We start from the raw sequence: 72,089 nt of genomic DNA on the forward strand, positions 1-72,089 counted from the left end.
CATCTCATTTCTCCATAGCTCCTTTCTCACAGACATGTATCTCATTTTTTTATAGCTCCACTCATACCAGTGTAGGGTGTCAGAGCACTTTCTTAACCCTGGGCGTAGTTCTCGTAGTAGTGCTATGCGTAGCTACGCGAACTGCGTAGTGCACTGTGCAAAATGCTGTTCTCGCTGATTGCACAGTGCCGGAGGCTTGTCCGCACTGTGCAATCAGTGCAAACCGCATCTTGCACAGTGCAAGCGGTCGTTTTCTGCAGCTCGAGTAGATTCCTACTTGAGCGGCAGCTTTCTCAACGTGGACTGGTAGTTTCTCATAACGAGCGGGCGTGACCACTCGCAATGAGAAACCTGACTTCCCTGCGATGAGAATCTCGCTGGGAGGTTTATTTTCCACGCTCGAGATCGGCAACTTGATGTTGCTGATCGCGAACGTGGACAAAGTATCGCCGGGATGTCATTATGCTCGCTCGCGGCTGCCAACTTGACGTTGGAGACCGTGAGCAAGCAAAAAATGACTGCTATGCTACGCGTGTTTGCACTGTGCTACGTGCTATTCGCGTAGTGCGAAGTAGTGGAAACTTTGCAAACTACGCGAGCGTAGCGTAGTACTTCGCCCAGGGTTACTTTACATCACACACACACACAACCAGAGACAATGAATCATGTAAATCAGTGTATAGCAAATAGCACCCAATAAAAAGGAAATTACAAGGTGTAGGATTCACGACATCCATACTGGTAGGCATTTTCTAAGATGACTTGGTCTGAAGAAGCACAAACTCAGGATTCAGAATGTAACACAGTGGTTCGGGTTGAATTTACTAATAAGAGTGTATTTCTACCCAAACAAACCCTTTTTAACACCATGAGGATAATCAAAGACTGGGAAAACATAACGCTCTTAACTGTACCATACAGTTTGCATGCAGCTTTTTTATGCCAGTTTATAGCTCACTGTGCTAGATTACGATTGAAACTTATGAACTGCAAGTAACAAAATATTTCTGTGATCCCACTGAGCTATGCACATAAAATAAAAATGTGATCTGCATGGTAAAAGTTCTTGGAGCAGGCATATTAACCCTCTGCACTACCTTAGATGAGTAGTCAAAACTATCTCTAGATAAAACTCAGCCTCTCTCCAGCACGTACATTAATCACCAGAGATAGCTTGACACTTTTATTGTTGCCTTAAAATTGATGACATACAAGGAACTCTGCGTCTGGTGCACTGCTGCAAATCCAAAACTGGCCCCCAGTAAAAAAACCGGCCCCCCACCATTCCAGTCTCCAGGGAAATTCCAGATGCCCGGTATGGCCAGTTTGGCTTTGTGTCTGAGCAATGTTTTCTATCTCTATCATGATTGCTCACTCTGAAGTGTTGTGTTCCCAAGAAGCTGAAGGTGGTGTCCATTTTTGTGTTTATCCATAATGTTCACAGTGAAAATGTAGGTTACAATGTTCTTAATGCACTTGCATGTTCTTCTATTATTGTTTTAGATCTCTTGTGGTAATCCCAACGTATGGTTTTGAGCAAAAGCAATAATGGGGCTGGAGATGTGGTCTGAGTGTGAGGAAGCAGGACCATGAAGCGATTTTTCCTGAGTGTCTTTCAGTGGAGGGCAGGATGGGGGTCATTACAGAATGCTAGCACTGACTTGATTGAGGCTGTACATTTGTGGAGCACGTACTGTGTGGCAGAGCACCAGCAAGGAACTATATTTCTCGGTAGGCCGTGAACTCAAGCGTCTCTAGAAAGGCAGCCATCTTAGATATTTAGACATAACTTTCCTCATGTACCGCCCCTGTCCTTGCTAGGCAATCATGCTACAGTGTTGCTGCAGCCAGAAGTTTATTCCATGCATGTTGGATTTCAGGAGACAAGTCATTTTGCCGCCTAAAGGATTATACTATGGAGATGTTGGATAACAGAGAAGTATCCTGAAGTCATGTTTGTTTTAAAATAAACTTTCACTAATTTCTTGGGCATTTATTTGGGCTCCAAAGACTGGATATGACTATCTGTATTCTTAAAACTAAGGTCGTATGTTCTGCAGAAGAGTTCCTGTGAAGGGACAGGTCAGATTCTTAAGAGGATATTGCACATGCACATATATTAATGTGTGTTGTATATAAGATATTAGAAATCCGCTAGGTGTATTTTTTGCTAAATGTGGTGAACCACAGGACACTAATTGTGTTCCTTATTTTTTCAGTTCTACAGAAGTCAAGTGCAAACTATACTCATCTTCCACAACAGAGCCTAAAGTGCTACACCTTGAAGTGCTTATTCTAATGATAGGGCGAGTTGTGAGTGTACACCTATTTTGTTACTTATTTATGTTTTCCTGTGCATAGTTTTGAGGAATTCCTAGTTAGGCACTGAAGCATAAAGAGTTGGTTATATTGAAATATTATTAAGGTATATCTGTCCACAATTACTGTTAAGATTTAGTATTTTAATGAGAAGGTACTTAGAGCACGTTTTACACCAGTAGGGGATGAGGCAGAATATGAAGCCTCTGTTTTCTCTCTCATCCCATTTCCCTTTCCAGCCTCTATTACTGGCCCTCATATTTTAACATATGTGGTCATTGGCGAGAGGCGGAAAAGAACATTGCCTTCATTGTACCATATGCACCAGGTTAGTACAACCTGACAAGTAAAGGAAGTAGATGTCATAGGTAGTTAGGCGGTTGAAGAACTTGATGAACTGTCTGATGGGATATTTATTATTGAAATGGTCTCTGAAATCCATACTCTTGTTAGGTTCCCATTTACAGACTGAACAATAAAGGCAATAACTAAATTCTGTTGCTGATGGTTGTACTTTAAATGGTAAGATCATTACAGCCCAATTGGATGTTTCTGTCCTATTTTAATGGATGCTTTGTCAATCAATGCTTGATGAAATGTGGGTGTCAGGACATGGACTAAGAGGGTTAGGAAGAGCAGGTTCGGTTTATCTGTGTCATGCAGTAGACACACAGAGCCATTTATGTGAGTATAGCGGAACAAGATTCATGCTAGAAGGTGGAAGTAAGTTTACTGAATTCTGTACAAATCATCACCTTCTATAGATATGGCAGACACTTTCCCTATACAATGTGGTCATTCTCTTCCTCTTCTGGGGCATTGGTGATTGTGGCAGTCTAAAAGGTGAGAGTTCCAATCAGTCTTCGTCTGGTAGGTAGGTTTTGCATACAGTTCATACTCTGCCTTACTCTCCTGTTTACTTACTAGGGGTTTCCCCTGCTTCTTTCACATGTACTCCAATGTTTGTGCTTGTGTATTTCTTGGTTATGTCCCCCTAAGCTGCATTTTGACAGTGACATACTGCTGTTCTTGTCTGAGTTGGAGACATTCTCTGCCTGCTTCTTTTCCTCTTGACAGCAAAGGAGGGGTGTATTCACTGACTGATGTGTATAGAATTGTATGCTCAAAGACATCATATCAATATTATATATATTTGTAATCCACTATCTGTACCTTTTTTATAGCTTTCCTTCTTCAATGGCCAGTATCTGATTACCTTAGTTCCTCCGTTGTTTTGTTCCCCTCTTTTATTTTGCCATTTCCGTAGTGTCCTTGGTATCCAGTATTGTTAGTTTCCATCCACGGCACAGAGAAGAAAGGGGTCAGCAGGAGGCCTGTCTTCCCCCTTGGTTCTCTTATTTTTTGACAGTAGGTTCAATTTTTAATAAGAGACAGTGTCTGTTGCAGGTTCGGTAAATTTCCACTATGGGTTTGGTAAATTTGGTTGTGTCTAATTTCATTTATTGTCTTGTCTGTCTCTTGCAGTTTGTGTCTTAGAAGTGTTTTCCTGTTGGTTTCTTCAGCTTGCTTATGTGCTTCTAAAAGTGTGTGCTTTGTGTATTTTTTGCTTATGCTCCTCTCCAGAATCTTTAAAAACGATTCTTGTACTTTTTCTTTAAAGTAGTTGTCATCTAGGCAATTGCTTTCAATTCTGAGAAAGCCTTCCTTGGGGATACTTCATATTTGGTGGGAAGGATGTTGACTACTGGAATGTAAGACTTCATGGGTGGCTATTTCATTATAGAAAAGTTTGGAGTGTTGAGATTAATTTTTAACATAACATTTCATATCCAAGTATGGTATGCATTTGAGCTTAATGTTACCTGTTAACTTAATGGTGAACCTACCAAACCAAATTTATATTGCTCCTATGTAACATCCTCAGAATATGATTTTGGACGGATATGTGCCTCTTTTCATCCCTGCTCTAGTTCCATTGCATGAATCTGATTACATTTGCACGGGGGAATGCAAATTTAGTTATCCATTGAAGGTGAATATATTATTTTGAAGGCATAAGCTGCAGATTTACATTATTATGGCATTGACAGCAGTGTATTCTGCCGATCATGTTTTCAAAAACACTTTAATGTCGCTAGACCTTCTTTATGCCTGATCAATGTTTACAAGCTTGTGGCATTAACTGTAGCCAAGAGATAGTCATTCTGTCTGGAATCACATCTAAATTTTATCAAAATATTTTTGCTTTCCCTGATATAAAATGTTAAAGCAAGTACAAAATGTTTAGGCTGGCTGTCCTCAATTGCTGATATTCTGGATGTATGTAAATCAATCCCTTAGTGCATAGCCTTCCAGATTGTGGGATTCCAGGTTTGTGGATTTTAGGGTGAAAATATAATCTTGCGATTTGGGAAATGTAATATGTAGATAGTGTTTTATGCCCTGGTTATACCAGTATTGTAGTTGCTGAAAACAATCTTCTTTGAATACTCAGAGTGGATCCATGATGAGTATTTCATAGTACTCTTCTTCAGTGAGATGTTTGTTTGCTTCCATAATATAAATCTGAGTGACTATGTTGGATACCTTATGTTAGACTTGGCCCTTCTGGCAGGTTCACCCCTGAACTTTTTGCCTTAAATGTTACATAATTATAGTGATTTGTAGTCTTTGCTCACTTTGACACTGTGTCCCACTGTAAAGTGCGTGCGCTCTCTGAGTGCGAGTGTGAGATTGGCCTGCCCTCCCATAGGAATGCATGGGGGATATGTGCGTCCATGGTAGTTCCTGATGTGTGGGGAGTGCAGGATCGAGTTTGGTTTATGCAGAATCGTGTGATTAAATGCTGCGTGATGATGTGCACGGATTTATTGTGTCCATTGTGGAAGTGCCACTTCTAGAAGTTGGCATGTCTGTGCAGTGAATGTGAATTGACTGTCTGGCTTGTGATTGGCTCGAGCTGGCTGGTGTGCCTGGCTCCAGGAGTCAGGATGGGTCTGCCCCGGTGGTGAATGGAGAGATCTGCATGTTGATGGGAGGGAGGAGTGCACCTGGGACCTGAAAAGGGCTGGGCCTTACTTTCACAATGCTCGCTCCACCCCCTGTGGTGTGTCTATTATGCCTGTCCTGTCCTGTGAATAGGGAGAGGGGCTGAGCAAAACAAAGTGCTCAAGAACCAGTTGTATCTGGTTCGCCACTTGCCTATACCTTTGACAACCAAGGATTTATGTGTAAAAAAGAGGGGCTGTGACCCCATGAAAATGTTCTTGTTTCCTGACTTGAATCTACAGGGGCGTGCTGCTGCTGTGGCCCAGGGGAAGGCTTGCCTCCCTGGGCCCTGCCCTGCCCCTGGATGCCTGGATACCAGGAGTTCCTGCTTGGATCCTAACAGGAGGGGGCTTGCTGCTAGTGGGGCCCAGGAGGGACCGCCATGGGGGTTGTCTCCTTGCTGGAGTGCCCTGTGTGCTGGCCCCTGGGCCCTGCATTGCCCCTCCTGATGCCCAGGACTGCTTAAACCCTTTGCTGTAGGGGTCCTTAATAATTTGACCTAATAGTTTCTGCTTGGGAGGGTCAGGCCCCTATTGCATGTGTTAGGGAAATTGGCTCTCATCAGATACTCAAATGGTAGGTATCAAATAGATCGCCAATAGTGATTGGCGTTAGTGAGATCGTCCGTGACTGGGCGTTAATGAGATCGTCCGTGACTGGGCGTTAATGAGATCGCCAATAGTGGCGGCTGGGTGTGTTATAATCGATAAGCTGATAACTTGGTCTGAAAATCCGGTCGCTACAGGGTGCCACCCTGTTTTATGAGAGCCTTAGCGGGTGCCCACCCCGCTTCTACGTTTAATTTGTGTACAGAGGGTGCCCACCTCTCCTTTATGCCTGAAAATTACTGCTGCGGCCCTTGCGCCGAAAACAGTAAGTCAGGCACCGTAGTGCCTGATGCTGGGTGGGACTTCCGGTTTGGAAGGGAAGTCCCGCCCGCTGCCTCGGAGGAGGAATGAGCCTGGAGCCGCGTGGGCTCCATAACCCAAGTCTCGGTCCCGAGACGGGGGACCGGGTAAAGATTGGCGCATGCAGACGGTGGGGCTCCCATGAGGAGGGAGAGCCCCGCCAGCGCCGTATATGATGTCCTGCCGGCGGGGCGCGAGGCAATGACCGATGCCTGCCCCCGCTGCGACTACCTGAGGGAAGCCTTTCCCTGCCGAGAGCCGGTGGGTTAAGACGGCTGGGGCGGGGGGCAGGCCACATGAGTGCAAGGGCCCGCAGTGGCCCCTTTTAGAGCCAGGGAGGCTCTTGCGAGAAGCTGAATGAAGAGAAGGGGCCCCTGTGGGGGTCCCCCCAGGCTCAGAGTGGTGCTCTTTCCCTCTCCAGAGCGGCCCTGGATGTCAGTGGGCCGCTCCTACGTTGAGGGACATGGCTGTTTGAGGAGCCGAGGTAGCTCCCCCGCCCTCATGACTGTCCCGAGCCAGATGGCTCCAGCAGGGGCCATGCTATTTGAAAGAGCCCCAACAGGGCCCAGAGGGCACCACTGTACCAGGGCCCATTTGTTTCCGGTCCGCTCCAGTTCTTTAGGGGACATCTGCTAGTTCTAGAGCCTAGAGGGCTCCCACGTTCTGCGCATCCTCGTTCTAGAGCCTAGAGGGCTCCCACCTTTTGCGCAGTCTTCGTTCAGAGGGCCAGTGAGAGCCCCTGTCGCAGTTTTGAGTCTAGAGCTGCCCAGCAAGTAGTGGTCAGCTGCACCGTTTAGGTTCTTTCTTTCTAGGGACATGTTTTTGGACTCAGGAGTGAGACGCACTCCATTGCCCCTACTTTGGCCTTCCACAGCTGCACAGCAGTTAGTGCCAGCTGCAGGGTTTAGGCCCTATTCTTGTCCTCAGCTGCCCAGCAAGTAGTGGGCAGCTGCCATGTTTAGGTTTTGGCGCAGTGGCGCAACCTGGACCTTGATGTGAATTATGTGCTAATGCTTTGGGTGTTAGGAAATGTACTGTGTGTAGTATGTTTTGCGCACCCTGTGTTTGATGCCTATAGATATGATGTACGCATAGGAGATTGTTTTACCTGTTTAGGTATGTTAGGAAGATTGTACTTCCCTGTGTGATCTACACCCCTAGTGTAAGGTTTTACTTAGGTGGTGAGGGTCTAATGTAGTTTGACTGGTGTATGATGGATTCCATGGCACAGACTGTTGCAAGTCCAGTGATTATCAGTGTTTACTGACTGTACGTTCTATGACCTATTTTTACTTATATGTTTTAGTTCACCTTTACCAAGTTCACTTTGTGATGATCCTGACAGTGGTCCATGTGGCCCTGTCAGGTGTACATAATGCCCTGTAAATATTGCCTGTGTCAGTTGGCACAATGTATCTGGTGTGATTACTATCTGATGTGTTTTGATAATACAAAGATTATTTTTGATATAACCTTGTGTGGAGTTCCTTTTGTGAGGGGCCTGGGATGTTGTTGCTGGTGGGTGCGTGCGCAAATGCTTAACTTACAATGCCTCCGGGATAAGCCTTGACTGCTCTCGCCACGCTACCTAAGGGGTGAGCAGGGGTTATCTTTGGCGTGTAACTCCCTTGCCCTGACTAGAGTGGTGGTTTCTGCCTGGTTTTGGCGCAAGCCTTAGCCAACCAGAAATCCCATTCTAACACCTTATCTGCTTCTATTATAATGATTTGGATATATTTATATATAGTTATATTTTGGCCCATGGTATATACGTCACCGTTGTGAGGGTTTAACCCGTATGCCGAGATCTCAATCAGGCCCTTAGTTCTTTCTCTTTTCAAATTATTGTTAGGTCAAAGCTTATTTTTTACTCATACTTATTGCTTCTTGAAGTATTTCTGTGATAATGTATGGAAGAGGCCAATTATATTCCCAACTGGAAAGATTAGTGTAAAGGTTTATTTGTGTTTGAGTTCTGATTCACATCTACACAACAGATCAATACCCATGGAGTAGGCTGTGTCCTCTATAGCTTGAATGTGGTAAAGATTAGGCAAGGTTTTCAATGTAAGTCATTTTTAGGTCTTGAATTGATACGTCCATGTTCATTGCCGCTCTAGTGGCATGTATAGATGGCTTGTAATTGAAGAAAACTTTGAGCTAGAATTTCTGAATGTACAGGAAAACAAATGTTGGTGTCAGCAATATCACAAATATTGGTTGGATAACATGAGTGTAGCAGCAGTCATCGTCAGAAAGTTGATATTTTGAGAAATTGGTTACTAGCGATTCTTCCTACTGAAAAGCGTCTGCTTGGGTATGAATACATTGAAATGTGAAAACCAGCTGAGTACTTGTGGAAGTTCCTTTGGGAGCATTGTTGATGGATATGTATATCTTTATATTTGTACATATATATGTATATCTTTATATTTGTACATATATATATATATATATATATATATTTGTTTAACAAAGGCTCTGCAAATGAAGAAGCACTCCGCAGCAGTAAGGTTCCAACACCTTTAATATTGCTTGTGAAGGTGAAGTTTCATCCGTTATTTCAATCCTTTTCCCGACGCGTTTCAGAGCATGGCGCTCTTTCTTCAAGGGTATGAAAGCTTCTGTTACAAGTCTCATGTTTTTTCGCAGCCTTTATTTTGCCTTGCTTGGTAGCGTGCATTGTGGGACTTGTATTATGTAAATAACCCCCAGTGGGTACTACAGTGTCGCTTCCCAATTGTAAGGATAAACAGTGATTTAACTCGCCCTCACTGTCATGTTAAGGCCCCCAGTGGGTCTCCGGCATGTTAAAGTCACCTTCATTAGTTGTTAGCACTGCTGCGCCATCCAACTGTTTAGAAACGCATTCCACTCAGCGAGTCTGTTCAAGACATTTTATTGGAGGAAACAGCGTTCTCATGCCCGTGTGTTCATTGTCTCTTGCCTGACCGGTTTCGGAGCCTCCTGCTCCTTACTCATAGGCTTGTCCACTGGAGGGCTAAAAACAGAAAAATTAAAGCTGCAGAGAAATCGGAATCCCACCAATGGGGAAGTCATGTCGTGAAAAGAAACCACAAGTCCCAACATGCTTATCAACTCACCTGGGAGAAGAAAACGCCCATTGAAGGACCACACACACTGAGAGTCACTGAAATAGGAGAAGCATGCTGCCTTTGGGTTTCACAGACTGAGATGGCCGATGGTGCTGCGGACAAGCCTATGAGTAAGGAGCAGGAGGCTCCGAAACCGATCAGGCAAGAGACAATGAACACACGGGCATGAGAACGCTGTTTCCTCCAATAAAATGTCTTGAACAGACTCGCTGAGTGGAGTGCATTTCTAAGCAGTTGGACACCTTTGGTGATATATATATATATATATATATATATATATATATATATATATATATATATATATATATATATATATATATATATATATACATATATATATATATATATATATATATATATATATATATATATATATATATATATATATATATACATATATATATATATATATATATATATATCCAAAAATTGCAGAAACACTTTTGAAGAACTGCCTGCTCCCAGGAGAAAGGTGAGCCTGCGCCATTGCAGGATGGTGCTCGCTCTGTTCACATAGCGGCAAACAAGCAGGGCAGCTAACTGAATCCTTGATGACCTCTATCCACTTGGGACATTACATTTTAATCTAATTGTTGAATGTGAAGCGCACCCACTGGGGAATGTGATTTGAACTACATCATCCAGGAGGCCGTGCTGTCGGCCACGCCCTACAGGCAGGTGATGCATAAAGACTGTGTGAAAACGTTGGCGCTTCACATCAATTAACTATATGCCACGGAAGAAGAGAGCATGGGGCTCTCGAAACGTGTCTGGCGAGTGAAGTATTTGAGGCCTTCTGTGTTCAGGGACGCTGTCAGCATGTTGCCATTAAACCCGTGAAATATTACCTCTCTGTGGCAGTTCTTCAAAAGGGTTTCTGCAATTTTTGGATGTAAGGCGGCTGTTTTCCGGTCACGAAGACTGCCCACTGCTGACTTGCGGGCCCGGGCAGGCTCTTACAAGGTTCCTATTCCCAGGAGAAAGGTGAGCCTGCGCCATTGCAGGATGGTGCTCGCTCTGTTCACTATGGCGGCAACCAAGCAGGGCAGCTAACTGAATCCTTGATGACCTCTACCCACTTGGGACATTACATTTTAATCTAATTGTTGAATGTGAAGCGCACCCACTGGGGAATGTGATTTGAACTACATCATTCAGGAGGCCGTGCTGTCGGCCACGCCCTACAGGCAGGTGATGCATAAAGACTGTGTGAAAACTTTGGCGCTTCACATCAATTAACTATATGCCACGGAAGAAGAGAGCATGGGGCTCTCGAAACACGTCTGGCGAGTGAAGTATTTGAGGCCTTCTGTGTTCAGGGACGCTGTCAGCATGTTGCCATTAAACCCGTGAAATATTACCTCTCTGTGGCAGTTCTTCAAAAGGGTTTCTGCAATTTTTGGATATATATATATATATATATATATATATATATATATATATATATATATATATATATATATATATATATATATATAAAGATATCCCTGTAAATATGTGTGTCTATATATACACCCACATCTACAAGGCTATGGGTACATAAGGTCACAACAGTAATGCATATGACATTTTGGTTTGCCTGAAAAGTCACTCGATATTGTAAATATGGTCGACCAAGAAGATGAGTCATTCAAGCTGATCAGAGGATGAAGAATTAAATACATGTGTGTTAAGTGAGAAAGATGCGGACATTTGGCTGCTCTTGGAGAGCCAGGACTGGGATGTATTGTTTTTAACTGAAACTTGGCTAAATGAGCAGAATGTGACAGCCATTAGCATAGCTGTGCCGGCAGGTTTTTCCATGTGCACCTCGAATCGCGAGGATGGCAGACGCGGAGGTGGGGTGGCAGTAATTTTTAAAGACTGCCTCTCCATATCGTCCGCAGTATCAGTTGCAATCCCTGGTATGGAATGCTTATACTTTTGCCTTCTCCTAAACCCCCAACTAGCCATTGCTGGGATGGTGGTTTATCGCCCCCCCGGACTGTGTTGAGAGTAGTACAGCTCGTCTTATAGACGCAATCACACTGAATGCGCTGAAGCACGAGCACTTCCTGGTTGTGGGTGATTTTAATGTCCACATTGTTAGGGATGGCAATAGAGCGGCAGAGCACCTGATGGCAGCATTGAGTGCTGTAAACCTGATGCTCCATAATAAAGGTCCCACACATAGATCTGGACACACGCTGGATTTAATCTTCTCCACATTAGAAAGCATAGTAGTGGATGATGCACTCCCAGTAGTATGGTCAGATCATTGGCTTATACCATTCACACTAGTATTAGATAGTGTAGAATCTAGAAAAAGCAAGCACTCTTACATGAAGAGGCAATGGAAAAATCTTACTCCGGCCATCATGAACCCAATTCTGTCCCATGATCCGCCCAAGCGTACCATGAATGCCAGCGTGGATGCCCAGGCATTACACTACTGGATTAGCAGCATGGTAGAGACGGTAGCACCAGCAAAAAGGGTGACAGCGCAGAGAACTTCTCCCACGGCCCCATGGTTCTCTGATGATTTAAGAGCGGAAAAAAGAGCCTGTAAGAAGCTCGAAAGACAATGGAGATTAAACTACTGCCCTCTAGCAAAAATACAATTTAAAGAGGCCACCAAGCTGTTTCACAAGCATATCAGGAAAGAAAAAAAGAGTTACTATGCCTCCGTTATTCAACAGGCAGAGAACCCCAGTAAAGAAGTGTTTAAACTGGTTGAATCCTTTCTGAAGCCCCACTGTATCGAAAGGGATATCCCCCAATCCATAGCACTCTGTGATAAGATCTCTGTCTACTTTGACAATAAAATACAGATGGTCTATGACTCCTTTGGCCCGCATAAACCTACGGCCAAGGAGGATAGAGAGAATGGGGGCCGGCCCCCAGCCTCCCTGAGGAAATTTCAACCTATCCCGCTAGTTGAGGCAAGCCAAGAGATAACCCGGTGTAAGTCTGGCTCCCCAGAGGACCCTTGTCCGCCTAAATTGTGGGCACCTCTAGCGGACGCTATTGCACCTATGCTTCAACATATCTGGAATATTTCCATAGACACTGGGGAATTTCCGGAGAGTTGGAAGCATGCGACGCTTCTTCCACTGAAAAAGAAGCCAAACGGGGATGCGGAGGATTTAACTAACCTCCGTCCTATCTCTCTGCTGGCAGCTCCCGGGAAAATGCTGGAAAAACTAATTCATCGCCAGCTGAATGCTCATGTTGAATCTAATAACATCCTGCATGAGACTCAGTCCGGGTTTAGACCCGGCTTCAGCACGGAGACGGCGTTGATTGAGGTGGCTGATTCTCTGAGGTGGTCGTTAGATTCAGGGGACTCAGCTCTGCTGATGCTCCTGGATCTCTCGGCCGCGTTTGATACGGTGGACCATGCTAGGATGATCCAACGTTTGGCAGACATTGGCCTACAAGATCAGGCACTCGGTTGGATGCAGTCCTACCTGTCAAACCGAACGCAGAGGGTCACTCTAGGCACTTGTGACTCAAAGCGTAAGCCACTGCGATGCGGGGTCCCGCAAGGATCTGCCCTTAGCCCCCTTTTGTTTAACGTTTATCTTGCCCCTCTTTTCTCCCTCATTGCCAACTGGGGAGTCACCGCAATATCTTATGCGGATGACACCCAGTTGGTTTTTCCCTACTCTGAGGTGACAGAGGCGGCATTTGCAAACTTTAAGGGGTGCCTTCAGGATGTGGCCTCCTGGATGAATACTAATAAGCTGAAATTGAATCCGGGAAAAACGGAAGTGATCTTCTTTGGTAAAGGCAGTCACCCTCCAGCTGAGCTCTGGTGGCCAACTGAGATGGGTACTCCACCTTCCCCTTCCCAATGGGCTAAAAATCTGGGAGTTAAGTGGGATGAAAATCTCTCCTTTGCGCCCCAGATCCATCAGGTCACAGGCTGCTGCCTGAGCAAAATGAGGAATCTCCGCCCAGTCCTGAAGCTTTTGCCCGAGTCTTGCCGGAAAACCGTGATCCATGCGACCATCACCTCGAGATTGGACTATGCTAATGGCCTGTATAGCGGCCTCCCGAAATACTTGGTTCAAAGGCTGCAGACGGTGCAAAACGCGGCAGCCAGGTTGCTTAAACATATTCCTTTTAAAGAGCACATTTCTCCCCATCTTCGGGCCTTACACTGGCTCCCGATTGCCAGTAGAATAAAATTTAAAACTCTTACTCTGGCATATAGGTCCCTCTACGGCACCTGTCCTAATTATTTGAGAGCCCGTCTGCCTAGATATACACAGTCCCGCTCCCTTCGTTCAAATGATCAGGTGCTACTGAGTGTGCCGCGAGTCAAAAGGGCCAGACTGGGTGGCCGGACCTTTTCAGCCAACGTGACCCGTCTCTGGAATTCCCTACCTCCTGAGCTGCGAAAGGCCCAATCAGAAACAAGTTTCAGGAGACAGCTTAAGTCGTGGCTGTTCTCGGAGCATCTATAAGTTGCAGACTCCCAGCTAGCTTTCTTGTCGAGCCCTCACAGCGCCGGGACGCCTCCTAGTTGAGGCAGCTGTTCGCGCTTTATAAATACTAGTATTATTATTATTATTGAAGGTTGACGCAAAGGTGAATGAAAGGAAAAAGAAACCGATATGTGAAATGACTATTGGTGGGGAAGATATTTCAATTGTTGCTGATTTGAGCTCATCTTACACAATTGTGAACAAAGATGTGTGGGTAAGAAATGTGTGCATGTTAGGGAATTGTCTGAGGGACAGGCGGACACAGAAGCGAGGAGGCCATATGAATGTAATGGTGGGATTTTTATGTAACTAGAAAATGGGCCCCCTGCTACAGGTAGGAAGTTCCTCTAGGCAGGGAAACAACTGAAAAATGCAAATTCATAGGGCAACTCAAATATGATTAAAAACGTATCAGCGATGAAATGCTATCACTTAGAGGTAAAAAAAAAACTATATTCAACAAGTACAAAATTGATTTTTATTGAGACAAGACAATAAATGTGAATAATAAGAACAATAAAATAGTCCACAGACACACCAAAGCCGTATTAACATTCACTCTGGCATCACAGTGTACAATCAAGGCAAACAGGTTATAAGCACATATGTAAAGCCAATCCTCATTTTTGATGATGTTGGATCTGTGAGATCTATATGACATGTGATGTTGTCAATAGTGGCAAAAAGCCTGATTCTAATAACTAGATCAGTCTGATAAAAAGTTTGTGGATAATTCCGTCAGTCAGTGGCTACAACACAGATAATGTCTGGTGTCTACACGCGTTTCTGCACAGTAATGCCTTCATCAGGAAAAGCCACAAAAAATGGGTTGGGATGCCTGTGGATATAAACAAAATATATAAATAATGTGTCCCACAGTAGAAGTATAGTAATAAAGATATAGATAAAAAAGAAGTCATATGTATTACTTCGTATCTGTAGACTGTTAGTATAGTCAGTTAAAAATTAAGTGAAATAGTAAAAATCCCAAAGACCCTTAGTAAGACAGTAAGTGAGAAAAGAGAGAATAGTGGATTGGCCTTTTGGGACGTGCTGCCAGGCCAAGTTATTGATATCATGAAACATGCAAGAAGTGATACCTTCCCTCGTGGTATCACAGTTTAAAGTCTTAAGTGCTTAGATCAACAATTTGCCTCTCCTCTTGGAAGGGGAGCATCTTGGTGCCCATGTTTAAAAAGGGCGATAGAAATCTTCCCAATAATTATCGACAAATAGCCCTCCTAGATGCTATCGGGAAGGTTTTTTCTAAATGCTTATTGTCCTTAATTAATGAGTGGGTGGCTCTAAATAAAATTTTGCCACTAGAACAAACAGGCTTTCGCAAGGGGCATGGAACCCTGGATAATCTCTCCGCCCTTCAGATTATTACTGATAAATACATAAGGGTACGTGGCGGAAGAGTGTATGTGGCTTTCATAGACTTCTCCACAGCATTTGATAAGGTTGATCACCCTCTGCTGTGGAGAAAGCTATCTGTTTTGGGTATGCCCCCTCAATTGTTAAATATGATCCAGGCGCTACATACAGACACATGGTGTCAAGTTCTCCAAGGAGGAGATAGAGGATTGTCTAAGATCATTCCCTCAATTAATGGCCTTAAGCAGGGTTACCTCCTTGCTCTCTCTGTATATTGCAGATCTACCCGCCTCACTCTCCTCTTGCGACGGTATAGCTCCAGTCTTGGGTGGAAAACACATTTCGTGTCTGCTATATGCGGATGATATTTTAATAATGGATCTTATGCCTAAAGGTCTTGCCAAACGCCTCCATGCTTTACATTTGTATGCAGAAACCCACTATCTAAAAATCAATGCAGCAAAGAGTAAAACAATGTGTATTTCAGGCCGGAAAAAACATAAGTTTGAGAACTTTGTCTGGTCTGTGGGAGGCGACAAACTTGAGGTAGTAAAGAGTTATGTGTTCTTAGGAAAAGTAATTTCAGACTCTTTAAGTGATAAACCTCATATCGACAACAATGCCCGGAAGGCCCTATCCCAAGGGAGAAGCTTAAGTGCACTGTATTCGGCAATGGGAAGAAGGCATTTTTCTTATTTATTGGAGGTCTTCAGGGCAAAAATTCCTTCTACCCTCCTGTATGGATTGGAATTGGTCGACCTAAGGCATTGGGATTTTTTAAATGTGGTCGAAGGGAAATTATTAAGAAGCGTAACCTCCATTAATTCCGCTTGCTCAGTGGCCGCTTGCAGACTTGAGTTCGGCTTGCGCAGCAGTTGGGTGCAGGGCCTGGCAGCGGTAATACGTTGGGTTGCAAGCTTAGCCAGAGGAGAAGCGGGGACTATGAGAATTCTCTTAAAGGCGGAATTATTGGGAAGTTTAAGAGAATATTCCTTAATCGTTAAAATTTTTAGAAAGGCTGTATCGCTTATGCAGTTGGAGGAGGGTATCCTCTTTTCCTTATCCGCACCCCAGCTAAAGTCTGTCTTAAAAGAGGCCTCCTGGGACCTTAGCTACAGATTGGACTGTGCCTCGATTTTTGCTAAGAAAGGTGTTAATCCCCTTACTGACTCATTTGCAAGAAAATTTGTACAACCCTATGTCACTTGGAATTTGCCCCATAGCGTTCGGAGATTCTGGTTGCTCTTGAGGCAGAACTTGCTACCTCTAAATAACCTCTTGTTTAAATGGTATGGAGTCCCTGCAATTTGCGACCTTTGTCATTTGTCTACCCAAGATCGAATGCATGTACTTTTTATATGTCCAGTACTGCGTCCTTTTCGCCGTAAATGGTTAAGGCAAATATGTTTGCAAATGGGTATTTTAAATGCTATTTCTTTTATGTTTGCCCTATATAACCCTCCAAATGAGAGATTCTGTTTTAACATTTTTAACTTTTTAAAATGCTTTTTAGCTATTTATTGAAGGCTTGCTTATGAAGTATGTATCTATGAATTGTCTTGTATTGCGGTAACTGTTGTAAATTGTCTTTTTTTGGTAATGAATGGAGCTTTGTATTGTGTGTTTCTTTTATTTGGACCTCCACGGAGTTCCAAATCATAATAAAGATTGAACACTGAAGGAAATCATGAGATCCCCTTGGAAGATGCCTGTAAACAAGAAGGAGCGGGTCTGAGTGGTATGAAACCAAAATCAAAGTTTTACCCCCAACTGGTCCCAGGAAACAAAATTGACCTTTTCCAGGAGGCGGTAACCCAAGATTTGTACAAACTGAAGAACTTAAACTATAAAGACAACCTAACAGAAAATGAGAGAAAGGCACTTCTGGAGCTAGCTACAAATGACCAAATAGAAATTAAAATGGCCGATAAAGGTGGAAACATTGTGATATTGGAGAAAACAGCATACATTACAGAAGCGCATCGACAATTAAGGGACACCAGATACTATGACAAATTGAAAAGAAATCCTACTATGGAAATAAAAGAAATGGTGGATGCAAGGTTAACAGAATGGACTAAGAGTGGCCTAATTGATGAAGAGGAGAGGAAATATCTCACAGTAGCACATCCAGTAACGGCTACTATATACTTCCTCCCGAAATTGCACAAAAACCAAAAAATGCCTCCAGGACGCCCAATCTTGTCTGCAAAAGGCTCTCTCCTGGAACCGATTGCCAACTACATTGACTATTTTTTGAATCCGTTTGTAATATGCCTGGATTCCTATACACAGGATACAAGTGACTTACTCAGAAAACTTGAGAACACTCCCTGGCAAGACTCATACCATTTGGTATCTATGGATGTTATTTCCCTTTATACTAACATAGGGAATGACATGGGACTGACAGCATGCAACTACTTCCTGAAGGAAAGAAAAACAGAATTTGGAAATCACAAGCAGATGATACTGGATATGATTACGATCTGCTTGACTAGAAATATCTTCATGTTTGGGGAAGAAATATACTGTCAAAATAGCGGGACAGCGATGGGATTTTCCTTTAGTCCCAGCTACGCCTGTTTAGCGATGGGATGGTGGGAGAAGGAAGTAGCATGGAGTAACAGCAACGTGGCATCACTAAATAAAGTGATAAGTTGGACACGATATATCGATGATTTACTCATCATTTGGGATGGCAGCAAAGAGGAATTTCAGAAATACTTTGAAATCATGAATAATAGCATACCTAATCTAAAGTTCAGCTATGTAATAAGCAATGAGAGAATCGTATTTCTGGACACAGAGATCTACATACGAGGAAACCAAATATATACAACATTGCATCGTAAGTGTACTGCCACCAACGCCACTTTAGAAGCAACCAGCTTCCACCAACAATCCCTGATCATAAGCATCCCCTACGGGGAATTTTTGAGAATCCGTAGGATTTGCAGCGAAAATGATGAATGGGTTAAACATAGTGCTGCAACCTCTGAGAGATTCAAACGACGCAAATATAACAATGGCGTAATCAAAAAATGCTGGGAAAGAACAGATCAAAAGACCAGAGAGGAATGTCTCCAAAGAAAATCCAAGGAACCTACAGAGGATTCAGAACCAATACGAATGATAATGAACTACTCAAATGAGAGCAAAAGGATTGCCAATATTCTGAAACGTAATTGGAAAATTTTACAACTTGACAAAACAGTTAAAGACATTGTGGGACAACACCCAACAATTACATACAGAAGGGCAAAGAACTTGAAAGATCACCTTATCCACAGCCATTTCAGAAAAACAACAAAAAAAGATAAATGGCTCAAAACAACTGGTTTTGTGAAATGTTATGCATGCAAAGTTTGTCAGATTGCTAAACCGACAAAGAAGGTACAAATGTCAAACAAGAAACAATGGGAGATCAGAGAACTCATCACCTGTAAAACAACACACGTTGTATATGTTGTGGAATGTCCGTGCCCCATGAGGTATGTGGGCAGCACGGTGTGCGAATTAAAAAAACGCATCTTGGAGCATGTCCGAGCAACCATTCACAAGGACAAGGCAAATGCAATAGAGCATGGAGCAATACCATCGGAGTGACTGGAGTCAATTGAAATTCTTTGGCCTCGAAAGTGTCCCCAAAAAAGAAAGAGGGGGAGACAGAGAAAAACTTTTGAGACAAAAAGAATCATGCCATATCCTAAACCTAAGAACCCTAACCCCTTATGGGCTTAATCAGTCAGAAGAGTTATATATACACTTATAAGGACTTCGCTTTGTTAATCTGTTAGTTGCCCAACATAATACCATATCTGCTTACTATACCTGTAAGGGGTATGATATATAAACTGGAGAAAATTGAGACATGGTATATGAAAAGACAAGATCGTCTATGTATAGCACACAGTGGTTGTATGTTATAATGTTACACGGGTAACCGAAGGGATCTGGCGATGAAAAGGATTCAGGAATGTTGAATAGCCATAAAAGCAATGTATTCCCACTTGAGGGAACCATATAACTAGTTTAAAACAATGACTAGGGATACCTGTTTTTGAAGGTTTTGTAATATTCTTAACCGTCAGTGATCAATACATATACAAACATGAGTGAACATGTAATGTCATCCCACTAGAGGGAACTTATCAGTTTATAACACTTTAACCACTTATTAATCATTGTCTCAAAATGTGGTAAAATACTGAGAAAATGTATGGTAATGGGCAAAATGCAATAAGTCACACTTTGTGGGGGAAAAACACCAAAAAACTACATCTCCCAGAAAGCATTGGGGCACTGGTAACCCCCATACAGGAAATGATGTATTGTGCATTTAAGTATATCAGGGAGGGGGAGCCAAGTGGTCGGTTGATCGTGAGCAAGGTATTTGTAATACCGAAACGCGTAGATCGGAACATCTGCCCTTGTTTGTGGAATGTAAATGAAAAATTTTAAAAAACTGCAAAACTGACCTGTGGAGTGCGACCCGATTTGTTCCTCTCTGGAGGAATAGTGGTGAAAATAAAGTAATCTCCATGCAAAATTTGTGAGATAGAGGTGTGGGAATATCAAAACATGAAAAAACAGAATTAGCATTTTCAAAAGTCAGGACATTGTTTTTAAATTGACACAAATAGAGAAACCACCAAGGATGCAAGTGGCATAGTACAGATGCATAAGCCCTATGGATCCCAAAAACAGTGCACAAACTGTGTGCAAATGAATTTAAAATCCGTAGGAAAGGCCTGTATTGAGAGAACAAGGGTTAATCTCATTACGATCATCACTTGTGAAACAACCCTACAGCATCAACAATGTGATTTAAAGTGAGGTCAATAACCTGCTGAGGCTCTGGCAAAGTAATGAGTTCAAGCGTACAAGGCGAAAGTCTAAGTGCATGAGTCCAAATGTAGCACTACAAATACATCCACTGAATAAGCTTTGAGACTAAATACCAGCAGTTGTATAACGAAAGACGACAACTTGAAAGCTACCAGATGATCTGTAAAGGTTTCAATTTAAAGGGTGGCGGAAGGGGGCTGAGGGCTGATGGCGCCATTGTTGATTGTGCCCCAGTGTTGCTAATCTAAAAGGGTAAATTTGCAGAGGTCTGCAGGAAATGTAAATAAACACAACAAAAGAAAGGCGCCAGTGCCCCATGTGAAAGATGAAGCGCGTTCTGACTTTAAGAAAAAAAGTTCTACTTACACGATGGCCCCTCGCGTAGCGGTGAAACAAGGTTTGTTTAAAAAGAAAGCCCTTTAAGAAAATAGTGCTCACAGTATGTAATTAAAACATCCCGAGTGACAACACAAGTAAAAGGGCCCGTCCTCATCGGAGGTTACAAAAGTACAAAAGGCTTTACTAATGAGGGACTACTAAGCCTATTAACTAAACAAAAGCAACCATTTAGAAAGGACAGTAACAGGAGCCAATTGAAAAGATGGGCGGAGCTTCAAGTCCATACCTGAATACGCCATGTCTCGAAGAGACAGTGCAAGCGCTGCCAAGGCGAGACATAAAAAAGAGACTGCAGGAAAAGCATTTACAACTTTACAAGAGTACCGTTAACAAAGCAGGCTTTTTTTTAACTCTTTTGCCAACTTTAGGGTTACACTTAATTTGTTTTCATGCTATTTTTAGTCCAACATTAAGCATGAGAAACAACTGAGCCTTGTTGAGAAAGCCAAGACTGTATATTTATATGATCATTTTGTATTATCTTATTTTTAATAAAAAACACCATCTCATGCAGGCAGTTACTAAACGCGCTCCCAGAAGAAAGTTGAGCAGATTGGACAAGCCTTAAATCAGCAGAAGACAGATAATGTGCGGAGAAAATGCAGTTTAAAGAACCATCTTTTCACCACACCTTCTCCATGGAAATGCCCACATTTTATTCACCACGCTTTGGCCGATAGACCTAACATAGTATAAATAGGATAAAAAACTGCAAAATACAAATCGCATTTTTCCTCATATTTTCCTCCAAAAATCCTTTTTTCCAAATGTATAAATGAGGGAGAATGATTTTTTGATGAGGCAGCCCCCTCAGTGTATGTGGGTGGCAGCTGGTTAGTTTACTCATACTCAGTGTCACTGGAATTATGCAGCAAGGGAATGTGAAATTATGTGGCAAGTGTGAGTAAATTATGCAGCAAGAAAAGCCGACTTATGCGGCTTAATGCTGCACATTTTGTAATAGTATTACTTGATAATTTTGTAATTTTTAAACTGGGTAACACTGTCCGTGAATTGGTTTCACTTTATTAGTACCAGTTTAACTACCAAATATAGCAAAAAAGCAACAGAAGGTGACCAGTTCAGTTTTGCAAAGGGCCTTTCACTGTGCTGCAACACGTGTTGCTGCTTTTAGTAACTTTGAACTATATTTTTTTGTTAAAATATGCAGATTATACAGCAAATCACGAATTATGTAGCAAAAGTGGCAACTCGATATTTATGCAAAAATTAATGTGCCCGCATGATTGCATAATACGAGTGACCCTGCTCATACTCTGGCTGGGTCACATGTGGAGGGAGGTTATGCTGTTGCAAGCCCGCCAGACAAGCTCCTGCCAATCCTGTGTCACACTCACCATCACATCAAACAAATTAGATAGTACTTGACCAGGGACTTTTCAAGGTGTTTTGCCACCCTAGGCGAGAATTGAAAAATGCCGCCCCCTCCCTTTTTTTACCATCGCTCTCTCCCCCTGTCATCCAGGCCAGAAGACTTAGTTATAAAAAGCATTATATATAAAAGAACTTGTATTAGGAGCTAGTAGCATGAAGACTGAATAGCTGCATGTTGTACACTCCTTACTGACAGCGAAAGTATTCACAACTCCGTATCATTACTTTTAACAACGAAGAACAACAGGGAGTTTAACCAGAATGCAGAGTTTTCTCATCACTAATTCGGAGGTCCACTCCCCGCTGGTGGTCGACGTAATTGAGATTTTTGTTCTCAAAATCGACGTCTCTTTTACAAATATTTCACAAAATTATGCAAATTTCCTAAAATGCTCTTGGCCAGTATCTCAAATGAAATTTACACACAAGGGCTTGCTCCAGGTAATAAAAAAAGTCACAAAAGATACCAGCAGGAGACTGGTTTGAGAACAAATGCATCTCAACCACAGTTCTAATGTTCTTGTGAGGACTTTTCTCCTTGAACTAGTGCCCCCTGGTTGAAAAGTAAGCAACATTTCATAATAGCAAAATAACAAATGTTAAGGACGTATGGAGCTCACTATACCCAAACTCTCCAGGCTATACATTCTATTCAGCTCCTCATAGACTGTGCTCTCGCTTAGATATGGCCTTTATATCAAACACTCTAATGAGATCCACAAACATGGTAATATACCCACGCATTACATCTGACCACAATCCTATCATGATCGAATTTGCTCTGTCTTTGAAACATAAACCTCCAAGAGCTTTCACCTTCCCCAGGAATTTAGTATCAGATGCGAATTTTATTTCACAATTAAAACAACACATTACAGAATTTTTGACTTTTAACAGAAATACAACTTCATGCTTAACAGTGTGGGACACTTGTAAAGCCAGCATCCGAGGGTTTACACAAGCCTTTGTCTTGAAACAAAATTATGAAAGAAATAATTATAAATTAACTTTGACCTCTGACATTGTAGCTGAGGAGATAAAACTTGTAAAAGCTTTAAGAGATAATCTCCCAACTCTGGACATTAGCGCAAATCTTAGTCAGCTAAAATGTAAAACCAAAGAGACTCTTTTAAAAAAAAGAAGTGCACAAGTTCATAAATACAAATTTTCACAATATGAAGGTGGCGACAAAATCGGAAAAATTTTAGCATTTAAAGTTGCAGAGGATAGAGCACAGTCTATGATTTCTCAAATTGTGGGGGCTGACAACAAGAGATATAACCAACCGGAAGATATAATTCAACAATTTGCTAAATATTATGAAACCTTATATACACCAGAGAATATGTCTAATGATAAAATAATTGAAAATTATTTAAAAGAAAATTTAACAACTAAATTAACAAGAAATGAGACAGAGGAATTGACTTCAGAAATAACTAATGAAGAATTAAAAGAGGCCATAAAATCACTCCCATTAGGAAAATCTGCTGGTGAGGACACCATCCCTTTAGAAATTTACAAATCATGTATGGAAGAGCTAACACCCTTTCTTTTGGAAGTAATCACCTATATTGGCAGAACCGGATTAGCCCCCCGTTCTTGGAACAAAGCCAAAATTATCTTCTTTCATAAAAAGGGTAAACCTAGAGAGGAGATGGGCTCATATAGGCCAATCTCCCTGATCAATGCTGATGCAAAGATTTTCGCCAAATGTCTGGCCAGAAGATTAGCACCACTAATGCCTAAAATTGTAAATACGCAGCAACATGGATTTATAACAGGGAGAGATACATCAGCTCATGTTAATACGGCAATAACTGCGTTCGACATAGCAGAAATAGAGGCTACTCCCCTGGCTATGATAATGCTTGATGCCGAAAAGGCGTTTGATCGGGTGGGGTGGGACTATCTATGGCACGTAATGGAATCAATGGGGTTTGGTGGAAAAATTTTCAATGGGATTCGGGCACTTTATGACAACCCAATAGCATACACTAGCTACGGCGGTCTTACTTCACAATGCTTTCCAATTAAGAGGGGTACACGTCAAGGATGTCCCCTATCACCTTTATTGTTTGCTCTTTCACTAGAACCGTTTTTAAAGGCTTTGGATACTCAGGCAGGAATAATACCCTTCAAGACTGGCAGTCAAAGTTTAAAAATTACTGCGTATGCGGACGATATTGCTATATACTCAATCGAAACAACTGATACTTTAAAAGCTATCAAATCTGAAGCATTAAAATTTGGTAATGCTTCAGGTTATAAATTAAATGCTCACAAAACTCAAATAATAGCTAACTTTGTACCCCCTCAACCAACACCTGAAATATGTAAGACCGCGACATATCTCGGAATCAAAATTACCTCAAACGTTAAAGAACTTAATAACATTAACTATAAAAACTTAATGAAAACTACTACTTCAAACTTAAAAAAATGGCACCGACTTCCATTAAACCTAATCGGCAGAATAAATCTGATAAAAATGAAAATAATACCAAAATACTTATATTTATTCAGATCAATTCCTCTGGCACAGAACAGACTCTTCTTCAAACAACTAGATAGGATCTTCTGCAACTTTATTTGGGGCTATAAGAAGGCTAGAAGATCGCTAAAAATGTTGAAAAATCAAATAGGAACTGGTGGTCTTAATTTTCCAGACCTGAAATTATACTTCTGGGCTTCTTTTATAAGACGTATTCGATCACTATTAAATGAAGAGGACCTACTTTTCTTTCACTATTTATCATTAAAGGGAGATTCTAAAAAATTTTTCTTCGCATTACAGACCCAAATTTTTACAAAAGGGTTAAGTTTAAGACCATACGAGATACAGTAAGGATATGAAAAGACATACTTATACATTGTAAAACCACTATATTTCATTCACAGTTAATCTTATGGGATAATCCCGGACTGCCGAGTATATTTGGCGACGGGTCGTCTCGTGAATGGCAACGGAAAGGAATTATGGTTTTGGGCGATTTATATAACTCTCGAGGCATACTGAATTTTCTAACTTTAAAGCAACTATATGGCCTATCCGATACACATAGATTTAAATATATACAAATACATGATTTTCTAATACGGAAAAATAGAATCAACACTCTGTCGAATGGGGGTATATGGGACATCTTTAACTCTAAAAAAGAGAAATCAATAATTAGTACGGCTTATAAATTCTTTATAGGTTTAAGCTCCGACGATAATGATGCATTAGCAAAAAAATTGAATTTAAAACTCGGAACTAATCTAACCGGAAAACAAATGAACACATCTTATACTAACATTCACGACTATGTAAGATTATCCAGTTTACGACTACAACAGTATAGAACTATATATATGTTATATTATACCCCTGAAAGATTTTCTAAATGGTCTCCGAACAACATCACAAGAGAAAAAACTAAATGCCCGAAATGCGATGAGTATGCGGCAGATCTTGTCCATATGTTGTTTTCATGTCCGAAACTAGGAACATTTTGGGAAGAAGTGGGAAAGATTCTAACCACAAAAAACATTCTTAGCTTACCACTAACCGCATCCATGGTAATATTTGGCCCACTCATGACAAATCAACCACATTGTATACTACTATCAATTTTACTTTCTTGTGCCAAACTAACTTTAGCTCGGGCCTGGATTAATCCCAACCCACCCAACGCTTTGGAATGGTGGTACCTGGTCAATGAAATAAAAATTATGGAAGGTACGTTGGCAGAACTAAGGGGTGTCAGATCGCTAAAAAAATTTGAGAAAATTTGGGGAAGTCTAGAAATGAATTGATGTACTTAGATAATCATAATATATGTTCACCTATGTCTTTTTACCTTATGTTAAGTTATCTTCTACAAAATGTTAAGTTATCTTCTACAAAATGAGAAGAATGATCAATTTATGTTTAATTTGGTATTTATTGGTTGAATGACAACTTTGTCGAAGGTTTTGTAATCTTATACCAGGTGAAAATAAGATAAAAAAATATTTAAAAAAAAAAAAAGCAAAATAACAAAAATTAATTGATAAAATTCATGCAATGCCGATATTCTTATTTCTTGCGATTTTGCAGCCGTAATGAAACTTTCACTCAGGCCTACTTATATCCTAGAATAGCAAATTGTCTCTCAAACAATAGCAGGGCCATTTTTTTTTAGAATTACAGATAACCCTTAATCTCCCCATTATACTTCTATAACCTTAATTCTTTCACATACACACTTCCAGATGGGCCGTCTCACGCACGAAGGCCTGGAAGGACACAGAAAAACAAGCACTGGCCTTTGACTGCCTGCCCCCCTCTCCTTGATCTGTTCTATCCTATGTCCTCTCTTTTCTTTGTCCCTCATCCCCTTAAGCAATTCTATCCACACCCCTCCCCTCATCTCTCCTCACACAGCCCCTTGGTGCACCCACCCCCCTTGGTGGTGCATACCTACGTACCTGACTGTTTTCTACCTCTCTGTCTACCTCTCTGTCCGTACTGTGACCCGTGCTGACACGCGCCGCGCAGCCATGCTGGCACCGGACAGATCGCGGCGCACACGGTCCCTACCCGTGGTGCCAAACTGACGTCACGTGATGTCGAATTTTACAAGGCCCACACAATTTTTCCAACCCTTTTGCCGCCCTAGCCATTTTGCCGCTCTAGGCGGCTGCCTAGTCCTGCCTAATGGTTGAAACGGCCCTGTACTTGACAATAAGAATGTGTGGCGCTGTGACCACAAGAGGAGAAGACATTGGGATTGATAAGATCTGGTAAATACAGTGCATTTTGCCATATTGGTGCTAAAGCTATGCACTGGCAAAGAGCAAACTGGCAAACAACTGGCAAACAAGTCTGGCAAAGCGGATAGGTCTGGCTTGCAGTTTGAGTCTGATTAAAAAAAAAATTTAAGTCGGCTGCCAATGCTTCAATGAGTTAATAATTTAGTGTATAGTGAATCAGGTACTTTTGAGGTGTAAAATAGTCCCTCAGCCACTGCAACGCAAGCACCACTGCTTAGGCAAAATGATACCCCACATAGGCAATAGCTTTGTAGGGTGGATCCAAAGCCCTCTATGTATGGTTTAAAGAAGCATTAACAATACCTTTTGCAGACAACTGCACTTTCAAGCCAGACGTAAACCACGCCAACCAAGTGGAAAAATGTAAGCGGTTAACTAAAAAAGGAAACATATTTTCACAAATTTAAAAAAAACAAAAAACTTAAAATTCGCATATTATTAAGAAAGCTTTTGAAGCTAATACACGTTGTTAAACATTGCCAGCCGCTCTGAACTACGCGAGCTAAAATTATTTTAGTTGTACAACCGGCACTTTGGAATATATATTAACAGGTACCATAGAGTTGCATGTCATTCTCATTAGGATAACTGGAACATATACTAAGCGTGGCCTGTAAAAATGTAAAATCAAAATGTGCAAATTATGCCATTGCCTCAAGATGGCAGCATCCTACCTCAGAAAAGAAGTTGCCACTTTCATAGCACCATGGAGTCGGTGAGCCGGAAGCGTAGTAAATACTTGTTTGTGTTTCGGAAGTCCTGTCTTGCAGTCATAGCGGTACCAATACGAGAAGAAACACATACACCTCCTGCTTTTTTTTCCTGCGGAGCACTAGAACGGCTCCCGCAGGACACTACAGCCCGGAGGTGTAAATACAGAAAGTTATCTTTTCCCGCTTATTGTCGTCAGAATAATCATTTCAAGAACATACATTCGGCAAGATACCACTACTTGAAAGAAAGACTGTGCTGACGACCATTCCAAACAATAATCACCATTACTTCGTCTTCGAGTATATTCTACCATGGCACTGTAATGACCGGTTTATAAGCCAACCTCCCTAAAAAGATACCCTGTTTCCACATGTTACGCTTCAACACGTGCACACACCCTTTCACCTGGGCAGGCGTAAAGGGCCCCTATACGAACGATAGCTCATCACTGTCTGGACAGGCTGTCTAGGTGCTGGTTAATAGTGTAGCTGTCTGCAAATCTTACTGCTTACAATGTATATACAATGGGCTTTGTGCCAACCCCTTTCACCCAATGGCTTATTCAGATCCCACTCCCAGCCTCTCTTAGTCATTGCCTTGAAACGCTGTCAGTGTCACTCCTACATTAGCTCAGCCAGGAGGATTATTCCTGTCACCCTCATACTGGCTGTTTGATGTATCATTCTGCTTTCTGAGACGTTCTTGTACTGCAAGGCTTTTTTAGTTACTCTTTATCACATTTAAGACATAATTTACATGCATTATAAAACACCACTAATTTGTACAGAGATTGCACCACGTGCAGGGAAATTAAAAAAATTAATGTCTTAGAGGGACAGATGTAAGACAAAGAGTCAGTGAGGAAATCCAGTGGTGCGGACACAGTCAGCTTTAGCGGGGGGAGTGCACGCAGAGTAAAACAAGGATTCATGCCAGGAGATCCCGTACAAGTCCGCAGGTCCTACCATGTTAGGACCCAGGTGGTGGCCACTGAGAGTGCCTGAAGCATGTGGGGCATATGAGCAGACGCCCGTAGGGTGGGGGCCGAAGGTACAGAGGGGGAATTATAGCAGTGGTCATCCTTTGGTAGTTTATGGCTGCTTTCCGTCAGATTTGGGGTCGAGAGAGAGACAACAGTATCGTATCCCACCCAATGATTGATGTGGGTTTTCCCTTCCATGTCTTTTATGCTTCCGATCACAGTCTTCAGCTCCAGCCTGTCCGGCCTGGTTTGTGAGTGACGCAGCGCTGGCTACGCTGCGCAGGACTAACAGGACCCGGGACACTCATCCTTGCAGGATCCACTTCTCGATTCTGGGTGGAGGTTTAGATACTGATCCTCTGAATAGGGGAAGCAGAGGTTTGTGGTCGGTGGAGACAGTGAATGGATGACCATAGACGTACACATGGAAGTGCCTGCAGGCCCAGTGGATCGCGATGGCCTCTCTCTCGATCTGTGAATGGCGTTGTTCGGTCTCAGTTAGCGACCGGCTTGCATAGGCTATGGGCGCCCACAGGGCCGGCTCTAGGCTCATGGTGGCCCTGTGCAGGGAGCGGCCCCGGAAGAGGGGGTCTGGACCCTCACAGACATCGATTCGCCAAAATGTTATGGGGGACAAAAGCGACATGTCACTCCCTTTCACACCCAGTGACATCACAGGCGTGTCTAACCTTGGACTTTCGACGGCCTCTTATTTACTGCTTGAGGTGTTATGGAAAGAGCAAGAAATGGAGACAACAGAAAAGTAAACAAAGCTCCATGGGCCCTCTTTAGTTTCTGTTCTCTCTGTCAGTCAGTCTCTCTCTCTGTCAGTCTCTGTCAGTCAATCTCTCTCTCAGTCAGTCTCTCTCTCTGTCAGTCTCTCTCTCTGTCAGTCTATCTCTCTCTGACAGTCTCTCTCTCAGTCAGTAAGTCTCCCAGTCTCTCTCTCTCTCTCTTAGTCTCTCTCTCTGTCAGCCAGTCTCGCTCTCTCCCAGTCAGTCTCTCTCTCTCCCAGTCAGTCAGTCTCTCTCAGTCAGTCATTCTCTCTCTACCTCAGTCAGTCTCTCTCTCTCTCTCCCTGTCAGTCCCCCTCTCAATCAGTCTCTCTCTCTCTCAGTCAGTCTCTCTCAGTCAGTCAGTCTCTCTCAGTCAGTCAGTCTCTCTCGCAGTCAGTCTATTTCTCTCAGTCAGTCAGTCAGTCTCTGCCTCTCTCTCTGTCTCTCTCTCTGTCAGTCAGTATCTCTCTACCTCAGTCAGTCTGTATCTCTCTACCTCAGTCAGTCTCTCTCTCTGCCAGTCAGGCTCACTCTCAATCAGTCTCTCTCGCTCTGTTAGTCAGTCAGTCACTCTCTTAGTCAGCCAATCTTGCTCTCTCTCTCTGTCAGTTTCCTAGCCAGTCAGTCTCTCAGTCAGTCAGTATTCAGTCTCTGAGTCAGTCAGTCAGTCAGTCTCTCTCTCTCTCAACTCTCTCTCTCTCTCCATTCTCTCTCTCAACTCTGTCCACTCCATCTCCACTGTCTCTCCACTGTCTCTCCACTCTCTCTCTCTCTCCACTTTCTCTCTCTCTACTCTCTCTCCACTCTCTCTCCACTATCTCCCTCCACTGTCTCCCTCCACTCTCTCTACTCTCTCTCCACTCTCCCCCACTCTCTCCCCACTCTCTCTCCACTCTCTCCACCCTCTCTCCCTTCACACTCTCTCTCTACTTTCTCTCCACTCTCTCTTTCTCTCCGCTCTCTCTCTCCACTCTCTCACTCCACTCTCTCACTCCACTCTCTCACTCTCTCTCTCACTCTCTGTCTCACTCTCTTTCCACCCTCTATCTACTCTCTCCACTCTCTCTCTCTTCTATCTGTCTCCTCCACTGTCTCCCTCCACTCTCTCTCCACTGTCTCTCCACTCTCTATCTCCTCTCTATCTCCTCTCTCTCTCCTCTCTATCTCCTCTCTCTCTCCTCTCTCTCTCCACTCTCTCTCCACTCTCTCTCCACTCTCTCTCTCTCCACTCTCTCTCTCTCCACTCTCTCTCTCTCCTCTCTCTCTCTCTCTCCACTCTCTTTCTCCACTCTCTCTCTCCACTCTCTCTCTCCACTCTCTCTCTCCACTCTCTCTCTCCACTCTCTCTCTCCACTCTCCACTCTCTCTCTCCACTGTCTCTCTCTCTCCACTTTCTCTCTCTCTACTCTCTCTCCACTCTCTCTCCACTATCTCCCTCCACTGTCTCCCTCCACTGTCTCCCTCCACTGTCTCTACTCTCTCTCCACTCTCCCCCACTCTCTCCCCACTCTCTCTCTCCACTCTCTCCACCCTCTCTCCCTTCACACTCTCTCTCTACTTTCTCTCCACTCTCTCTTTCTCTCCGCTCTCTCTCTCCCTCTCTCTCTCCACTCTCTCACTCCACTCTCTCACTCCACTCTCTCACTCTCTCTCTCACTCTCTTTCCACCCTCTATCTACTCTCTCCACTCTCTCTCTCTTCTATCTGTCTCTTCACTGTCTCCTCCACTGTCTCCCTCCACTCTCTCTCCACTCTCTCTCCACTGTCTCTCCACTGTCTCTCCACTCTCTATCTCCTCTCTCTCTCTCCTCTCTCTATCTCCTCTCTCTCTCCTCTCTCTCTCTCTCTCTCCTCTCTCTCTCTCCACTCTCTCTCCACTCTCTCTCTCCACTCTCTCTCTCTCCTCTCTCTCCACTCTCTCTCTCTCCTCTCTCTCTCTCCTCTCTCTCTCTCCACTCTCTCTCTCCACTCTCTCTCTCCACTCTCTCTCTCCACTCTCTCTCTCCACTCTCCACTCTCTCTCTCCACTGTCTCTCTCTCTCTCTCTCTCTCTCTCTCTCTCCACTCTCTCTCTCTTCACTGTCTCTCTCACCTCTCTCTCCACTCTCTATCCACTGTCTAGCTCCACTTTCTCTCGACTCTCTCTCTACTCTTTCTCCACTCTCTCTCTCTGTACTCTCTCTCCACTCTCTCTCTCCACTCTCTCTCCCTCCACTCTCTCTCCCTCCACTCTCTCTCCCTCCACTCTCTCTCCCTCCACTCTCTCTCTCTCTACTCTCTCTCTCTCTACTCTCTCTCTACTCTCTCTCCACTCTCTCTCCACTGTCTTTCTCTCCACTCTCTCTCCACTGTCTCCCTCCACTCTCTCTCTCTCCACTCTCTTGCTCACTCTCTCCACTGTCTCCATGCTCTCTCCACTCTCTCTCTCTCCACTGTCTAGCTCCACTCTCTCTCCACTCTCTCTCCACTCTCTCTCTCTACTCTCTCTCCACGCTCTCTCTCCACTCTCTCTCTCCACTCTCTCTCTCCACTCTCTCTCTCCACTCTCTCTCTCCACTCTCTCTCTACTCTCTCTCCACTGTCTTTCTCTCCACTCTCTCTACTCTCTCTCCACTCTCTCTCCACTGACTCTCTCTCTCTACTCTCTCGCTACTCTCTCTCTCTCTCCACTCTCTCTATACTCTCTCTCCACTGCCTCACTCCACTCTTTCTCCACTCTCTCTCCACTCTCTCTCTCTACCCTCTCTCTCCACCCTCACTCTCTCTCCACTCTCTCTCTCCACTCTCGCTCTCTACTCTCGCTCTCTACTCTCGCTCTCTACTCTCGCTCTCCACACTCTCTCTCCACACTCTCTCTCCACTCTCTCTCTCCACTCTCTCTCTCTCCACTCTCTCTCTCTCCACTCTCACAAAGTAGTGTGCGTTCCATGGGCATCCGCAGAAATGTTTCCGGGGGGGGGGCACATTTTTTACTTCATCTCCATCCCCCTTGCACCCTTCTCCCCTCTGCCTTGCAGCACCCTTCTCGCCCTCCCCCTTGCACCCTTCTCCCCCTCCCCCTTGCACCCTTCTCCACCTCCGCCCTGCACCCTTTTCTACCTTGCACCATTCTCCCCTCTGCCTTGCACCCTTCTCCCCTCTGCCTTGCACCCTTCTCCTCTCTGCCTTGCACCCTTCTCCCCTCTGCCTAGCACCCTTCTCCCCTCTGCCTAGCACCCTTCTCCCCTCTGCCTTGCAGCACCCTTCTCGCCCTCCCCCTTGCACCCTTCTCCCCCTCCCCCTTGCACCCTTCTCCACCTCCGCCTTGCACCCTTTTCTACCTTGCACCATTCTCCCCTCTGCCTTGCACCCTTCTCCCCTCTGCCTTGCACCCTTCTCCTCTCTGCCTTGCACCCTTCTCCCCTCTGCCTTGCACCCTTCTCCCCTCTGCCTTGCACCCTTCTCCCCTCTGCCTTGCACCCTTCTCCCCTCTGCCTTGCACCCTTCTCCCCTCTGCCTTGCACCCTTCTCCTCTCTGCCTTGCACACTTCTCCCCTCTGCCTTGCACCCTTCTCCTCTCTGACTTGCAGCCTTCTCTACCGTGCACCCTTCTCCTCTCTGCCTTGCACCCTTCTCCTCTCTGCCTTGCACCCTTCTCCCCTCCCCGTGGCACCCTTCTCCTCTCCACCTTGCACCCTTCTCCCCTCCGCCTTGCACCCTTCCCCCCCTCCCCGTTGCACCATTCTCCCCTCTTCCTTGCACCCTTCTCCTCTCCACCTTGCACCCTTCTCCTCTCTGCCTTGCACCCTTCTCCCCTCTGCCTTGCACCCTTCTCCCCTCCGCCTTGCACCCTTCTCCTCTCTGCCTTGCACCCTTCTCCTCTCTGCCTTGCGCCCTTCTCCTCTCTGCCTTGCACCCTTCTCCCCTCTGCCTTGCACCCTTCTCCTCTCTGCCTTGCACCCTTCTCCCCTCTGCCTTGCACCCTTCTCCTCTCTGCCTTGCACCCTTCTCCCCTCTGCCTTGCACCCTTCTCCCCTCCACCTTGCACCCTTCTCCCCTCCGCCTTGCACCCTTCTCCCCCTCCCCGTTGCACCATTCTCCCCTCTTCCTTGCACCCGTCTCCCCTCTGCCTTGCACCCTTCTCCTCTCTGCCTTGCACCCTTCTCTCCTCTGCCTTGCACCCTTCTCCCCTATGCCTTGCACCCTTCTCCTCTCTGCCTTGCACCCTTCTCCCCTCTGCCTTGCACCCTTCTCCCCTCCGCCTTGCACCCTTCTCCCCTCCGCCTTGCACCCTTCTCCTCTCTGCCTTGCATCCTACTCCCCTCTGCCTTGCACCCTTCTCTTCTCTGCCTTACACCCTTCACCTCTCTGCCTTGCAACCTTCTACCCTCTGCCTTGCAACCTTCTCCCCTCTGCCTTGCACCCTTCTCTACCGTGCTCCCTTTCTACTCTCTGCTTTGCACCCTTCTCCCCTCTGCCTTGCACCCTTCTCCCCTCCGCCTTGCTCCCTTCTCTACTTTGCACCCTTCTCTACCTTGCACCCTTCTCCTCTCTGCCTTCCACCTTTCTCCCCTCTGCCTTGCACCCTTCTCCTCTCTGCCGTGCACCCTTCTCCTCTCTGCCGTGCACCCTTCTCCTCTCTGCCTTGCGCCCTTCTCCTCTCTGCCTTGCGCCCTTCTCCTCTCTGCCTTCCGCCCTTCTCCCCTCTGCCTTGCACCATTCTCCCCTCTGCCTTGCACCCTTCTCCCCCTCCGCCTGGACTCCAAAACGTAAGCTGATCACTTTCTTCAAACAAAATAATTTTGACCTAATAGACAAGCTTTTTATTTTTAGTAAATGCATGGCAGGTGCTCTACTATCAGTTTGCAGTTTCCATCCAGTATCCATATGTACTCTGGCCATACTAGGAAAGTGCCACCACCCCAAGCCAAGGATACACACTAAATACTAAGAACTACCAACAATACATCGGCCAAACAAGGGTGGGCAGAGAGCACATCAGCCTCACATGCATTCATGTTTTAATGAGGCTGCTTTTCTCTCACAATAAAATTAATGTTTGTACAAATGCCATTTTGACACCTCTATGAGCTGTACATAACGATTGTCACTGTAACTCAGCTTATCGAACTCCGAGGGAAGGTTGACTTGGTACACCGAGAGAATAAAAAATTACTCGGAGGACTTAAACAGATGTCAGGGTGAGCGTGAAACGGACTACGATAAAGCAAGCAATTAAAATTGTATTTTGTTTAAAAGAACCATGACTTGTCGGAAAACACAGTTTCTATTATGTATAAAAGTTCCTAAAAATGTCAGAGTGATTACAAACTATATTACACAGGCACGTATGTTGGAGAAAGGACCTACAGGCTGTCTGAACAGAGATCAGATAATCTTCCTTTCCTTGCAGGCCCGTTATCCCATTCCACCGAGACCTCTGTTTCACCTTTCAACAATAAAAATAAACTTACTCACTGTCTTGTTCCTTGTCCCAAACTAGGTGGCTGAGGAAGTGCTTCTGCATCTGGAGCGTTCTTTCTAATAATTATAATTCACCATGGGCCAACCTGTGCACAAGGCACACAGCAGAACACTGCGTTGTCGCCACATGCCAGCATGCCAGCTCTCCACATTTACCGAGGCCCACTCAAGAGGGGTGTGCAAATAGCTTTCACTTTCGCAATGTTAGACATGCGTAGTCGAGCTGGCTGAAATCACCCAGAAAAGGTGAGCATGCTTTTAAAATGCTGATGTGGAAACACAGAGGCAGCATCAACATTGTAATTGTGTCTTTAGATAACTTGTAGGGGGTGGCAGGGAAGCAGTTTTTTAAGGGTGCCACAATCACATTAAGAGGTCCCCAGCCCATGCAGGCCCCCAAACCCTGAACCACCACCCCCCCCCACCCCTCACAGCCCTGGCCTCCTCCCTTCTCAAAGGAGTAGTGCCCTGAGGAGAATGCACTATCTCAGGGCCCCCACCCCCTCCTCTTTCCGGGCCTGGCTCGTGGCTTTGACTGAAGAGAAACATTGGAAGTTGATACTTTGTTTCTCTTCAGTCAAAGGTCAGCAGCGCGAGGAGAGGAGCAGGCTGCAGGCAGCAGCAGCTGCTTTAGAGAGAGAGACACAGCTCTCTACCGGAGAGCTCAGCTGAGGGGCCCCCTTCATCGACTGGAGACGTGGCGGCCCCTGGGGTTTGGCGGCCCTGTGCAGGTGCACAGTTTGCACATGCCTAGGGCCGGCCCTGGCGCCCAGTCTTCACCGCCTTGGCTCTGTGTGAGTACGGCTCCAAGTCCATATGGGCTGGCGTCCACAGCTATATTGGTTGCCTTGGCCGGGTCGAAGTAGGAGAGGGTCGTGTTGGCAGACAGAGCCGCCTCAGTGCTCTGAAATGCTTGCTCTTGCTCGTCCCCCCACTGCCAGGGGGTGGTGGTCTTGGTGAGCTCCTGCAGTGGCCTGGTGAGATTGTACAGGTCGGGGATGAACCGCCCGCAGAAGTTCACCATCCCCAGGAAGCTCCGAACCTCCGATGTGTTAGTTGGCGCTGGGGCTGCTTGCACGTCTTTCACCTTTTCAGGGTCAGGGGCCACTCCTTTGTCCGAGAATGTGTATCCGAAGAAGCTGATTTTGTTCTGTAGGAATTGACACTTTTTCCGATGCAGCGTAAGGCCTGACTCCTTAATCCTTTGTAATACGCTTCGGAGCCTCCGGTGGTGCTCCTCCACGGTGTTAGCATATATCAGCAGGTCATCGCTGACGTTTAGGACCCCTGTAACCCCCTCAGGACCTCTCGGATCGTATTTTGGAAGACTTCCGCGGCACTTGAAATTCCGAAATTTAGTTGTCAATAGCGCCGGAGTCCTACATGAATGGAGAAAGTGGTGATGTACCTGGAGTCCGGGTGTAAAGGTAATTGATGATATCCTGACCGTAGGTCCATTTTGGAGAACCACTTTGCTCCATTGAGTTCTCCAAGGATGTCGTCTATGGTAGGTGTTAAGTGTCTTTTCCTTTTCACTGCTGCGTTGGGTAGGCGCATGTCGACGCAGATGCGAACCTGTCCTGGCTGTTTGGGTTTACGCGCTACCACGATCGGTAACACCCATGGGGTGGGCCCACTGACCTTCTCGATTATGCCTTGCTTTTCGCGGTTCTCCAATTCTTGTTCCACCTTTTTCCTTAAGTGGAATGCTATTCGTCTGTGTTGAAGAGCCACGGGTTGAATGGACCTGTCAATGTGTAAAGCTACTTCTTTTCCACTGAGACATCCAATGCCCTTGAAGACATCTTCAAATTCTTCGAGGATCGTGTCCAGTTCCTCTTCCAATACTGCCATGGCGAAGGATATCAGGTGGAGTTCCTCAGCTGTTTGGCCGCTGAGTAGCATCCTGCTGCCTTCTTTGGTGACGTAGATGGTTGAGGTTGTCTTCTCTTCTTGGTGTTTTATCTCCGTTTGGAAGCACCCTATTAGCGGTATGGGTGTCTTTTGTCCATAGGCGAAGACTCTGATCTTGGCTGCTTTCAGCGTCGGCTTGTCTCGCAGTTGATTGTAGACGTTTGCCGCCATGAGTTCGATCGAGGCGCCTGTGTCGATCGTTGCTCTCACTTCCTGGTGCTGTATCATTAGCCTGCACTTCGGAAGTCGCCGTTTTTTCCTCTGCGGCTGGTCTATGGCAAACACATAGTGCACTGGATAGCTGTTAGCGTCGTCGTCCATGTCTTCACTCTCTGGGTTCTTCGCTTACGGCATGGGCAGCTTCGGGCTTTTGCTTGGAAGATCTGCAAACGGATGCGAAATGGTTCATGCGCCCGCACGACACGCACTTTCTCCTGCGCGCTGGGCAATCTTGTGCCCTGTGTGGCTCGCCTCCACAGTATCCACATTCTTTCCGACGTTCCGGAGGTCTTCCCCTCCCTGCAGGGCGTTGCTTGGGCCGCACCACATTGACTTGCTCGGCCACGTGGACTTGCTCAGTCTTGACCGGTCTGGCGGCGCAGGTGAGACTGCCGCTCCCTGCACAGCATGGGCTCGTTAGGCCCTCGTCGCCATTGTCGGTCCTGGTTTGTGAGTGACGCAGCGCTGGCTACGCTGCGCAGGACAAACAGGACCTGGGACACTCATCAGTCGCTCCGCGTGGTCCGGACTAACTCCGTGACCACGCCTCCTTTATTTATCCTTCGCGCGGGAGTGACTTATCACGTCCGCGCTAGCGCACGTCTACGTGCGCAAACACTAGCCTGCAACTCTGCTGTCTTCAAACATTACACAGCCCACATACAGAGTTCTTGTTTCCAACTGTTCATGAAAAGGGGGAGCACTGGATTACCAATTTAATGCTATTGTGTACCTCACAAGCGTGAGAGCTATGCCGACAATTTTTCAATCAATGTTGACTGCCTTTAGTGGGGGCATGAGACCAAAAGGCAGGTTTTTAGCATGCATTTATATTAGGTGTATTGCAGAGAATAGTGGACCAATCCCTGTCCAAAAACACAAATTGGGGATCCTGGCTTCACTGAAGTTTGAGAGCTATCAGGGGTGTCAAGGGTAGAGTTTGACCCTTCTGGAGTGTGCAATACACAGTTATATTTGTAGGTTATGCACCAGTCATACCATTTGTCCTTCTCAAGTTATCCATTGTATCAAGGGCAAGACAGATGTGGCACGGCAGCCATTTTATTAAACAGAAAAAGTCTCTCAAATAGGGCAAAGCGACGGTTAAAAGCAAGAGTTGATAATGGACTGTCTCAGTTGTCAATACTATTAATTGATGGATATTAGTGCGGTCTGGAGGATATTGCTGGCTTGGGAAGGAGGGGAGACGAATCAGGAGTCAAAGGAATAGATGGTTACATGATTGAAAGAATGGGACTCAGGGGAAGGGAAGATATCGGGCAAAGGCAATAATAAGGATTGGAGACTGTCAAGAAACAGGACACTGGATTCTGGGGCTTTACACCTTCCTTCTTCACTTTCAAGTTACCCTATGGCGAAAAAATCTCCACAACTGTCACCCCTACCTTTAAAGGGGAACTCACAATTTCCATCTTCAGAACCGGAAACGTTCTCATACAAGCCACTGACCCACACCTCATCACTTTTGATTGGCACTTCCCAACATTACTCTCCTCTCTAAATCATCAGTACCATCAAACCCAATCCTCCCTATCCCTCCACCCTGACAGAAAACCCGGAACCAACCCAATCTCCCTCCCCGGATGACCCACGCTATAACTCATGGACATCCACCATCACTAATTATAATCTCACTACCCCTATCATCACACTCTGCCATCAGACACCCTCTACAATGGCTTCAACCAATACCACCAGGTCCAGCAAACGCATAGTTAATAAACACCGCAATCCTGAACTAGGCAGACCGGACTCAAACAACAGTCTTTCCGTTCCTGAACCCACTACAGGCGCCGCCCCCTCGACTTCAGGAGACCCGACTTTACCATTGGAAACTATCCTCAGCTCCACTACTGTCCCTACTCCTCCTGCCCAAACCATCTCCATATCCAACGTCATCAATAATCACTCGGACACTGACCTCCCTCAAACCACTGAACACTCTCCCTCCTCCGACCCACGGCCACAAGCCCAAACCGCCCCCACTTCTAATCACACGGTCAATCCCCTGGAAACGGGCTTCCTCTTAACCATTGCTCAATCCCCTCCCTTTGATCCAAGACCTACAACACCTCCTCTTAACCTCTTGACCAGAAGCAACAACGACTGACTCCTCACGTCCAATCTATTCCCACTCCTAATCCCAATGATGCCACTCAATCCCACAACCTAATGCCCTCCCCTTCCATAGACCCTCGTCAGACACTTACCAAACTACTGACCCGAATGGAGCAGAAATTAGAATCCCTAGCGGCAGATATCCTACACCTTCAACAATCAATCAATCAATCAGTCAGCAGAATTTGTAAAGCGCGCTACTCACATGTAAGGGTCTCAAGGCACTGAGGGGGGGGGGGGGTCGCTACTGCTCGAACAGCCAGGTCTTGAGTTGTTTCCTGAAGGAGAGATGGTCCACGGTCAGCCGTAGGTGTGTGGGGAGGGTGTTCCATGTCTTGGCTGCCAGGTAGGAGAAGGATCTTCCTCCAACGGTGGCTTTGCGGATCCGAAGAGTGGTGGCGAGGGTGAGGCTGGTGGATCGGAGCTGGCAGTTAGGTGTGTAGAATGTGAGGCGACTGTTGAGGTACTTCGGGCCCGTGTCGTGGAGAGCCTTGTGAGCGTGGGTGAGGAGTCTGAACGTGATCTTTTGTTGACGGGGAGCCAGTGCAGGTCTTTCAGGTGAGCAGAGATATGGCTGTGGCGACGGATGTCCAGGATGAGTCGTGCTGAGGCGTTTTGAATGCGCTGGAGTCTTTTCTGTAGTTTGGCTGTGGTTCCAGCGTAGAGGGTTTCCCGTAGTCCAGGCGGCTGGTGACGTGGGCCTGGGTGACCGTCTTCCTGGTTTCGGTGGGGATCAATCGGAAGATCTTTCGGAGCATGCACAGGGTGTTGAAGCAGGATGACGAGCCGGCGTTGACTTGCTTGGCCATCGTGAGGGAGGAGTCCAGGATGAAGCCCAGGTTGCGGCTTGGGTGCGGTGCCCAGGGCCGGGGGCCACCAGGAGTTGTCCCAGGCGGAGGGGGATGGTCCGAGGATAAGGACTTCCGTCTTGTCTGAGTTCAGTTTCAGGCGGCTGTTCTTCATCCATTCCGCGACGTCTTTCATCCCTTCCTGGAGGCTGGCTCTGGCGGTGGCTGAGTCGTTGGTGAGGGAGAGGATCAGCTGGGTGTCGTTGGCGTAGGAGATGATGTTGAGGTTGAGTTGGCGTGCGATGGCTGCGAGGGGTCTCATGTAGACGTTGAAGAGGGTGGGGCTGAGTGAGGATCCTTGCGGAACGCCGCAGATGACTTCGGAGGCCGTGGATCGGAACGGGGGGAGGTGAACTCTCTGGGTTCTTCCGTCGAGGAACGACATGATCCATTCCAGGGCCGCTCCTCTGATTCCCAAGACTTTCCCAATCGGATTAAGCCACCTTGCTCACACACTCTGGGTTGCTACAAACCTTCCCTCCCACACAGCATCTTCCATGGCCCCATTTTGCACCCCATGGCCCACCAATCCCATGAGGAATCAGGCACATCGACCTAGCTGAGCTCTCCGCCCCATTTCAGAACGAGAAGCAGATGATATCAACAACTCGTATCTCGCAGTAGGCCAGAACACGGCCAATTCTGCAATCCCTGTTTTAGTGAGCACTAAGAGAATCCCTAAACCTGTCCTCTCACCCAGACCTCCTGCTCAATACACTTCTATACATACAGCACACACCAAAACGTAGGCTTCCCGTCCTCTCTCGTGCATGCTCCTCAACTGTAGAGTAGCAGTACAACACGCCGCAGGTATTGCTGAAGTTATACTCGCAGAAGAAATAGACTTTGCATTCCTCACAGAATCGTGGTTCAATGACCATTCTACCCCTATCTTAGACCTTCTCAGCCCTCCAGGCTACAACATCATCAGACTCGACGAACCGATCAAAACAGGTGTCTGCCTAGCTATCATTCACAAAGAAGGAATACAGCTTGCCAAATTAAAATCCACAGAATACCGGACTCTTGAGTACCTAGGTGCTGAACTTACAGTTAAAGGCACCACGCCTATACAAATTTCACACCATCTATCATCCTCCTGGTGAACGTACCCTCTTCTCGGAAGAACTAACCAACCTAATAACGCGTTTCTCCCTAACAGACACGGAAGACGTATTCCTAGGTGACTTCAATATGCACTGGAACAACCCAGAAGATACTACAACCCAGAACCTCTCCAACCTACTTGAAATTAACAACCCCAAACAACTCTGCAATGAACCAACACTCATCAAAGGAGCAACACTGGATACGATCATCACCAAAAATGAGCTGGTCTCTTTACGATCGCTCTCTCCCATTGACTGGTCTTACCACCACGTCATACTGTTTAATATTGACTCACATGTCAGAAAGCAACCAATACGACCTGAAAAACCCAAGCACTGGACCAGAAACATCGAAGGAGTCCCCATAACCGAACTGGAATCCAGGATTCATGCCCATCTACAACCCCAGCCCTCCACTATGACAGCCGATGACCTCACTGACCACTTTAATTCCAAAATGACAGAGGTGTTAGATCAAGTAGCACCACTCAAACTCACTCATTTGAGATCTATGAAATCTAAATATTGGTTCAACGTGGTTCTTAATAACGAAAGAACAATCGGAAAGGACTTGGAGACTAAACCCTTTGACTCTTCACATAGCACAACTTAGATCAACCTGGTTGAAGGTGAAGCCTGTCACCTCATCCTTATCGACTTATCAGCGGCATTTGACACAGTAAACCATCTAGCTTTACTTAAGACTTTCGAGAGGTATTCTGGCATTAATGGCACAGTACTAGAATGGTTCACTTCCTTCCTTTAGCCTAGTTCGTAACAAATTAAAATTAACTCCTGCCTCTCTGCACCAACACGAGTCAAACTTGGAGGCCTGCAAGGATCGATCCTCTCCCAATCCCTCTTCATTCTCTTCATGGAACCCCTTGCAAATATTCTGAAACAATCAGAGGTCAAACACCACCTATATGCAGATGATACACAAATATACTACAAAATAAAATCACCCAGTAACGTCCGACACCTCAATGTCACACTAACCAAGATCCAAACCTGGTTTAACACAAACCACTTAAAACTGAACCGGACAAAACAGAATTAATATTGTTGTCTCCGAAAAGTTACCACCGACCAATTCAAGACTGGCTCAAGGGCTTGATGCTCTAAACTGCCCCCTTGTCCTATCCGACTCAGTAAAGTCACTAGGCATTACCCTGGATAAGAAACACCTCAAGAAAATTAAACCTTTCATTCCCCAAGATGATCTCAAGACACTAGTACAATCCCTAGTCCTTCCAAACTAGACTATGGGAACACCATCCTAACTGGGTCACCAAAAGCTCACATAGCCCCACTAAGGTCAGTCCTTAACATGGCAGCTCAACTCATAACTGGTGTAAAAAGATTTGAACACATCACACCAACCCTCAACGCATTCAACTGGCTTCCCATGGAAGGTAGATATATTTACAAACTGTCCTGCATCATTCACAAGTCCCTCCACACCCAATCTCCCAACTACCTAAACAGCACACAGGTAAAAGCAGGAAAATCCAGAACTTTGAGAAGCACCAACTCACATCTTCTCATCCCTCCGAAACTGAAAAGGAAAACAACCCAGTGCCGGTCCAGCTCTGGTAACGTACCCAGAATGTGGAACGCACTCTCCATTGACCTCAGATGAAACCCCTCCTTCTCTTGCTTTAAAAAGGACATGAAACTCCTTCTCCTCAACCAATACTTTACCGACCAAGTCAACCAACCTAGGGATCAATAACATTATGGTCTCCCCCTTCACTTTAACCTTCAAGGGTGGAGGTTATCTGACTGTTTCAACCACCTGCGTCTTTCCCCCCTCACTGGATACATAAGTATTATGGCTTTGCTTTTATCTTTATGCATCCTCATGTCCTGCGATGTTATGCAATTATTCTTTTCCTGTGTGTATGTAAAGCGCTCTGATACCCACGGGTCTAGCTTTCGCTATATAAAACTTTATAAATAGATAAATAAAATAAATACACAGGGCTTCTGCACTGAGCCCAAGATGAAATGTGTGATTTTCTTTTTCCCTTTTTAGCCTGCACAATTTTTTTTATTTCAATTTTTATTTATTACGTTTTATATAGTGCTAGCTAGACCCGTGGGTATCAGAGTGTTTTTTATTATTTACCCAGTGACAGTCGCCGAAGGGTAGTTAGAGTTAGGAAGATGTTGCTATAGGAAAATAATTTTTGGGGGTTTACTTATAACTTTGGCACCTTTTGTTGTACCACAAAAGTCTTATCCACCCCAGCTCCTTCCTGAAAAGTTTTGCGGTGGTCTATCAAGCGAGAGCTGAGAAGGGGGAGGGCTGTTCCAGAATGTGTTTTCCCTATTAATTTTTCCATCTGAAAATTTGGCACAGCTACAGCCAAAACGGCTGAATGGAATTAAACTTAATTTGGCAGAAACCTAGATCATGGTCCAGAAAACATTTGTTTTTGATTTGGTGTACTTTTGTTACATATTTTCAGAGAAACTATGGTTAAAAGATAGATATTTCACAATGCAGAGGATCAGCAGAGCCAACAGATCTCAAGATAAGATTTGATTGGTTGCCACCGCATCAACAAATGGCAGCCATTTTTGGACTCTAGGACTCAGTCCCCTGTTCTACAACAAAGAAAAAAAACACTTATAGGGAGGCAAGTTAGGGAAGGGGAAGGGGTGCCCACATGGACTCTCCGGCCAAAAATTTAAATTTTCTAAATTGGCGTTGCAGACCAAAGGAAAACTCACAGATGCAGGCACAGATAAAAAAATATCCAGTGGTCTCCTGCTTTTTTTTATACCCCCCTGGGATGGGCTAGGCCCCATGGAGGGTGGCATATTGTTTTTTATGTGGAGCGGGGCATACGGCTCCCATTCAAAGCCTTCATTAGACCTCCGGGACCCCATCCAATGGAGTTAGTATTTTATACATTGGAAGGGGAGCACCTGGCCCTGCTCCCCAAGCCTCAAAGAGGCCTCGGGATCCCATTCCAGGGGGGGGGGGGTATTTTAAAAATAGGGAGGGGACTCCACCCGTGTGACACTGTTTTTTCTGTGCCTGAGAGGATAGGCAGGGAAGTATTCTCGGTTCCCATCTGTTGGGAGCAGAAAGTTGCTGTTGCCGGGTGGGAGCACAACATTTTTTCCCTGTCTGAGCTCTAGGCCAGGGAAACACAAAATTGTGCCCACTGTGGGAGTAAAAGAAAAGCTGCTCCCATTGAGTGAGAGTAATGCTGGCTCCCACCACACCCAGGATTGGTGGTGGCAGGGGAAGCCCGCAGGTGCCTTGAGGCTTCTCTACAGCCCCTTACCTTAGAAATGGTGTGGGGTGTCCTTGGTGGGCACTGTGGCACCCAAGAAAAAAATAAACAAAGTTTTGCTAGCTCCTGCATTAGTAAGGAGGTAGTGGGGCCACAGGGGCTTCTCCTCACATAAAAAATGCTGTAAGGTGCACCAGGAAAACCCAGTTGAAAACAATTAAAAAAAGTGTTGATGACTCCTGCGTTGCCTCTGGGTGTCAAGCACTCACCTGAGGTTTCCACATAAGAGAGCTGGAATGCATAACAATAGGTCTCAATTCCACCACCAGGCACAAGTTACCCGGTCTATTTATAGTCAAGGCAACTCTGGTCCCATGTGGTAGAGGGGACTGGGTAAAAAGAAAGACTGCTCTGGTTTCTAGTGTTTCTCGTGGCCTTTTCTATTAGCCTGCCAAGGGATATTTGCTCTGGTTCTTCTTCCTGTAAAGCAGAGAGAGACCCTGGTTAGCTCTATGTGAAAATAGTATTCCCCCTCCTTTTGACCTTTAGTGAGATGATATACCCCGCATTTTAATTTTTTTATTGCCCCCGGGAACTGACCCACCCAGGACCTAAATTAAACGGACCTCGGGATCCCATGCTTCCTTTTAAAAAAGTTATATTCTGGCATGATTCGCGGATCCAACCCGAAATTGAAGAAATATTTTTTTTTTAATGCTTTTTTTGACCCTGGCCGTTTCATTGGGACCCCCTGAACAGGCCTAGGGGATCAGGGTGTTTCTACCCTGCCCCATTTCTTTTTTTTCTAATGTTTCTGCTTGTGACTTCGTTCAACTGAACCACAAGATGGCTACCAATAAGATCTCAGACATAAGATAAGGGGTCGTAAATCCACTTCAGCCACAGTAGTAGATCTTAGAAATCTTTTTATTTCTCAGGAACTAATAAACTGATTTACACCATTTAACAAAAAGTGTGCTTTCTGGACCAAGAGCTACCTTTCTGCCACATTTGGTGTAATTCCCTTCAGCTGTTCAGATTGTAGCCGTGTCAAAAATGGTCTACCTCTTCCTGAAATTCTTCATGGGTGGGCGACAGGCACTCTGCATGTTGGGGGTGGCGGGCGGTTCTAGTCCTGCTGAGCAGGGAGGTTACACAACAGGGTAAACCCGGAATCACTGGGACCTGGGTACTAAACAGTATATAAAGGGGTGGTCCCAGTAAAAATAAATTCAAAAGTGTTAATGGTCAAGGCAAATTGTAAAACAGGTATTTTAGAAAAGCAGATAAACACAAAATTAGCGTTGCAGTGTTATTTAATCACACTGACACTGATCACAGGTTATTCAAACGGAAAAAGACCATTGAACATTAAATACATAACTAGCAATATTGCAGTATCTACCAGGGGTTCCCTACACGAACCTGTAGGGAAATTCCTTGACAGGTACCTCCAGCCACTTGTGAAACAAATGAGAAGCTATAAAAAAGGCACAACTGAATTTCTAATTAAACTATCGAAGTTACCATATTGGAAGGAGAGAAGCTAATTTTGGGCACTGCTGACGTAAAAGCCCTATACACGTCCATACCCCATGGAGGAGGGATCAACGCTATTGAAAAGGCCATCATGAACAGTGACATTGACACACCCATGCAGGAATTTCTAATGGAACTAATGATGTTTACATTATATCATAGCTATTTTAAATATGAAGAGGTATGGTATATGCAGCTATCGGGAATGTCCAAGGGAAACAGCGCAGTGCCTTCGTACGCGAATATTTATATGAAGGAATTCGAGGAAACATACATTTATGGCAATACCACCTGGTCCAACATCTCAAACTATATGCAAGATACATTGATGATCTATTTTTCATGTGGAAGGGCACAGAAGAGCATTTGCAACAAGCATTAACGGAATTAAACACCCGAGATGATCGAATACAACTCACATGGCAATTGAGCGAACATTACATCACATTTCTTGACATACTCATTTCAAAAACCTTCACAGGTTTTGAAACTGACCTTTTCCGTAAAGCGACGGATCACAATAACACTCTCCCTTACTCCAGTTTCCACCAGGGTTCTTTAAAACGTCATTTACCATATTCTCATATGCTTCGTGCTAAACGCATAGCATCCAACAGTGAAGTAGGAAAAATACGTATCAAAGAGATGGGCAAAAGATTAACAGAAAGAGGTTATCCTCAAGATATCATAACAGAAGCTGAGAATCGAGTATCTCTTATCTCAAGAGAACAAACGCTGAAAAGAACAACTCAACTGAAACATAACAAAATGGTACTGGTGTCGAAATTTTCAACCCCTAGCAACACATACAAAAAAATAATCATGAAACATTGGCCCATACTGATGGCAGAAGCTGAATTCAAACAATTATTTACACATCCCCCGATCTTTGCGTAAACACGCAGTAATAACATCAAGGAGATATTGTCCAAAGAACAACCGAAACGTGGAGAATCTACAGGTACACGCCCATGCTTGAATTGTAACAGTTGTAATAACGTAATTAAAGGCAACACCATCGCCCACCCTATGAAGGGTCACAACATCAAACTCAATGTTAATGCCACATGTGATTCATCAAATCTAATATACATGTTAAAGTGCCCTTGTGGGAAAATTTACATCGGCAAAACTGAAATAAAAATAAAAACTTGATTAAATGAGCACAAATCGAACATTCGAACCAGGAATTAAAAATCCAGTATCGCTGTACATTTTGCTGAACACAAACATAACATTGCGCAATTGAAATACTTAGTTCTGGAAATAATTGAAAAACAAGAAGGGAAAGACAACAATAAAACTTTGCTACAACGGGAGATATCATGGATATATCGCCTTAAAGCAATGAAGCCCTTCGGGCTTAATGAAAGGACTGAATTTAGTTGTTTTCTGTAACCACTTTTCTTTAACCACCTTACGGTGGTTTTCTGATGATTATGTCTTGAATTGTGGCCTGTTCCATCATTAATTTGTTTTTATGTTTAGGCAATCTGAACATATTGTGACAATGCAATTGAATCCACAATTTTATTAAATACACAATCCACCGTTGCACTTTTTCGTTCCCAACATGGCCGCAAGTTTAGTCCAACTTTTATGTTGGTCAAACTTGTGACACCGTACTGATCCTTTCACGTTTTTTCATGTTATTGCCGTCTTTAGAAGCACAGTAACTTTACCGCATTACCCCCTCCACGGCCGACAGCCGTACTACGGTTCGAATGTCAGGAGACACCTAATCCACGTTTTCTAACTCGGTAAGTCGGCTCAATGGGACGCCATGCTATACTTATGTCTACCTGTTGAACTCTCCTGAGTTCTGACAGCCTCCCTTTATTTTCCTCATAGCTACCCTTGAGCTTCATGATACTCAGTCACGTAAGTTTGTGTTTCTTCATCGAGCACACGTCCTTCCTCACACGCCGGTCACCTCTCACGAGCACGTTTGTTAAACACACCGTTTTCACCCCGGGCACTCATGCATGAAACCATGTCACCTATGTCTAATAACCTGCATTGTTCCTTACATCTGTGTAGTAATTGGCTATATCTCATTTGTTTAAATTGTAGATCTCCTTGATAAAGGCCTAAAGAAGCCCGAAATGCATTGGAGTAATCAATGGAATGTTATGGACTGATTTACAATTACGTTTATGGCTTAAATGTAAAGCTGTTTGAACTGATATGAAGTAAAATATCTTACATGAATTTTTGACAAACTGTAAATAAATGATAAAATTTGAAGAATAAAAAAGGAGTCTGACATACAGAACCTAAGGAATGCCCTACATCAGGGATGCATTCACAGTGGATGTATGCACTTATGATAATTAAATTCATTCGGGAAGCCATGAAACGGCCCTGGTGGTGGTGGGTAGGCATGTTGTTGTTGTGGGTACCCCCATGGGGTGGGTGGTCACATTGCTGAAACTGACCGGGAGGATAGTTCCCGCGAATAAATGGTCTGTTTGAACGTCCTCTCCCCCTTCTTTGAAAGGATGGTGTGTCTGTGTTGTCTGTGTCACTACCGTCTGAACTAGAGCCTGAATAGTTTGACCCAAAACGTTTCCAACTGTTCCTAAATTCTAGTGGGGTGTAGGTGTCGCTAGTATAGGGATACACTCGTTCGTGTTTAAATTTAGACAGATCCTTCTTGAATTTGTCTAATTTAACTTGTAAGATTGAATCTTTGAATTCTTTCGAATTCTTATTGGACTCATCTTGCTGTTTTTTAAACAGGGTTCCATGATAGTAGTTTCAATTGAGGCTTCTAACACTTGAATTTCAATTAGTATGGTATCGGCTATCCTTTTGGCCGTGCTAATAATCAGGATTAGCCAATCCCTTGTGCACCTCCAAGCTATAATGGCCACCTTGGTGTGGTTTCAGCCTGCACCCTACACTTACTCTTCATGTACCCAGACTAACCCGACAAGGCCTGTGGCAATTCACAGCAGGCCAGGGCCTGTGCTTAGTTACTTTGCCACAAAACCCACTGCACATAGCACTTGGCCATGTACAGCCGCCAGTGAGTACTGGACATGGTCTTAGCATGGCTTGTGTGAATGCAGTGGGCACTATGCCCAGAATGTGCTATTTAACAATGCTCTCTGGTTAGTCTATATGCCACAAACCAATTGCACTCTGCCTCCAGACGTGCTCTGCAGCACATTGCCACAAGGTGAGACTTCTGGCCATAGCCAATGACCAGTCCAGACCTGTCCTTATGCCCCTACACCCACAGCCTGTGCAGATGTCACTGGGCTCATAGCATTGTCTTCAGCCACACTCTGCATCTAGTGGACACTTCGCATAGGATTTGGCCTTTGGCCATTCTGTTTATCTTTTACTTATACCCACAAATCTTCTTAGCTCGCCTTTGGGCATTAGGTCCTAAAATCATTAAAAAAATCTTTAAGCTATGCTGTGCACTTAAAATTTATTTACTTGATCCACTATGCACAATTTACCTCTTTGCACAACATTCACAGTGCAAAGTGTGGCTTTCAGCAATGCCATAAGCCCGGCCTAACCCCAGAGGTCATCACATTCAGACAATAGCAGTGGCCACTGGGTGCACTGCATAGACTTTGAACATGCCCTGCTCTAAGTCTTCATACCGTAAATCCACTGTTCTAAGCATCTGAAACATTTGGTTGGCTATTCTCTTTCCCTTTGCCCATGATGCAAGAGTTATAAGTAAATCCTTTCAATTTTGTATGTTTGAGATGTATAGAGCAAAACCGCTAGTCTACAAAATAGAACAAAGAGAGGTGACCTGAACAGAGATTTTAGAGAGTGGCAAGATGCTATGTGGAAAAACGTGTATTTGTTTATTGTAGAGAAGATTTCTCAGGGCATAGCATGAAAAGGCTTGCTGTCTTCTTTTCTACTATTGCATCTAATCTAGTGATTTTGCTCCTCCAGGCGATAAATGTGTCACCATATATTTTAATCTGGCCAGCCAACAAAGCAGATTTCTTCATGTCAACTGCTTTTTAAATGATGCACCATGTCTTGAAGGTAAGGAGGTCTGACAGGGGGAGCCAGAGAAATTCTCTCTGAGTTCAGGTTACGTTTTTTGTTATAATATACTTGATTACATGTCTATAATTGCCTGAACCCTTTTTCTACGGAGCTCAGTTAGGAAGGCCTTAACCTAAGGGTCTGGGCAACTAGTTACTATTTAACCCTGAAGTTTTCATCTGTAAGGCCTCAATTTATGTTGAATGTATTGTGGGTGCAGGGTGTGGACTATGGCCACTACTGTCTAGACTCCTAGCCCAGAGCCCCCTGAATATTGTTGTTGGCCATACCCAGAGAATTAAATGCACAGGATGCAGACACTACCTGGCAACAGTGCCAGACCTCTGGGTACATTTGGCCTCATTTGGTGACCAGTCTGTTGCTCAAGAGCCAGCTAAGTATGGCATTCAACTCAATCTATCTGTATCTCTACATAGTTCTTTAGACTGGCACATAAATGGAGGTATTAGTGAAGTGAGGAAAAAAGAAGGAAGACCCAAGGTGCTATTGATTGGGGGATCTTGAGAACTGTTACTGGTTTACTAAAGGTGGCTTAATTTTTAAAAACACTAAGAAGGAGGTGAAGAGAAAAGTTGTGGAATCAAAAATGTCTTAAGTGTAAAAGATCTGTCCAAATCATCCTGGGAGTCTAGGTCAGAATGAATGAATGAAAGCAATCTTGTATCGTGCAGACTTAGCCCGTGGGCATCAAGGCGCCTAACAGAAAAATTTCTGAAAATGTATGTACCAGGACCCAGCTTATGGATATGCCTCTGAAAAAAGCCATGTTTTTAATGCCCTCCTAAAGGGACCGATGGCAGGTTGAATTTTTAATTCCGGGGGAAGGGTGTTCCACAGCCTGGGGGCCACAACTGAAAAGGCCCTTCCTCCCCACCTGACTTTCCGAACCCGAGGGACAATCAAGAGGTTCTTACTGGCGGAGCGTAGGTTTCTACAGGGAGTGTAGGAGGCTAAGAGAGATCGAATATCTTCAGAGCCATCTCCAAATAGAGCCCCATGGACCAAGCATAGGATCTTAAAGGAGATCCTGGCCTGAATCGGAAGCCAGTGTAGACTCTTCCTGGCTAGAGTAGCAGATGAACGGCTGGGGACATCCAGAATAAATCTAGCTGCCGCGTTTTGAACAGTCTGAAGGCGTTGTATCAGGCCTAGGTTAATACCAGAGTAGAGTGCATTACAGTAGTCTAGTCGGGAGGTAACCAAGGCCACTACAGTCTGTTTACGGGCTTTCAGGTCAGTGAAACATTTAACATAGAGCCTGCTGGCTGTACTGCTGTCTCTAGTGACAATTAGAAGGGATGTTGTCTTAATACTGTATAATCGATTGGTAGAGTGTGAAGGGTCTCAATGATGTTTTTCTGGAATTAGATGGTGTAGAATGATTGCTTATAACGAGTAGTAAGGCTACAGATTCTGGAGGTATTCAGTTTAAGCATATTTTATTTGTATTATTTGCATGGCATGTTCTTCACTCCGAGAGACAGGATATTTGGTTCCCACGCAGGCCTTTTCCCCACTGGAACATTTCCGAGGTTGATTTTATACATGTGTTCTGGAAGTGTCCTGTATTGAGACAATTCTTGCAAGGGAAATAGAGTTTGACTCCAAACGGACATCCACAACATTTTCAGCAGAATTAGCTGAAAGTTATCTTAGCTAAATCACAGCCATCTACTTTAGCTACAAACCTCAGACCTCCCTCTCTTTTCATTCCCTCGAACAGTGCTATGCCCTCTGAAGGACTTACCCTTTGAGAACCTAGTGCACAAACAACTGTCACTTTTGAAGAAAACCTTTATTCCATATAACTTTAGCCTTCTAGAAAGATAAGCACTTAACACCATGAAAAGTAATGCGTAGACTGTCATTTAACCTGTTTACAAGCATGGCGAGAATGTCAGTCAGTCAAATAACTTTCTTTCGGCTGTTACTGCCATAAAAGCACAAAAAATTTAACATTATAAGAACAGCATCATAAAATATCACAATCCTACTAAGCAGAGATTTACATAGAATTTAACATTTAAATCCCCATTAATTTTAAAACATCAATATGCAAGAAGTCCCACCCCCTCAAGCAAATATCAGATGGGGGGCATAAAACATGGAGGAGTCTCTGTCAAGGGCGCCTTTGAGAAAGTATTAGTGCCATCAGTTAATTCAAAATCTTTTCAAAATATAAATTAAACAAAAAAAGTTAAGATGAGCTAATCCCATGATTAAGACAATTTAAAATCAAGGGTTGATCTAAAAAAGAACGATGCTACCAAAGATATCTACTGTATTTTTTCAGTAGATGTCTATGTTTGCACGAGATTGTAATTCATGATGTGGTGAATTATGATCAAGCAATCCTAAAACAGGTGAACAATTGAGAGCACTGCTACAAGCTGGCATACAATCCTCTTCTAGAAATCTTCCAGAAATTAGGAAGTCTATTATGCTGGTAACATCTAGATGGAGGGATTCCTCACAATATACACATTTCATTTTCTTAACAAAAACTGTCCTAGAACTCTGTTATGTTACTCACTGTCAAAGGTCCAAAAAGATATGAATTGATCAAGAGGCTGACCAATACATTCAGGTTGTGGCTGTATACTAGATACTTTAGGTGAATATGTTAATTATTTCATCAGAGACTTTGATACCTAAGAAAGCCCGTGACAACACCCATATGATAAATCTCTTAGAGGGAATGGACTTCGAACCTTGGTGACTCTAGATATAAAGTTATTCATTTTTTTTGTTTACATTTGTTTATTGGATTTCTACAGTATTTAGTGCATATTAACATTCTTACATCATCACCTTGAATTGACACATAACTGCGATTAGAAACAGAGTGAGTATACGATACATCTTACACGCGTTTCCTGCATTCCAGTCTTACAAACGAGAAAAAGAATGAGGAGGATGCATGACAGCTGTGTGTTGAGCCTTATTTCTACAAGAATCCAATCTGTTGTTCCAGACCCATTGGTATGGGTGTCTCATGCCCTGACTGAGGCCGTTTTCGATGTATATTCAACTATAGGTCACTCTCATTGTTTCCTTCCCTATGCTATAGTGCCTGACTGCACCTGTATGTAATCCCATCTAACTAACATCGGTGTCTAAACTGCCGATATGAAGTGGCTAACTGCCAATGGGGGTAAAGAGAAACTAGGGAAAACGTATAGGAGCTATCAGTTCTTGCTTCGGTGTTATCGCTAATGGGAACAGTGATTTAGTCCGTGTACTGTTTAGCGGTTCGCAGGTGCATTGGTGCGCATGTGACGTGGAGAGTTACCGCACTCGTGGAAAGGACCCCTGTGCGAGTTGGGACAGCTCCCGGCCTGGCGTTCGTATGATCGTGGGCCTAGTCACAAAGACCCTGAAGCAGAATATCTACTTCTGCCGCTGCAGGGGACTTGGATGGGGTCTGGGATTGGTAGAGTACCTGTGTTTCTGTTGGGGTTGTTTTGTGTGTAAATGCGTACAGCAATTGTGCCCATTCTAAGGAAATGGGGTGTTTTCGAATGCCTTTCACTTCCTCATCTCTCAGTATCTCTTCCTCCGCTTTGCCCCTTTTTTTTACCGCACCTATCCACGCCGATTCCGGCGGCCCCGTTGGGGCACGCCAGTGCATAGCTTTTCCCCTTTTTGCTAAAAGAACAGCAAGAGGTATAAAGCGGTTCTGCACTTTCTCAGTCTTCCGCCTACGGAAGATCCAGAGTGCACATGCTTCCCATGTGGTTGTGGTCCTAGTGTTAGTCGTCGCCCTAAGTGTCGTGTGAACTCGTTCCCAGTAACCTTGGATGTTAGGGCAATCCCAAAACATATGCTTAAAGTTCGTCTCAGATGTTTGACAGCAGGGGCATGCAAAGTGTGTGTCTGGATAAAAACGGTGAGGTCGGTGTGGTGTGAGGTATGCTCTATGAAGGACATTAAATTGGATGTTCCTAAAGCGTGCATTTCTGGAAACTTTTTTGGGATATTCTAGGGCAGTGTCCCAATCCTTATCATTAAGAACTCTACTTACTTCTGTTTCCCATATCTGACGCAGTGTCTGTATCGGGGGTAGAATCAGCTCTCGGATGGCCTTGTATAGCCACGTGACCAGGTATCTACCCGCTCCCATGTGTAATATAGTATGTATCACTGGGTGCGTTGGTGGTTCCCGTTCGTTGGGGTCCCAGTAGTGCCGGCTACTGTCTACAAGTTACCTGTGCGTAAGAAACTGTCCTGGTGGAGTCCGTATTTGGTTGCCAGCTGGTCATATGTCCAAAGCTGTCCCTCCTCGAACAGAGATTCCATCTCTATGACTGTGAGATCAGTCCAAATCTGAAGGGTGCCTGCCATATAATATTTCTCCTCTCTGGGGAAGCCCACCAGGGGGAGTAGGGGTGAGTACGGGGGTTTACCTTTGGACATGCAATGGATTCTCATCCTGCATGTGCCAAACAATGGAGAACTGGAGGGGCTGGGTGCGCATGAGTTTGGTGCCGGGTAGCAGCATCCTATGAATAGCTGGGAGTGGTATTCGGCCCTCCTCAGTGGTGGTCTCTCCGGGATGCCGATCTGCTGTCAAGTGTGACAACCACTGCAGTTGGGCCGCCAAGAAGTAGGACTCAAATGACAGCGCTCCCAAGCCCCCCGGTCTGTGGGTAAATATAGTGCAGTCAGTGCCACCCTATGTCGTCGTCCCCATATCAGTTCGGTAAGCAGAGTGTCCAACTCCTTAAAGAAAGGGTGTGGGGGTATCACTGGGAGGTTAGCAAAGTGGTATACAGAGTCTGGGGACCATAATCATTTTTGCCAAAGCTACCCGCCCGATGGGGGCTAAGGGCAACGTCTTCCAAAACCCCATTGCTGACCTTATCCCCGCCAATGTCCTTCAGTGATTTCCCTCATAAAGGTCCTCCGGAGAGTGGTACATTCTCACCCCAAGATATCTGGGTGCCTCCGTATTCCATGTGAGCGTTTGGGTTCCCACTTGGACAGCAAATGGGGCCAAGCGAGCACTCAGCGGGTACACAGTGGATTTCTCCCAATTAACTTTAAGGCCGGAGACTTTCGCGAATTCCTGCAGAGTCTCCCAGATTGGTGTTAGGTCTTGGGTGACATCTCGGACATATATAAGCAGATCATCTGCATATAGCGAGACACAATGCACCATATCTGCCAACAGGATGCCCCAGGTCCCACCCCCCTGTCACAGATGAATCGCCAGTGATTCCACTGCCAGAGCGAACAGCAGGGGAGATAGAGGGCACCCCTGTCTGGTACCTCTTTCTATTATGAATGAGGGGGAGATATATTTACCTATCATGACCCGTGAGGTAAGTCCTGTGTACAGGAGCTTCGTATATGCCATTAGTCTAGGTCCGTGTCTATTTTGCAAAGAACTGCAAACATGTATGACCACGTCAACATGTCAAATGCCTTTTTGAGGTCTAATATCAGACATGCTGCATTAGGGAACTGTGTTTTCACCCAATCTTGGATCTGAAATAGTCTGCGCAGGTTCTGTGAGGTGTTACGTCATGGGATAAATCCTCACTGATCGGGTGGATCAATGGCGGCAGGATTTGGGCTTACCGATCTGCCAGTAAATTGCCCACTATCTTACAGTTTGCATTCAGAAGGGTGATTGGTCGGTATGAGGAGGGGAGAGTTGGGTCCATGTGCGGTTTCGGGAACATGACTATAATCGATTCCCTAAGGGAGCCTGGGAGCTCACCCTTGTCTAATGCGGTATTACCATCTCACTTAAATCATCCAGAGAACTTTTTAAAGTTATTAACTCACTTTCAGTACCCAAAGCCATTGAGTCAGTCAATGAATCCCAGGAGCTTTGCAACAACATCGCAAGCTTCTTCCTCACTAAAATATCTGATATTCATGTTTCCTTAACTTCCCTAAACACTGTATTAGATGGTAATAGTACTCTTCTGCCACTTCCCTCTCCTTCCTCACACACGAAATTCCCCGATTCTGATCCCCCGTTTAACCTCTCTAAATTCCCTTGCCTGACTCTTGATGATTTAAATCGCCTCCTTGACTCTACCAAATCATCTTCACCTCTTGACCTATGTCCTTTAAAGATAATGAAGTCATGCAGAGAGACGGTTCTTCCCCCTCTTCTGCAAGTTATGAACAGGGCTTTAGATGAAGGGTCCTTTCCTATTCACTGGAAATCACCGGTTGTCAAGCCCCTATTAAAGAAACCCTCCTTAAACCCTGAAAACCTAAAAAATTTCGGCCAATTTCTCTGCTTCCTGCCCCAGCTAAGATACTTGAGGCTCACCTCAATCTCCATTTAACCACCTATCTGGAGACGAGGGGTCTTCTTGATATTTCCCAGCACGGGTTTCGTGCCGTTCATAGCACAGAGTCTGCCCTCATTGTCGTAGCTAATAACATCCGCTCTGAAGTGGACAGAGGGCAGACCGCACTACTGGTGCTACTTGATCTCACAGCAGCATTCGACACCCTATCCCCTTCCATTCTGGTTGATCGTTTGAAGGGGATAGGAGTTGAGGGTACTGCCCTGAACCTTTTGTCTTCTTTTCTCTCTCAGAGACAACAGAGGGTCCAGCTTGGTAGTTTTCTTTCCCCCTCCCAGGCCGTGCAATGTGGGGTTCCTCAGGGCTCCTCCCTGAGTCCCCTGCTATTTAACATCTATGTAACCCCACTTGCCGAGGTAATAAGATCTTTTGGGAATCATGTACTGTCTTATGCAGATGATACTCAGATCATCATTTCCACCACCTCACAGGCCTTCGCGGCTGCCTCCAAATTTCGATCTTGTATGGAGGCAGTGTCGCAATGGATGGTACACAACTACCTTAAGCTCAATGAGGAGAAAACGGGGGTGCTGGTCTTTGGAGGACACCATGACATCTGGTCCAAAGACTGGTGGCCCCCCTCCCTAGGTGACTGCCCTAAACCTTCCAACTCGGCTAGAAATCTGGGTGTCCTCTTTGACTCGGCCCTCTCCTTCGACCTTCAGGTCAACAAAACTGTACCCATCTGCTGCAATACCATCCGCATGCTTAAAAAAATTGCCCCCTTTTGTCACCTGACGCTCGCAAGCAGGCTACAGTCGCCCTGGTATCTTCCAGGCTGGACTACTGTAATGTGCTATATGGGGGCATAAATAAGAAATCCTTACATCGGCTTCAGATGGTCCAAAATTCTGCAACCAGGATGACCCTTATGCTGCCTAGGCTTTCATCGGCAACACAGGCCAGGAAGGACCTCCATTGGCTTCCAATGCATGCCAGGATCGATTTCGATATGTCCACCTTTGCTCGTTCCACATGTTGTAGTGCCCTCTCTAGTGTTCTGAGTTCTCTCACTATGAGTTGTATGCAATGCTCCCGTGCTACGACTATGGATGCGTCCCATTCGATCAAACAGGATGTAGCTGTGCCCGCGTTTGTCGTGAAGTGCCCTTGTATGTGTTCCCCATGATCGTGTCTGAACACTTGGTCGGTGAGACAGTCATGTGGCAGTTTCCAGGTGGGTATGGGGGGATGGGGAGGCTTCCATCTTAGTATCACTGTGTGGGCATCATGGTCTGACAGCACCCTCCCCAAATAATCTCTGTGCTGTACTTTAGGAAGTATTGCGGTTGAGCAGAGAAATCTATCCAAGCGCACTCTCAGGTTGTGTGGAATGGAGTGAAATGAATATAGTCTGGTGATTGGGTTCCGTGCGTGCCATGCGTCTGTTAAAGCCCAATGCTTCACCCATGTGCAGAAGTGTTCTGTTTGCCTAAGAGCAGGTGACTGTGCTGGTGGGGGGTGGGATCTGTCGAGACTAATATCTAGGATGCAGTTGTAGTCTCCCCCAATATCCACGGCAATAGCGTGTGATGGGTTAGCGTCCCAGTGAGTCGACTCCAAAAAGAGGCTTGTTCTACATTAGGGGTGAATATGCTTCCTCTCAGTATGGGTTGTCCTTCTAATAACCCCTCTATCATTGCATAATGTCCCTCTTTGTCCACCATACGTGACCTCTCCTTGAAGGGGGTCCCGGGTCGGATCCAGGTTAGAGACCCCCGAGCGAAGTCGGAATATGTTGTGGCGCAGATGATACCCCTCCATTTTTTTGCGCAAGCGGTCCACCTCGGTTGCTGTCAAGTGTGTCTCTTGTAGGAGGGCTATGTGTGCTTGCTGTCTCTTTATGTAGGCATAGACTGCGTCTCGTTTACTTGCGTTGTGCATGCCAGGGACATTTAATGTTCTAAGTTTTATGTCTGTGCTAGGGAGGGTATTGGGCATAACGCTCTACCTCTACCCCGGGGCCGTCTATGTGTGCGGTTCCGCTGTGCCTTCAGGTCTCCCTCCACCAGAGTGGTCACCGACCACAAATCGTGCCCCATTCTGGTTACTTGCTCAATAGGTAAGTTGTAACAGAGGGGAGTTTGTGGAATCACAATCCCTTGAATATTACACATTAAATGGACGCTCATGTATAAACTGGCTTTAATTTCAAAATGTATATCCTTCCCCTCTAATTCCTTGCATTGTTCTCTACAAATAGTGTGTTATTCATTTTTAATTTTTTGTTTTTATGGGCTCCAATACTCAGTCAGTCAGTCAAAAAGAAAGTTTCTTCTGACCAATTGCTCCTTAAACACATAAAAATATCCATAAATGCAATCCAACACTGTATTGAGAACAGCTTGTCTGCTTGTGGTGGAAGCCTTGTTCTTATGTGCAGCCATCTTTAAAAACTTTGACTCATCCACGGCCATACACAAGTGCGATTGGAAGAGCAGACAATTATGGTGCTCTGCTTTCCTTGAACACTGTTACAGACCTTTCTAGCCAGCATGAGGATTCACTAATTGGACTCTGGATCAAGATTACTTCTTGCAAAAGCATGTATCCTTGGGAAGCCCTTGTACATATCGAGGACTGCTCTCATCACTTTTTTATGAAACGCTTCGGTGATAAGTTCATGTTGAGCATATCCTTCTCTCAGCTTCTTCATTACATGACGAACTCTCAAGATGATTATCTTATATATATATTTTTGACAATTTGTCACTGGAACCAAGCTGAACCCAGCTGATCAGCCCATAACTAGGGCGAAACTGGTCCTGGGTTGCTTGTGTTCCAGTTCAGGTAGGACCTGACTTGGCAGTTCGGGCTGAACTGTTCTGACTTCGGCACAGCCATATTTGCATATGGCTGTGTCATGGTTATGGGCTGCGGCTCTAGGGCAGCTCTAGAGCACAACTACCTAATGCAGACTCTAAAGCTGGTGTTTTTGGAAACTGTGTGGGAAGCTACACGGTCAATATGTGTTGGCAAAATTCTAGTGGCGATGTCCTTGTCACTGCGGAGACTAAGGACAAGTATGATTCTGTCCTGCCATTTATCTCAGATACCCATGCATAAGTCAAACCTTTGTTACCATTGTTAACTGCTGCATATTTGTGTTATTTCGTCTATGCCAATATTTATTTATTTATTTTTTTTTAAACCTTTTTATTTTCATTGGAAGACAAGCAACAGACAGTAGTGACGCATATACAAAGCATACACAGATTCAGATACAGTGCAATGCAGCAGCGTACACGGAGAGTCCAGTCGTCGGGTCCAGACGGGGAACAAGGCAGGCAAGAATGGGGTCACGATATCAGCAAATAAATGGGGCGTAACACAGCTGTACAGAACATATAAGTACATCAGTAGTGTGGATATCAAGCATATATCCCTACAGGAAGGAGATTAGCATCGGTACAGTGGGTGTGCACTCACAGTTCATCAGTCCCTGAGTCGAGGCATCCTAAGCAGCACCACAGAGGAGAGGGCAGTGAATCCCCGCCTCCCCCCCAATGATCATACAGCGCACCCCATGCAAGTAAACAAGCAGTGGTGTAAAGAGAACTTCCCGGTCATTGTGTCATATGGCATGTGGTAAACAGACGTGCAGTCCCAACAAATGGAACCCCATCAACCCACTCCAACCCGATCTGCACTGTCCGAATCAGAATCCTGCACAGCCCTGGTAAGTAAGTACACCTGCAGTGGGCTCCAAAAGTCCTTAGGCCTACAGCACACAGGCATCATCTCTGCGTATATATTATATTGGTCTTGACAATAAAGGACATCCTTCAGCCAGTCCCCGAACTGCGGTACCCTGCCCCGCCCCCAGCAACAGGCCACACGCCGTTTCGCCAGCAGTAAAGCCACATCCACAAATCTACGATAGAGTGCCGGCACTTCCTTGGTATATCCTAATAATAGGACCATAGGGTCGAATAAAACCCCATCCTCAGTCATGACCTGAAGGGCGTCATGAACCTGCACCCAGTACTCTGAAATAGCCCCACACTCCCACGCCAAGTGAAGAAAATGGGCACCCGGCGCATGACAACGAGCACATCTATCGTCTTCCGCTAACCGGAACCTGAGTTTCCTAGCTGGAGTGTAATAAAATCGTTGTATGAATTTATAGAGTATGATTTTTAAGCGGCAGCTAGAGGAGATGTTGGCAGTCACACCACAACAGTATGCCCACTGGTCATCAGAGATAGAAATTCCGAGCTCAACATTCCACTGTTCACGTGCCCGACCAGGCGACGCAACCCGTTGTTTCCTGATGGCACCATACAACCTAGACACCAAATGACGCCCATCGGAGAGTAACATCACGTGAAGCGGTAAAGCCACGCCCGGCTCCCTGGGGAACTCAGGTAGCAGCGACCTCAGGCCTTGTCGTAGCCGGACATAATAGAACATTTCCAGTGGGGTGTATTCTCCACCCCCAAAGAATTGCTCAAGGGTGCGGAAGGTGCCCTCACGAAAAAGGTCCCCCCACGTAAGTATCACAAGACGTTTGCACAGGCGTTGGAACCCTGTCTCCTGCAGCAAAGACAGAGCCGGGTGATACACCAGAGGTAATGCAGGTGAGTAGAGGAATGCAAGATCCAGCGCCCTTGCGACTCGTTTCCAGGCATCAACCGTACACGCCACCGTCGTCTGGTGAGTGTCTATGTCCCCAACATTTCCCAGGACCATGCCCTCCAATGGTAGAGGATGAGCAACCCACTGTTCAGCAGCCACCTGAGGCATAAACGGCGTGGGGCGCATCCAGTGGTAGGCGTAGTGTGCCTGGGCGCTAACATAATATAGTTCAAAATCAGGGACGTCAAAGCCCCCATTGACATACGGTAACGTTAATGTAGACCATGCCACTCGCGGCTGTTTGCCCCCCCCCAAAACAGTTGAATCAGCTCCGAGCGGAGACGTGTGAAAAAATACACCCCAGGGTAATATGGAATATTCTGAAACAAGTACAGGAAGCGGGGTAACACCACCATTTTTATCAGAGATGCCCTACCCGCCATCGACAGTGGCAAAGACATCCATCTCGTTATGTTATCTGCTAGCTTAGTTATAGCGACGCCGTAATTAAGCCTGATCGTCTCCTCCTTGTGCAAAGCTACAACAATACCAAGATACCGTAGCTCCGAGTCACACCACTCCAGAGGGTAGTCAAGTGGGAAACGATGAACCGCTGCAGTGAGCGGAAATAATTGGGATTTCTGCCAATTGATATGCACTCCAGAAACACCGCCAAAGGCAACAAACTCACGCAGAAGCGCATTAAGATTCAACTACGGATCCTTCACATACAGTGTAACATCATCCGCGTACAGAGATATCCCAATTTGTCGCTGAAAACAATTAAACGCACTCTGTTGATGCAATTGTCGAACCCTACATGCAAGAGGCTCTATGGCAATGGCAAACAGGAGGGGAGAGAGAGGACACCCCTGCCTGGTCCCCCTCGTGATCGGAAATGGGGAGGACAGCACACCATTCACAACCACCCTCGCCACCGGGTCGGTGTAAAGCAATTTGACCCATGAGATAAATATCCGGGGAAAGCCCATTCTGCACAAAACGTCTATCAAGTAACCCCATTCCACTGAGTCAAACGCTTTCGTAGCGTCTAAAAAAACAGCAGCCACTGGGAGCTCTGGAGCTATGGTCGGAATCAAGGAGAATAATGTTCGAAGATTATAAGATGTTGCCCGGCCAGGCACAAATCCCGACTGGTCAGGTAGGACTATAACGGGCATAAGCTCAGAGAGACGCGTCGCCAACACTTTAGCCAAAATTTTAACATCACAGTTAAGCAATGAAAGAGGCCTATAGGACCCCACGTCTAGGGGATCTTTTCCAGGTTTGAGCAACGAGGTGATAGCGACTTCCCTCATAGACCCCGGCAGTTTCCCCACCTCAAGGGATTCCTCGAACACCTCCCGGAGCACCGGAGCCATAATATCCACGTAACATTTATAGAATTCGGCGGGGAGACCATCCAGACCCATAGCCTTACCATTATTAAGAGACATAATGGCACTCCTGATTTCATCCACCTCCAGGGGCCTACCCAGAAAAGCCCTATGATCGTCGGATAGCCAACATAGCGACAGCTCGTCCAGAAACCCCCCATATCTCACAACTCCCGACTGCTGGGAAGTGTACAAGTGTGTGTAATGATGTATAAACGTGTCTTGAATATCCTTCGTGTCTCTACAGCGCGTGCCATCAGGCAAGACCAATTCCAACACATCTGAACTATGCCTCTGATGTCTCGTAAGTGCGGCAAGCACCTTCCCTGGCCTCTCACCTTCACAGTACCTTCTAGCCATCCAGTATTTCCCCCTATGCTTCGCCTCTCTGGCCGCCTCCTCCTCGTACTCTGAGAGTTTACCCCTAAACTGTTGCATGAGGTCAGGGTCAGGGCCATCCAGCAACCCACGCTCCAGTTGTCGTAGATCAGCCTCTAAGCCTGCAATCGTACAAACAATAGTCCTTAGTATCCCACAGCTCTTGGAGATTGTGACCCCCCGGATTGTAACTTTAAATGCCTCCCATATCACTTCCACACTTTCTACAGAACCCTTATTCCTCGGGAAAAAAGCCTCCACTTCCTCGCCTAGCTCCGCCTTAAAGATGGGATCCAACAGGGCAGAAGGGAAAAGTCTCCAAGGTGGCCGCGGACTGTGCAGTCCAGGCACCGATAATACAACCCTAACTGGACAGTGGTCTGAGTAGGTCCTGGGGAGGTGCGTCACCCCATGTAACCCCGTTACAAGTCCCCTGGAAAGGAAGATATAGTCCAATCTCGCCCAGGTACGGGCCTGTGCTGTGAAATATGTGCCCTCCTTAACAGTGGGGTGTACATATCGCCAACTGTCAATCAAGCCTGCTTCCTCCATAATGCCCCGCAAGACATCTCTGGCCTGGACGTTGTACTGAGAGCCCCCCTCCGACCTGTCTTCAAGAGCCCTCATTGCCAGATTGAAATCCCCCCCCCAGACAATATGCGAGGCGTCTACCGCAATAATATGGCCCCATAATGCAAGAAAAAAGGCAGGTGTATCAACATTCGGTGCATAACAATTCACGAAAAGCACAGTGATCTGACCAATCCTCCCCCACAACAGCACATATCTCCCGTCTGAGTCTATGCATGATCCCAACTCCTGGAAGGCAAGTGATTTCTTGATCAATATAGCAACCCCCCGCGCGTAAGAGGAGTACGATGAAAATTTCCTCACTGTGGCCCACCTCCCTCCGAACGCATGTGCAGGCGCCTGGCGCAGATGCGTTTCCTGCAGTAATGCCACCTGTATAGCATGTCGATCCAGATAGTGCAGTACATTACGACATTTCCTGGCATCATTAAGCCCCCGCACATTCCAAGACAAAATCGATATCCTATCTAACATCTCAACTGACATTACTCATAAGGAATGTGCGATAGGAAACGGTGAAACCCCGCACCAGGCACACTTCCCGAGCAAAGGCAGTGGACCGTAACCGCTGCATACATTGTCCACCTCGCGTAACGCACACCACATTCATCCATGCCGTCTTCCATCCACAGAACCAAACCCCTCCCTCCCAGATCCAAACAACAACAACCGTGCAACGGGCACGCGGCACATCCAGATATCAACGCGCATCCAGCACAACCAGCAAACGAAAGAGAAACTACCATCGCATTCCCCCCTCCCACCTGACCAACCCCAAACTGTCAGGACCTCCTACCACCCCCCCTCCTCACACTCCATTCATCCATCCAACCATCCAGAAAGACAGTCGCACAAAAAAACCTTTTAACATTGGTGGGGTATTCCCGTTGGGGGTGCCCACCAGAGGTGCACTTCACCACTCACTCACACTATGCCGATCCTCCTGCCGCAGGGCGAAGATCCGACTCAGGCACAGTGCGGGAGTGGGTGCCCGGAGCAAAGAATTATCACCAACCATTGCCTCCATAACAGTCTCAACTAGTGGACGCTCGGAGTAGACCGGCGATCCACCCAACCGCCCTCAACAGTACATGCCTGTGGAAACCCAGATTCTAAGGGCAGACATATAAGTATCAGTGCGAAGTGTGCGGCATAGCCATCCCGCTTCTAGAAACCTAGTCAGGCGTCCTCCTCCTCTCCCGCCGATTGGTGGCCATTCTGTCCCATCTCATCCTGCCGTTCAGCAGCAGCCCGCTCCCTCCTGAGACGCTTCACAAAGTCCTCCGCCTGCTGCGGATTCGTGAAGAAAGTCTGCTTCGCCTGATGAGTCACCCTTAGCTTCGCAGGGTATAGCAAGGCGTAGTCCACCTGCAGGTCCCTAAGCTTTTTCTTAACCGCTAGGAATTTGCGTCGCTGCTCCTGCACCATGGGGGTGAAGTCCGGATATATGGTGAAATTGACCCCCTCAAAGGAAAGTGAGCGGGTAGTGCGAGCCGCACGAAGAGCCGCGTCACGATCCCGATAGTTCAGGAGGCGCGCAATGATAGGACGCGGTGCCGCGCCAGGGGGCGGCCGCGGTCCAAGGGATCGGTGTGCCCGCTTTACAATAAACTGCGTGGAAAAAGCTTCCGCTCCAACCGCACCAACCAGTAGTCTTTCCACATACGCCTCCATTTTTCCAACATTCGTCGTCTCCGGCACACCTACCACGCGAATGTTGTTACGCCGACTTCTCGCCTCCAACTCCTCATTCTTGGCAGCAATCACTCTCAGGATATTGTCCATCCTCGCCAACTGAGTGGTATGAGTGGCCGCAGTGTCGTCATGATCCGATATACGCTGCTCCGCCGTGGTCAGGCGCTCCTCATGGACATCAAGTTTTTGCACCACTGCGTCCATGCGCGAGGATAGTTTGTCAACTTTGTCCACAATGGTGGCGAAACCCTGCCGCATCTCCTGCATCATTTGCTGGAAATCCGGGGTGGTGGGCTGTGGAATAGCATCAGCGACAGGCGGAGGGGGGGATTGCGAGCTCCCTGCCTCCTGTACCAAGCGAGCGCCCCTCCTAGAAGCCGTAGAGTCAAATGAGAGCTTAGGTTGCTTATTGTCCGGCTTCCCCATGATTATACCCACACAGCTTGCAGCAGGTCTCACAGCAACGTGCAAAGAGGGGCGAGGGGATCCCCAGGTACAAGTCTACGGCCACCGACCAAGGTTATGCACCCAACATAACACGCAGCTCAACAAAATTCAAAAGTGGGGGTGTATTATGCTTACATCCACGCAGCATCGCCAGCACCCTCCAAACAGTCACAGCTCGCTGTCGCCACCAGCGAGGCATAGGGCAGCCACCACGATGGCGGACGGAGGTAGCCCGATAGGACACAGCAGTGGCCCGCCACAGCACACCACAGAGCAGTAAGGGTAGTGCCACTTACAAAGTGCGACAGGGATAGTGCGCAGGAATCAGCACCGACGTCGTCCCACAAGGGCCAGGGTGGTACAATCCAAGACTGTGTGGCAAATGAAGCATAGCAGGGGGTAACGGTGGATAGCGAAGTCAGATGGGGCGGGTGGAGAACTCTGCCGCAATATCCAGCACGGCAGGCTCCGCCATATAGCAACTGCTGCGCCGAAAATGGCGCCAAATGGAAGACAGACTGGCCTCCCAGCAGGGTGATCAGCAATGTCTTATAGAAGCCGTTTCCCCGACTGCAGTCCACCTCCGCTCGTACCTGTTAGATTCCAATTGGTTAGGACAGCACCACAGACGGGGGCACGAGCAGGCGTGTATGCCCCGCCACACCCCTCTGTGCAATGGCCGTTTTCAAATCAGGGGGTAAATTGGGACCCCCGCCGCAGCTCCTCCGCCACAGTCCTCGGCGACACCTGCGATGGCGCTTCACACCCTGCACCACCGGTCACAAGTCCCAGGGACAGCCACCAGCCGCGTCCAGGCGGGCGTCCAGGCGGGCGAGGGGATCGGGCGGAGGGGATCGGGCCTCCACCCACGTGTGAAGCAGCGGACTAAAGTGGGCCGAGACGCCGGGCCGCGGAGCGCCTGCTCTCCAGAGTGCTCGGCGGTGAATCTTCCGGACCGTCTGCCTCCGGCCAGGAACCTCCGATCGGCGCAGGATTTGGACCGAGTGCAGTCCGTAGCCTACCAAGGGATAGTCCAGAATCAGGGTAGGGACGATCAGCAGGATAATTAGACGGATGAAAGCTCCGGGCTGCAGGAGCCTCACGGCAGATATTGGAGAGCTGCAGTGCGCCCTCCAATATTTGGTTTGTTTCCCCTATGCCTGTTTGACTTCATGGACTGTTGTTTTATGCAGCCATAAACAGCCACGACCGCTAAAATACTGAATGGTACCGGCATTGGGATTTCATCACCCAAAACACTGAGGGGCATATTATCAAGAAAGCTCAATACATTATCGCTGCTTTTATCGGCAGGAAACTGCCAATAAAGCGGCGATAATGGGCTTGATAATATGCTGTATGGAATTCCAATCGAAGCCCATGTTAGATGTGAAGACATCTAACATGGGCTTCGATTGGAATTCCATAGAGCATATTATCAAGCCCATTATCGCTGTTTTATCTGCAGTTTCCTGCCGATAAAAGCGGCAATATTGTAACAAGCTTTCTTGATAATATGCCCCTGAGTGCAATGGCCATGAAGGGTGGCTTTTGTGTATAAAACGAGCCCCGCCCATGACCGGGTGCTCGGTATTCGTCTGCCAAGGTACCGTGCGGACGCCTCAGTACTCTGTCTTTGGCGCCCTAGAGTAGACACGGTCTTGGTGTCCTTGAAGCATTCGACAATCACTGCAGAGCTAAGTGGAATCGTCTCTCAGTTCAGATCAGGCCTGAACATTCAGCCAAAGCCAGAAGATGTAATGAGATCGGACTGATCTCAATGACTTAAGTTTTGTTGACATTTGTGCTAAACCATATGGGTTTTCCTTATGCTTTTCTTATCAAAAGGCCAGAAGTTTACCTTTTTTGAGAACACTGTTTGAATCCTTTATTGAACAATACGTTTGTAAAAAGTTGTGAAGCTGGTCCTGCCATCTCTACAAATCACTAGGAACACTCGATCAAGACTGTGTGAATGCATATAATCTGATGAGACTGACAAGATCTAATCGAAACAATGTTTCAAGGGTGTAAACTGGTAAGCCATTAAACAACTCCATCTATACAAAATTATTAACAGATTCTTATGATTGTCATATTTTAGAGTGACCATGTTTTTGCTTGTGCTTTAATCATTTAAACTAACAGTCATTCTCCTTCAGGCAGCAGCAGTCCTTTTATGCATTAGCAACAGATTATCATTTCAAGTGAATATGTATTTTTTAGTGAACCCAGGTCTCCTTCCCTGCTGTTCCTTCCCCAACACCCTTTCCCCCACCTGACCACTCCAACAGTTTGCGCCATTATGGCATTTAGACTTGGTAGTGCCTGGAGGTGGACGTTCTATCATCGTCCAAGCCCTGAGGAATCATAGCCCGTGACAGAATAACAAGCCCATGATTTATTTTCCTCCCGGCTTGTTCGGTGCTAGAATGACCACATTAGACAATATACTGAAGACCTTAGATCAAGTCCAACAAGAATTAGCAGATTTCAAGGTCTGTATGGCGGCATTAGCAGATAAAGTCTCACAACTCCAGCAAAAAATAGAGAAATATCCCTTTGACATTCCATTAGGCAAATTTCCCAGTGTGGTTCATACAGTCAGTCGAGGGGGTGCAGTTAGGGGTAATATACCGTCTACTAACATAGCAGCCACTGTTCCTTTACAAATACCTTTAGCTGCACTCAAAAGATTTTCTGGAGACCCGGCTAAAGTACAGATATTCCTTATGCAAATTGAACTTCATTTTACTTGTACACCAGCTTTCTTTCCAGACGCACAATAAAGAGTAGCATTCTTGGTTTCATATTTAGTAGGGGATGCAGCTTTATGTGCAGTACCTTTGGTTTGTGGTGATAATCCTGTTTTGTATCATTAGCAAGACTTTTTTAAAGAGTTTGAGAAGGTTTTTTGACAGGCGAACAGCAATGCTATCTGCAGACAGAGAATTGCTTGAACTAAAACAAGGAAATCATGATTTAGTAACATATCTGATGCAATTTCATCATTTGGTTGCAGAGATAGCTTGGCCTGAAGAAAAACAATCTGCAGTTTATTATCAGGGTCTAAGAGATTAAATGAATGATATCCTTGCACAAATAGACCCCCCACCTCAAACCTGTACGTAGCTCGTTAATCTAACAATGCGACTGGATCTTTGTTTGGCGGAAAAGAAAGGAGATCGCTGTCATGGTGATAGATCAGCGTTTAAGTTCAAACGATTCAAAGCATTACCTAGTCCTTCTTCCAATGACAATCCCAGTGAACCCATGGAGGTAGGATAAGTGTGTTCAGCCCTTACAAAAGAGGAAAAAGAGACACAAAGCAAAAATGGGCTTTGTCTCGTTTGTGGTAACAAAGGCCATTTTGTCAAAGATTGTCCTACAAAACCTAAAGGAAAAAAATCTTCTTTTACCCTGCAAAACAATAAATACTACTGAAATCTCACATGAAAACTAAGCAGCTCAGAAGATAAAAATCTGGATCTTTTGAGTATTTGGCAAATCCCCTCTCTGCATACTGTGGTTTGTGAACATGTAGATAATTTCACGATGCAAATTACATAAGTCATACCACCCAATGTGAAAAAAACTATCACTGTGCTTATTGATTCCGGAGCCACTGGCAATTTCGTAGACTCTACCCTAGCAAATAGCTTGAAGGTACCTTGTATACAAAAGAAAAGAACTGAAATAGTACAAACTGTGCATGGGCGGGTTTTAACCTCTGGACCCATTACTAAACAAACTGCAGCTATGTTGTTGGAATTTACAGTAACAGACATGAAACATATAAACATGGCCATATGCTGGAATTCATTTTTACAAATATTCAAAACCTTAGAGTGGAAGATCCTTTGCATCATGTATGGACGGACCACTTCCTGGTACCATTTACTTTAAGTTTTGAGGCTAAGCCCTTAATAAATAGGAAACTTTTGAAAACTAGGAGCAACTGGAAGAAAGTCCTCATATAAACCCTAGGGCCAGGTGCTTCAAGATTATGTGCCACTGCTTACAGGTAATCCTGATAGTGAGTCATCCAGCTTCGGCACTTGGGTTACAAATGCCGTAGACACAGTTGCCCCGCTAATGTCAGCTACATCGAAAAGGTTTAAACCTACAGCCCTGTGGTTCTCGACCAAACTCAAATTGGAGAAGAGCCTCTGTAAGAAGTTAAAGCGTTGTTGGAGAAAGTTTTATAATACTGCAGCAAAAAGTACCTATAAAGAGGCTATGAAAAAATTCTGCAAACTATTGCTGAGTAAGATAAGGGAATATTTTGTAAGTCGTATTGAGATCTCAGATAACTCCGAAAAAGAAATTTTTAATATTGTAAAATCCTTTACAAGCCCGTTAGCGATGGATAGTACCTTCCACCCCTCTCCTTCTCTTTGTACGAGCCTATCGGATTTCTTTGAGAAAAAAACAACCTTTATTCCTCATTTCGATTGGATGTGGAACCAGCTGTTAACCAGGAAAGATGGCTCACTGAATCCCTTACTTCCTTCTGAGAATTCCTGCCTGTATCACCTGGGGACTCATTGGTGGAACTCCTGAAGTGCAAGTCTGGCTCTCCAGGGGACCCTTGCCCGTCTCAGTTCTTTAGAATGCTGCACCCTGGTTAAATCCAGTATTAAACCAGATTTGGAACTCTTCCCTGAAAACTGGCATTTATTCAGCTGCATGGAAACAAGCATTCCTGTTTCCATTACTAAAAAATACCTAATGCTCAGCATTTTCAGACCTATCTCCCTCCTGCCAGCTCCCGCCAAAATCTTAGAGAAGGTAATCTAGAAACAGTTAGCTGATTTTGAAGAAGTTAATGGACTCCTACATGATTCTCAATCAGGCTTCCGAGCTGGGAACAGCACGGAGACTGCTCTGCTAGAAGTGTCAAAATCAGTGAGAGAGACAGTGGACGGTGGGGCATCTGCCATGTAGTACTTTTAGATCTATCACCAGCAATCAATACAGTCGCTCACCCTATCCTGTTGAGAAGATTAAACCATTTAGGCATACAGGGGATGGCACTGTCATAGATTCAGTAGTTCCTAGAAGACCATTCCCAACAAATCTTTCTTCATCCTTTCTCATCCTCACCAAAACCATTGATTTTGGGGAGGGCCTTGAGCCTGTTGCTCTTTACTCTTTACCTTGCCCCACTGGCAACTGTTATCGTATACTGGGGTGTGAAGGTAGTTTCCGATGTGGATGACACACAGCTGGTGTTCTCTTTTAAAGAACACTTGGCGTCCGCCTTCCATAAATTTCAGGATTGCCTGAAAAATATTTCTATCTGGATGAATGCTAATTGCCTAAAACTAATTGCTGATAAGACCAAGGTCCTATTCTTCAATGAGGTGCCACCTCCTACATCGAATTTCTGGTGGCCTATGGAGTTGAATCCCCTCCCCCGATCCCTGCTGTTTCAGGAAAAAATCTGGGAATCAGTCTGGAGACTGGATACGGATCTCTCATTCATGGCACAATTCGACAGATCTCCTCCACATGCTTTTGGAAGCTGGGATCTATCAAGAAATGCATACGCTTTCTGCTGGAGGAGAGCGGCAAGATTGCAGTCCACTCATTGGTGACTTATCAGCTGAATTATGCTAATAGCATTTATCTGGGGCTACCTGCCTATCTGATTCACAGACTGCAGTGGCAAAGTTTTTTTTTTTTTTTTTTTTTGGGTAAGACATTTATTGCACATTGTCATAGAAATAGTACAGTCAATATCGCCTACAACCTGAGAAGGCCGGCTGTGCATAGTACGCAAGAGTAAATCAGAGACGTATCCATACACAGCCCATCAGCCGACAACCATAGGTCCGGCGGCGCGTGCTCGGTGTCAGTGTAGGCTCGGTTTTCGACAATGCATCTGTATGGTGTATATGCCTGGTCAGCCTTACATTTTCAGTATTTTCAACCAAAGCCCCCATAACCTAGTGCAGTGGCAAAGTTAATTCAACGGGTACCCTTCTGGCACCATATCTCTCCTCATTTAAGACAGTTGCACTGGCTACCAGTGGCCAGCAAGATAGAGTGTAAGCCTCCGACTCTGACCTTTAGAGCCACTAGGGATTTAGCCCATGCTATCTCCAGCAGGGACTTAGTCTTTATCAACAGGAGCGGACAATGAGATCCAATCACTTGTGTTTCCTTCAGGTCTCACAGTAAATAAATACCGGACAAGGTAGCAGGTCCTTCTCGGTAAGGACTGCGAAACTCTGGAATGCCCTGCCTACCCATCTCCACCTGATCAAGACAGTATTGGAGTATAGGAAAGCCTTAAAAACCTGGCTCTTTACTCAGGTGTAGTCCCCCTGTCGCTCTTTCACTAGTCTGCTACCATGCCGGGACACCTCCTCTGAGGTAGCCATGCACTCTATAAATGATTATTGATTGATTGATTGATTGAAACAATGTCAAACATTCACCCCAAACAGAGATCTCGGCCTAAATCCATCGTTTTTTGTTTCCCATGACATTCCAGTTTAATCCCACCATATGCAAATCAGTCCCATGGGAACAGTCCAGTCTGCACCTCCAGGCCAGGCCTTCCCTGAACCGGAAACAAGATTCCTGGGACCGATTTCGGGGTATCACCCCTCATCAGCCAGACTACCTAGACTCCAGTGGTATGGAGGGGAAGCAACACTTACAACACAACTTTTACAACGCACTACCTAGACAACGAAACTTTTACAACACAACATCCATTACAACGCATGCCTTTACAACGCAACCATTACAATGAATTTCACTACAACGCATACCACTACAACGCATGTCATTACAACTCCGTCATTACAACGCATACCATTACAATGCATACCTACACTATCCTACACTTACCCGACTGTTGCACCCCCTGGAGTTAGAATAGTAATTTTTACCCCTACCCTAACCAATACTTACCCTACTGTTGCACCCCATGGAGTTAGAATAGTAATTTTTACCCCTACACTATCCAACACTTACCCTACTGTTGCACCCCATGGAATTAGAATAG

This window comes from Lissotriton vulgaris, chromosome 3_1, assembly GCF_964263255.1.
Source record: "Lissotriton vulgaris chromosome 3_1, aLisVul1.2, whole genome shotgun sequence".
NCBI lineage: Eukaryota > Metazoa > Chordata > Amphibia > Caudata > Salamandridae > Lissotriton > Lissotriton vulgaris.